This window comes from Pteronotus mesoamericanus, unplaced genomic scaffold, assembly GCF_021234165.1.
Source record: "Pteronotus mesoamericanus isolate MK-2021 breed Mesoamerican mustached bat unplaced genomic scaffold, CSHL_Meso_final scaffold_174, whole genome shotgun sequence".
Classification (NCBI taxonomy): domain Eukaryota; kingdom Metazoa; phylum Chordata; class Mammalia; order Chiroptera; family Mormoopidae; genus Pteronotus; species Pteronotus mesoamericanus.
This window is the reverse complement of record NW_026555309.1, coordinates 15,797,141-15,869,229: the sequence shown is the minus strand read 5'-3', so window position 1 is coordinate 15,869,229 and position 72,089 is coordinate 15,797,141. Positions and strand designations below refer to the sequence as shown.

At 37.9% G+C, this 72,089-nt stretch overlaps 1 pseudogene; it reads left to right on the top strand.

Annotated features, from left to right (window-relative positions):
- The first annotated feature begins 34,530 nt into the window (after window positions 1-34,530).
- On the top strand, window positions 34,531-62,558 carry LOC129084139 (pre-rRNA 2'-O-ribose RNA methyltransferase FTSJ3-like; annotated as a pseudogene).
- The last annotated feature ends 9,531 nt before the right edge of the window (window positions 62,559-72,089 follow it).

The window sequence follows — 72,089 nt, the reverse complement described above, 5'->3', positions numbered from 1 at the left end:
GATCTCCCATAAATAAAAATGATCGTTTAATCCTTAAACACTAAATTTCTCAACACTCTCTTCCCAACTCTACCAAATTAGCAATCTAGAAACGGGTACTGATTCACAGGAGGGACACTGCTAGTTTAAAGCAAACCTATGATTGAGATAAAATTAAAAACCTATGTTGTAATATGAATAATCACCTACTAAAGTCTCTGTTATATGCTTGATTATTTTTTCATTGCATTTTCTTAAAGCAAGGCACACCTGCACCCCTTACCATCCCGAGGGGGCTAGAGTGATATTAGACTCACAAAAGACCCCCTTGGTTGTTCTACCTTTTTTTAAAGTAAGATTTTTTTTTCTCCTGACATTTTAGAAGTGTTATTAAAACTCACTGGATTCTTGGGATTTGGAGAGGGAAGAAAAGAAACAACTGAAACCTCCCCTGGATATCATGTTTGTTTTGACATGTGGGTGTGGTGTGCTTTTCTGGCAATGACTGCGCAAATTCAGCTCTGGGTGTCTAGAGAACACAGCGCAGCCATGTCTAGTTGCTTGGACAAGAAGTATTGCCTTTCTAACTACGGGTCATTCACACACAGCTGCTGGGCTCAGGTGTCATAGAATCAAGTTGCTCCACTCATTCCTTAAGATCTTAAGCTACATACTTATGTGTCCAATAACAAAAAGCAAGGAGATGGACAGGTTAAAAGTTTAATAGAGTGATGGATAGAGATGGGCTTTAGGGTCATGGGTCGCTAAGAAAGTTACAGGCTACAGGTTCATGACCCTTTGGCCTACACACCAATGTCTTTTTTTAATGACGTATTTCTAATTGACTGCCAGGATGTTATTTCTGCCACCTCTTTTTTTTTTTTCATTGTTCAGTCCTTTCTGCCTCATATTAGTGGGAGGTCTTCTTAGGCATCTTCGCAAGTTTGAGATTTCATCTCTCTCATATATCTCAGCACTTGTATAGAAGAGTGATACATGATTTTTACGGCAGAATTTCTTCTGCTGAAATTAAATCTTAATATTTTCTTTGTCTCAGTCATCATCTTTTTCATCTTCTGGTCATGTGTTATTGTGCTTCTGCCATACACAAGGAATCTCTTGGGGTTCACTTGTTCATCATATTATTTCACACCTCTGTACCTTTACATGTGTTGCTCTCTCTGCTTAGAATTCCCTTTCTTCATTTCATTTACCTGTCCCTCAAAACACAACACATTTCACCTCTTCCCAGAAATCTTTCTTGACTCTCACATTTTGTTACCATAGCAGCTTCCACATACTATTGTAACTTTGAAACCCAGTGTTTGTTCACACTTACTAAGAGCTAAGCATTGGGTGAAGTATATAAGCTCTACTAATACATTAAATTCTCAAGACAGTCTTATGTTGTAAGTACTGAACTGTTACTTTGAATCATTTTACAGACAGGAAGGGATGGTGTAGAAATAGTAGTGACCTTTCTCCAGGTCATGCTGCACATGGGTGATAAGGTCCAAATTCAAGGGCAGGCCTGTCCTCTTCAGCACCAGATTATTCTACCTTCTCTAATAATCAAGGTATATTTGATGGTATATTTTAATTATAGGTATGCTTTCCTGTGTCTTCCATTAATTTGAAAGTTCCTTGAGGTCAGAGCAAAAATTTACTCATATTTGTAACTTCAGGGTATACTAGCAAAGTGTCTGGCTTAGATCAAGGGCTCAACTTAAAGCTGTTGACTAAGTGAGAGTGGAGGTCGCCATCCTGTCACTTTCCATGCTCAGCTTACGTCAGAGTGCCTCTTTTCTCAGTGAAATTAAAACTTAGATTCCCCAGGTCAGACCATACCATATGCGAGTGAAGAAAAGCAGAAGGGACCCAAGGCAACTGGTACATTGGCAGCTCTGAGTAGAGTGAGCAGGAAAAACAATGTGTAAGTGCCCAGGGGTGCCAAGCTCCAGGGATGAATCAGTTTGTGCAGCTGGGAGTCAGTGGCAGCCAGCCCACCGATTTCACACAGGAAGCAGCATCAATAGAGCAACACAGACCAGGGCAGGAGAAAGATACCTTGTGAACCCAAAAGCTGGACACGATGGTGCCGACACGATGAAACAGCATCTATTTAAATACTGACGTTCCAAGACTCCAGGATGTACCTAAGCAACTATTTGTAATAATCCAAATCACCTACGCTTAGGACTTGGTAGTGACTCCCAGAGCAACAGAGAACTAGGATTTGTTTAGATAAATTGTACCGAGGAGAGAAAGGATCAGCACTCATGGAAACAGCTATGTAGAGATATCTCTAGGCGGTTTTGGATCTCAAGCTTATTTACGTAAAGAATGAATGAACAGCTTGTATCTTCCTCCTACAAAAGGGATACAATTTAGTAAAGAAGCAACAAACTTTGGCTTTATCCTTAGTATCTGGACAAAATATGCTCTTCGGCTTATCTTCACCCTTGCTCTGTGAAATGCTGGAGAGCCAAGTTCAGCCTTGGGCGTCATTTCTGGGTTCCCTGGACTCGTGTGTGATCCATGATCCTGTGACCATGTTACTTGACCTTTGCATTCAAGAAGCATAATAATTTCTGATGTATGCACAGGGCATGTCATCTGGATTTACTAATGATAATCACTTTCAAATATAAATAACCTTCTAGACATAACTTGTCATGAATATCTTCTTCCTTGCTCTATTTGTTGAAATTTTGTCAGTCAAAAATTAAATTTAGATTATATAATCGCGAAAGTAAAATTCTGTATTTCTCATGATAATTATAGACAATGTTGGCAGAATATGTTTATCAATGTGAAAGGATTGTCTTATTGTTGCAAAATTTAAACACTGGTTATAAAAGAGAATGCAAATGTGATCCCGAATTTGTTAATTAAAGGAGGAAAATCTGAATAGATAAAAGACTGAAAGCCACATACAAAATATTAATGATGATAATCTCTGTTTTTAAGATTAAAGGATTTCTGTTGCCCTGGCCAGGTGACTCAGTTGATTGGAGCATAGTCCCATAAGCCAAAAGGTTGTGGGTTTGATTCCAGGTCAGGGCACATGCCTAGGTTGCAAGTTCGATTCCCAGTTGGTGTACATACAAGAAGCAGGCAGTAATGTTTCTTCTCTCTTTCACTTCCTTCCTCTCTCTTTAAAAGCAATGAACATGTCCTTGAGTGAAGTGTTTTTTTTTTAAATTCTGTCTTGTTCTTAATTCAATTTTTATGTCTTTTACAAAATGTTATTCAATGTGCTTTTGAAAAACAAAAATATTTATAATGTAAAAAAATAAATGAGAGAATAAATAAAAGCCATTTTGTGTCATAATTAAAGGGATAAGGTGATGCATTAACAGCACTACTGAAAGGAACAAACTAAGGATTTGCATGAGAAAAAATATGACTGTGAAAAATAAGATCTGCGAAGAGGCAAGAAGATGGTTAAACATTTCCCAGGAATTTTGAATGTAGAAATAAAAGTGGGTTATGTATTATATGCACAGCGGAAGAAGTCATACTACTGTAACACACAGGGAGAAGAGTTATGGAAGTAGTACTGAAAGATGACAGCAGAAAGGGTTTCAGATGAGACGAGAAGGAGAGAATAGAGGAACATGTATCTCAAGTTTCCATATTGAGAAGAAAATATGTAATTGTGGGGAATAAACAACATGCAGCAAGAAAACAGTCGAGAAAATTATAAAGCTACTTCTTTTGGATATCAAAGCCCTAGTGATCACTATACTAGCTTCAAATAAAATCAATTTTAATAGGAATAAAAGGTAAAGGAGCATGAGAGTTTTGAGAAAATGAACGAAGGGCGAGGGATGCAAATAATAAAAACTGTAGCTCGTGTAGGAAACCTAAATTCCAAATCTATGGAAAGAGCACAGTGACACTGAGCCTGAGACAGCAAAGGCCATCGAGAAGGGGTACTCAAAAAGAGCCTGGGAGATTCAATAAAATTGAAACCCACAAGCATGGAGGGAGTGAACCTGAAAACTGGAACACAGGATTGAAAGAATGTACGTGTACAGAACCCTGGGGATAAAAGCTGGTACTTCAGACAAGAGAAGAAGTTGAAAGAGTATTGCTTTGGATTCCTAGAGACCGCTACAGAGATATGGACATAGGCAATATAGTGCATTTAATGAGAGTTTGAATTAATGTCACCTTTGGTGAAAGATATACCATCAACTTTGAAATGTAAGAAAACAACTAGTATTTAAAATAAAATTGTTCCAAAAGAGATGGGAAAAGAAAAATTAGGAAGAAAACGACACATCGTACAGGCCAGTGGTTCTCCGCCTTGGCTGCATGTTAGAATCCCATGAGAACTTGTTTTAACCATAGTGGCGTGTAGGCCCCGGCCCCAGATATTCCCCATTCATCTGTTTGGGGTGGGATCCCAGCATCACTTTAAAAGCCCCACCAGGGGAATCTAGTAGGCAGCCAAGATACAAACAACTGCTACATCCCCACAAGACACAAGTAATAAGAAGGAACTGCACCTCTTAGCTAAGAAACATGAAAATTGACTAAAATTTACAATTTAGAGTCAATCTGTAAGAAAACTCTCATGGAGGAGTGTTGATTCATCGAAATGCATTTACCATGTAGAATGGTATATCTTAAAGTTAATAAATGGAAGACATTACTGTGTAAATAAGAATAGGGTGAGATTTAAAATATCTGAAATTTTTAAAAATGAGAAATCTGGCAAGCATGTATAAGAAACCAGTAAATCTTGTTAGAATATGAAGAAATTGAAAATAAAATGAGAGAAATAAGCAAAGAGAAAGAAGGTGATGATCTTCCTCATAGAAAGGATCTCTCTTTGTCTCTCCAGCACCTAGATCAGGGCCTGGCATGAAACTGGAATCCATAATTTTTGCTGAGTAAAGGAAAGCAGCATCAGGGTAGGGGTCAGACAAGAAATCAGGGAAGCAGTGTGGTGGATAAAGCAAAGCCATGAACTGGGAGCCAGTGCTGAGCTCCACCCCGCGGAGTGTCACCATGCGACCAGAGAAACCAATACATCTCCAACACTTATTCTTGGACTAGAGGGCCTCAAAGCTCACCTCACTGTAAAAGTTGATGACCTCATCATGGCTTTTTAAAAAAACCAATAAACCTTCAAGTGGAAAAAAGTTAAAAACCTTAAAAGGCAAAATAGAGTGCATCAGATGTACTTAATGAAGTCCATGAATAGATAAACTGAAGGTGAAGAAATGAAAGCCAAACCACCAAAAATAAGAGTAAAGAAAAAGAGTTTATAGGTGCACTAAGATGTAAGCTCCCAGAGGGCAGGAAGTCTGTCTGAGTTATTTCCCACCATATTCCCAAATACCTAGAACAATGCCCAGCTTATAGTAAAAGACGGGGAAGGCCAGATTTTTAAACAGTTCCAAACAGAGCACTGGTCTGGAAAGTGTTGTGGAGGACATGGTCAAAGTAAAAGATACCCAACAGCGCAAAGTATTCACATGTCATCAACATCACTTAACTATGTGATTGATATCTCTCAAAGGGATTGCCATCAACTTATCTTGATCAGATCACATGCAGTAAGTACACCAGGGCATGGTTCACGTGAAACATTGGCTTGAAGCTAAGTGTGGTGACATGGAATTAATTCACATATTGAAAGGACTTTAAAAAGCAGTTCAGTACCTGCCAAGTTACTTCTTTCTGTTCAGCCAAGCACACGTGCTTTTCCAAGGAAGAAGGCCAAGAGACCTTGACCATGAATCCATATTGTATTGCAGGATCATTCCTGAGGGAGCACCTCAATTATAGTCAAAACCTTCCCCAAATAGCTCCAATGGCTCCAAGATTTAGCCCCCAATTTTTTTCACCAAGTAACACTGGTTCTCTAATTTATACCTCACAGCTTTCTAGTATAGTAATTTTAACAAGGAGTCTACATTTACCTATCTGTACGTCAAAGACTAAAAGGATTAAATTAAGCCACCCTATCTCCCTTCATCACCCACAAATAAAGGGCTTCCATAAGTAATGAGGTAGACCAAAGCAGAGATCCACTGCATTGTCAGAGAAGGCTAGCCAGTAAGTTCGGCCAAGTTTTTCAGGGTTTGACATAGCATTCCTTTCATCCACCAACCAATGCACTTGTATTGAATACCTATATTGAGCACTGTACTAGGACTAGGGGCTAGAAAGATTAATAAGTCTAAGTGTCTCCCTAGAGAGCTTCATGGTCATGGGAGGGACAGTCCCATGCTAAGCAGGAAAGGAAAAGAATGGAAACATATTTGTTAACCAGTTGCTGCAAATGAGGCTCTGTGTGATATGCGTCATCTTCTCTCCTTTACCTACTTTTTTTTTTTACAGCTAAGAACACTGAGTTTCAAAGAGGGTATTTACTTACCCAAAGTCTTAAACCGAAGTTTAGCCTAGTTGGATGGGCACACAGGTTTGTCCTCCCTGAAAATTCATTTTCTTGCCCCTGTACCATACTCAAATGCAATTTTCAAAAAGTCAAAATCACAGTGAGTGATAAAGGCTATACTAGTAGAAGTTTGGACAAAGAGCTAGGGGAGCACAAAGGGTGCAGTGAAACTGTGACTAGGCAAGGAAGGGGGTCAGAGAAGGCATCACCGAGGATGTGACATTTGAGCTGGGCCATGTTAAACAGCTGGAGTCAGTCCTGCTGGATTACTAATGTGTTGATTTTTTGACTACACCTCTTGGGCACTTACCAGAGCCACAAAGTGAAGGAAGCAATAATTCTTCACTGGCCACCAAAACTGCTGAAATGGAGTCACCTGCTATTTCTACACCCACTGGTTTCACACAGAGAGTTTCTCAAACAAGGTTGCAGCTAAAGGATGTTAGCTTAGGGAGCAGCAGGTGTGTGGATGGAGGGGGTACGAGCCATGTCCGATGGGAGGGGGAGATGGTGGTGCTTCGGAGTCCCTCCTGTTTGCCTGCTGGGACTAGAGGTAGCCAGATTAGATAGACAGAAGCAAACAGCTAGGAAAAAAATTTACATATGGAGCGATTTTTGTCTGAGAGTTGTTTTAAAAAGAAAGATCTCAAGCATGGATTTTTTTTTTTTTTTTTTTTTGAGCGGAGTTTCTGTTTACCTATTGACGATAAATCAACAGCCATGGCAGCCAAATGGGTTGAATGTGCTGCTTCATTTTTCCCGTTAAGTCCAAGGAGAGTCCCAGAAATGGAAAAAGTAAGGCATGAAACTTCGGTGAAGCAAAATTTGGAAAAATGTGTGTGATCCGCTGAACAAAAGACACTGGGTTGGACATTAATGGAAAGTACGTTTGAGTAAATTATGGAAAGTTTAGGAACTGTGTACTCTGAAAATGAAGGAAAATAATGGAATGCCCACATAAAACACGTAGAGTCACCAAGAGGGGCGGGAAAGGGAAGAGACTGAAAAGGTTTTTAAAGCACTCTATTTCCAGTACCCATCTGGCACCATACACAGTTAACACAATATTATTAACTATATTCCCTATGTTGTGCTTTACTTCCCTGTGACTATTTTGTAACATCAGAGGGAACACTTTGTAAAGTATATGATTGTCTAACCATTATGCTATACCAAAGCTAATAGAAAATAATATTAAAAGTAAATTGTAATTAAAAATAAAAAAATTTGAAAGTTACAAAGTATTCTGATCTTTCTCTACAGGCAGTTAAGGCACACATAGGCAATAGGTGAATAACTAACTGCAAGCCAAATGGGAGAAGGGCGTGACTGAGCAGCTTCTAGCTGATCTCCCTGCCACCAACTGTGCCCCTTACAAATGATTCTTCCTACTGTGACCAGTGATTTCCCTAAAATGCAGACCTGATTATAGCCCTCCTCTACGTAAGTGCCTTCAATGACCTAGTCTCAAGAACAAATCCAAAGTCCTTGACGTGCTATGTAAGAACAGTCATTGCTCTCTCCTTTCCCAACACACGCTTTATTCTTTGATTGTGCTGAACTGTCTGCAGGTTCCCCCCAACTCAACCTTTGAAACTTTGAGTAGGCTACTTCTCTTACCTGGAATGCCATGTGCCATCATCTTCCCTTCTCCTAATTCCCATTCCTTCATGCTTTCATCTAACATTCATTAGGCCAGGCAGTGGGCTAGGCCCAAACAGAAAGCAGTGGTAGAGATGCAGATGGTCCTGGCCCTGTGGGACCCACGACACAGCTTGGTTATCATCACTTTCTTCATGAAGTGAAGGCTCCCAGGCAGGATTTGCTGCCCCTCTTATCTCAGAGTACCTGAATAAATGATTGGCTTATTCACAGTTAGTTAACTAATAGTTAATTAGTTAATAGTTAATTATAGTTTAGCAAATACCCAATTAACTATTAAATCAACAGGGCCATAAAAGACCATAGAGAATACCATTTCCAATAATACAGTTTTCCCAACAGCATTTGCCTCTGTTTGGTTCAAAAAACATATATTGGACATCTGAAGACAATTAAGACACTTTGTCCTTAAGGAGTTTGCAGTTCAGGGTGGTAAACAAAGATAAAAATTTAAATATAATTTTAAAATACGAAGTGCAGAACTTATTATAGTGTCAGGGATGTTTCAAATGTTTTGCCTGAACAAATCTTTCAATACTTACAAGAACTCTGAGGTAGAAATCAATTCTTATTTCTATCCCTATTTTATTGAAAAGGCCGAGTCATTTGCCCAAGGCCATGCTTGTTCCCAGCCAGTACTGCTCCCACGCCCATGATATATAAGCATCTTAATAGAGCAGGATAGGCACTATAATGGAGGTCTGGACATGATGCTGTTTCAAAGCAGAGACAAAAGCTAATCCCAAAACAGAAATTCAGAAAAAATTCTTGGAGGAGTTGAGTCTTTTCCTGTGCTAAACACAGCGTCAGTATAATGAAGCATTATCTCAGCTGGTTGAAAGAGCCAGCCAATTTACCCCAAAGCAGACAGGTAAGAAGAAAAAACTGGGGTAGCAGTCAGGTGGTTCACACAAGCATGTCATACTCTTTGTTAAATATCAAAATTCTTTTACAGCATTTGGTAAATAAATATTGCCTCCAAGATTCCCAAGCCCCAACCATCCTGGCTGCAGTGCCTGCTCTGTATGATTTAGGCTTTCAAACAGCCATGAGTCGGTTTCTATCCTCTCTATTCTGTTTCATTGACCTAATTCTCTATGCCTTTGCCAAAATTATGTTGCTGTGATTAACAATAGATTTGTAATAATTCTTGAATAAGCTAGACTAAGTCCACTTACTTCATTCTTCTTCAGGAGTATCTCAGCTATTCACAGCCCTTTGTTCTTCTGTTTATATTTTTAAACCCGTTTGTCAAGTTCTATTAAAAACTCCACAGAAATTTTTATTGGAATGATATTTTTGCAATATTGAGTCATTCTAAGAAAAGATGAAGTATCTTTCTCTGGGCCTTAGTTATGTGTTTTGTATATTGTCATAATATCTCTCATTTATCTGGGTCTAATTAATATCTTTCAATAGGGTGTCATAATTTTCTTGCCAAAAGTTCTGCATATTTCTTATCAGATTTATTCCTAGTACCTTATTTTTGTTGCATTTGCAAATAGCATATTTCAAATATATACATTTTCTAGTTGCTCGTTGCTGATTATAAATATGTAACTGATTCATATCTTAACCTATATCTAGCACCCTAAACTCTCTTACTAATTGAAAAGAAATTGTCAGTTTATCTTCTATGTAGATAATTCTGTCATCTTCAGTGATGACGGTTTTGTTTCTTCCTTTCCAAATTTTATACTCTTTATTTATTTATTTTTAAGTATGTTGGTCAGGACTGGCAGTACATTATTTAATGGAAATAGTAACAGCATTACTGTATTGTTTCTGACTTTAAAGTGAATGTTTTTGCATTTCATAATTTAAAATCACATCTTCTGTAGTTCTTTGGTAGATAGCACATCAGATCAAAAATGTTCTTTTTTTATTCCTAGTTTACTAAGATATTTTTAATATGAATAAATTGGGAGTCTTAATTATTTCTTGTATTTTTTATCTATTGATTGTATTATTTTCCTCTTTATTACTATGGGGATTTTCTAATATTGAACTAATTTCATAACTAGGAAACCAGCTTTGTGATGATGTATCTTTCATTGGATTTCATTTGCCTGTTATTTCCTTTAGAAGTTTTGCATCCATATTAGTGAGAGACTATCCTGTAATTGTCCTTTTATATACCATCGTTGTCTGGGTCTGATAATAAGGTTTAATAAGCCAAGTTAGGGAGTGTCTTCTGTCTTCCTATTTGCAGGAAAAAAATGTAGAATTACCTGTTACTTAAATATCTGAAAGTATTTGGAAGAATTTGCTTATAAAATCATCTAACTCTAACATTTTCTTTGTGAGAAGATTTTAGACTACTGATTCAATTTCATGGTAATGAAACTATTCAGATTGTCCCTTTCCTCTTTTATTTGTTTAGATATTTTTTCAAAGAATTTGTATATTTCATCCAATCTTTTAATTTATTGAAATAAATTGTTTATAATATTCTGTTACCTTTTTAAGTTCTCTGCATAAGAAGTTATGTCTCTTTATTTATTCCTAATATAGTTTTTTGTGCCTTCTATCTCATTTTTTGATCAATCTTACCAATGAGCAATTTTATCTGTAACTTCACAAAAATCCAACTTTTTGGATTCTCTTTGGGTTTTTTTTCATTCATTTCTGCTTTTACCTCTATTATTATTTTCTACTTTCTTTAGCTTTATTCTATTGTTATGTTTTAATTTAATTTTTGAGTTGCAGTATTATCTTACTAAAATTCAGTCATTCTTTCCTAAAATATGTAAATATTTCTTTATCTGCAGACCACAAATTTACTTTTTTATTTTTTTATTTATTTTTTATTTTTTTCAAATACATTTGTCTCTGCCTTCCCCCCACCACTTTCCCTTGCCCCCTCCCGCCTCTCTCCCTCAATCCTTCCCCTTCGGTTTTGTCCATAAGACCTCACTATATGTTCCTTGACTTTCCCCTTCCCTTCCTTTTCCCCCACCGCCCCCCCTTCCCTCTTGTCTCTGCTGGTTTCTTTTCCTTTCAGTGTTGCTGGTCTTATTTTCCTTGCATCTTTGTATCGTTGGTTAGGTTCCGCTTATAGGTGAGATCATATAGTATTTGTCTTTCGCCCCCTGGCTTATTTCGCTTAGCATAAAGGACCACAAATTTAATATGTAATATTCTTATTCTCATTCAATTGTCTTTCCCAAATGTCCTTATAATTTTTATTTAACCCACAAGTTACTTCCTCTTTTAATTTTCACATGTAAAGCGTGATTTAGTTATCTTTTAATAATATATTTCTAACAATTGTGTTGTTATCACAAAACATAATCTTCATGATAACAAAATTCTCTAAAATTTGATGAGATTTCATTTTGGTAACTGGTGAGTTTTTGTAAATATTTAATGGACAGTTGAAAAGAATGTATATCTCCAATTGTTTGGTGCAGGAGTCAATATACAGGGTCCAGCACAAAAGACACCCTTTTTTATTACAAAATCTGTAATTCTGTACAATAATAATATCACACTCAAGCATACCATATGACATTTTAGGTGAAATGTTCAAATTTCTGTCCATCTTCTGAGAGACATTCCTCTACCCTACCAACCACACTCAAGCAGGCATGACTTCTGCCTGACCCTCTACTAAGTTTTTTGATTGTGGTGGGCAAATGTCTTATATCCTAACATAATTTTTTTGCTCAATTTATCAATTGCTGAGAGTTATTTTAATATTGGTTATAATGATCATAGATTTTTCTTTTATCTTTATAGTTTTTTAGCATTTACATATTTTGAAGTACTTACATGCATGTTTTGAACAGTTATTAATTCCAAGAGAATTCAACCTTTTAGCAGCATTGTCATGAATACTTTAATTTCTAGTGGTGATTCTTAAGGCCTTATTTTGTCTGATATTACTATATCAATTAACTTTTTGTTGTTATTTTCCTGGTATACCTTCTTCCAGCCTTTTATTTTTCAACTTTTATATCTTTACATTATGGGCAAATCTATCATAAGCAACGTAGGAGTAGATACTTTTTAAATCCAGGTGGACAAACTTCACCTTCTAACCAAAGAATTTAGTTCATTGATATTTATTGAGATTACTGAATTTCTCACCATCTTATTTTTGCTTTTTCTCTTTATATTTTTTATTGCCATCTTTTGGATTACTTGAGGTTTTTGTTAACTTTCTATTTTTTTAACCTATACTAGTTTAGATTTTTTTATAAAGACTTCATTTATTTTTAAAGAAAGAGGAAGGGAGAGGGAAGGAGAGGGAAAGAAACATTGGCGTAAGAGAGAAACATCAGTTGGTTGCCCCAACAAGAGACTGAACGCACAACCCAGGCATGTGCCCTGACCAGGAATCAAATAGAGGTTGCTCTGTGGGAGGATGCCCAACCAGCTGAGCCACACGGGTCAGGGCTAGTTTGGAATTTTATACTCTATTTCTATTATTTAATCGCTATTAGAAATTTTAACATGTAAACATATTGAAAGTCTAAAATACTTTAATAATAAAATTCTTTTTTGTAATTTTTTCTAAATTTTATTTTTAAATCATGTTTATTCTATTACAGTTGTCTCAATTTTTCCCCCTTTGCCCTCCTCCACCCATCCCACCTCTCACCCCCACACCCACAGTCAACTCCCACTCTGTTGTCCATGTCCATGGGTCATTCATATGTTCTTTTTATATTCCTTTCTCTTTCTTTTTACCATTGGCCTCCTTCTCCATCCCCTCTGATGGCTTTCAGTTTGCTCCATGTTTCTATGCCTGTGGTTTATTTTGTTTGTTAATTTATTTTGTTGAATAGATTCCACTTACAGGTGAGATCATATGGTATTTGTCTTTCACCAACTGGCTTATTTCACTTAGCATAATATTCTCCACTTACATCCACGATGTTGCAAAATGTAGAAGTTCCTCCTTTCTTTCTTTTTTATTTTTAAATGCAGGTTGATTTTATTTGTTTATTTTTTTAAATGTCAAGATCCATTATAAAATATTAAAAAATTTAAATCCATTATAAAATCTCAGCAATTAAAACAACATGACACCAGCACAGAAATAATCAAGTAGATCAATGAAATAAAATGAGCATTCTAGAACAAATGTATATATCTGTCTAACAATGTAATATATGATTAAATTGCTATTTCAAATCAATGGGGAAAATAAGGCTTATTCAACAAATAAGGTGCATGGACCACTAGTACTTGAAATAAAATAAATATAGAGCCCTATTTCATACATTATACAAAAAATATTCAGATGAGTTAAAAATCAATATGTAAAATCTAAGGAGTTTTTGGAGAAAATACAAATAATATTTTTCTTACCCTGAAATAACATATTCAAACCCAGAAGCTATAAAGTAAAATATTGACAATATAACTTAAACATTTAAGGCTATATAGTAATATACATATAAAAAAAGTTGAAGGACAACTAATAGAAGACGAAAGTATTTGCAACACATCTAAAAAAGGGTTAATAGTTTTGTTTTGTTTTTTAGGGAAAAAATTCTAAAAACATTTAATCAAAAAATGGATAAAGAATATGAAAAAGTAATTTAAAGCTTTTTAAAAATAATAGAAATAGGCCAGAAATATACAAAAACAGGTTTAGTTTCAACAAATAATAAAGTAACAATTAAAATAACACATCATTGTCACAATCAGATTAATAAGTATTAAGAGTATTGGTAATATCAAATATTGGGGACTGTGAAAGGAACTGGGTATTTATAGACTCTTTTTCTTCATCTTCTTAAAGCAGTCTCTTTAGCATATTTTGCAATGCTGGTTTGGTAGAGGTATATTCTTTTAGCCTTCTTTTGTCTGAGAAACTCCTAATTTCACCTTCCATTTTAATTGAGAGCCTTGCTAGACAGAGCAGTCTTGGTTGCAGTCCTTTGCTTTTCATCACTTGGAATATTTCTTGCCATTCCCTTCTGGCTTGTAGCCTTACTGGTGAGAAGTCAGCTGCTAGCCATACCGGGGCTCCCTTATATGTTCCTACCCCTTTCTCCCTTGCTTCCTTTAGGATTCTCTGTTTGTTTTCGATATTTGCCATTTTAATGATGATGTGTCTTGGAGTGGGCCTCATGGGGTTCCTCTTGAATGGGACCCTCTGTGCTTCCTAGACTCGTGTGACTTTTTCTGTCCTCCAATTAGGGAAGTTTTCCATCATTATTTTTTCAAACAAGCTCTCTAGCCCTTGCTCCTCCTCATCTCCTTCTGGTATCCCTATTATATGGATATTATTACATTTCAGGTTGTCCTGCATTTCCCTAAATGCCTCTTCATTCTTTTTGAGTCTTTTTTTCATTTTCTTGCTCCTTCTGGGAGATTTTTTCTACCTTATCCTCCAGCTTGCTGATTCGATCAGCTTCATCTAGCCTGCTTTGGATTCCTTCTACTGTGTTCTTCAATTCAGAAATTGTGTTCTTCATTTCCTCTTGTCTCTTATTGATAGTTTCTATGTCCTTTTTCATGCTGATATAGTTTGCAGTAAGTTCCTCATAGTTCCCCTGTAGTTTTTTGTCTCTCGGAGCTCACTGAGCTCATTGAGCTTCCTTAGAACTGTTGTTTTGAACTCAATATCTGATAGTTTACTTGCCTCTATTTCATTTAGTTCTCTTTATGGGGATTCCTCCTTTCCCTTCAACTAAGGTGTGTTTCTTTGTGTTCCCATTATTTGAGAGACTCTTCTTTTTTGCTTCTGCTTCTTAAATTAATCTATCTTGATTTCCTGACTTTGTGGTGTGAACTTCTATGATAGGAGACCGCTGTTTTTTCTTTCTGGATCTGCCTCTGATGATATCAGATGTTGACCCTGTCTGACCTTAGGCAGTCTGTTCGAGATTTTCAGGAATCTACTGTCCATGGCTGTCTCCTTCAGCTGTTAATCTAGTCACTCTGCACTCAGCAGGCTGGCTTAGACACCACAGGGGAGGGCCAAGGCCCTCCTGGGGGCAGGGCTATTGGGTCCTCTCATGCTACTACTGCTCAGGGGATTGGTCTTCCTGAGCCAGATGGCTGCTGCCGCATGCGGGATGAGTCAGCACTGGAATCCCACCAGCTACTCTCTCAGTTCTCTCCCCAAAGCTCCTTCCCCAGTCTCTCCTCAGGCATCTCCTGCCCACTCTGCCCCTGCCTTTGCCGAAGCCCAAAGTAAGTGGCTGCAAATAAAAATTTATGCATTGACCCTTTAAACGGCTCTTTGCATCTCTGGCCGCCCATCTCTGGCAGAGAGCAAAACCCTGCCACTTTCTGCAGCTGGCTGCTATTGGAGTACTTTTTGGGCTCTGATGCTATAGGTTGGAGATGCCTACTTACAGTTTAGACCCCGCTCTTCTCAGGGGGATCCAACTGGCCCTTTCGATATACCCTCTGGTGCTGCTGCCCATGGGCACCCCACCTGCCTTCTCAAGTCTCTACAGCATTCCTTACCAATTAGGTTGTGTTAAAAGCTGATTCTTCTGTCTGTCTGAGGTTATAAGGCTCCTCTCTCACTATTGTTCAGTTGTTTTGATTAAGTGTACAAACATGTCCAGGTGATTTTCCACAATTCAGTTGTAATTCCAGGTTGGTCCTGGGAGGAGGTCAGTGTGATTTCTACTCACTCCTCTGCCATCCTGATTCCTCATATTAATAATAAAATTCTTACTTCGATGTTAGTATCAGGAAATATTTTACTTGCCTCTCAAGTTTTTTTAATCTCACAAATTAAACATTGTCACTGTTGTTGTTACTTTAAATATTGTTTTAAACAATAAATATTTATCTGAATTTACATACATGTTCACTCTTTATTCTACTTTCTTGCTCCTCAGACTTTCCGTCTGGGATCATTTTAATTCTTCTTAAAGTATATTTGTCAGTTATTTTTCTACTGATGTTGATAAATATCATATTTAATGGCAAACAGTTTTTTTGTTTATCTAAAAATGTCTCATTCTTATATTCTCCAAGTTTACATTTATTTTCTCTCAGACTTTAGAAGGAGCGTACTCTATGTCCTATTTTTCATTTTTCTTTCAATCTAAATGTTTTTTCTTGCTAATCTGTTTTTTCTAACTACTTGTTAGATTTTTTTCCCCTTTGTTATTCTACATCTTCACTACAATGTAGCCAATAAGTGTCTTTGCATCTTTTCTACCTAAATCTTAGGGTTTGTGTCTTTTATCAGCTTGGGGAAATTTTTCACTATTATCTAAGCCTAGTATTTATTTTTCAGACTTTCTAGCCTGTCCCCTGTAACTCACTACATGTATGTTGGACCTCCTTATTTTGTGATCCATGATGCTTGATTTCCCTTTCATAGTTACCATGTGTTTGACACAGGTGCATCTGGTCATTTCTGAAACTTTTAATTTGGTCCTCCTCTTGAACTGTTAATAATCTGCTTTCAAAACCAACTGAGTTTATTTCAGTTTGTTTCTAAGATTGTAATTTCTTTTTCAAATATGCCTTGTCATCATTGACAATTGTTAAACTATAATCATATATTCAATACTTTTTTATATTTCTTAAACTGATAGAATATGTTCATTTTCTATTCCTTATTTGACCATTTGAGTATCATAAGTCTAGGATACTTGATTTAACTGCCAGGTGTTTCTGCCAAGCCTCAGCCATGCTTCCTATTTTTACTTCTGTTTTGTGATGTTTGGCTGTTGAGTACATTATCTGCTATGTTTTATCTTCAGATCCTTCAGAAATTCCTTTAGAGTCATGAAGTTGAGGGGTTTTTTGATGCACAGAAAATTTATACTTGCTTTTGCTAGCCACCTTTAAACCTATTTTTTCTAATAATTTTGTTTCTTCAGGTAGTGTTAAAACTAAAATAGACAAATTTCCCATGTAAATTAAGATTTACCTCTAGTTCACTCTTCACTGAAGGTATGGTCCTTTTGGGTAGGTAGAGGCTGATCCCTATTTTATATGGACACTGAGATTCATTCCCTACTCCCTATGAGACCATTAAAATTTAATCTCTGGATCACCAGAAACCCACAGGTGCCCAAAGAGCAATCAGAGGCTTTTCTCTCAGGATTTATGGTCTTGCTTTACATGTGACTGCTGGGGATTTTCATACTCTGTTGCCAGCTCAGTCATGCATTGAAAAGTTTTTCCAAACACTTTGTATAGTGCCCTGAATTATTTTGTAGTATAAGGCTTTTCAGAGCATCAAGTTTATAATACTGCCAGAAATGGAAATCCAATTTATTCTTTTTAAATTTTTGCATAAATTAAAGCAGTTTCTTTTTAGATGAGCATGTTATTTTTTATTAAAAGTTCTTTATAAAAACATTTTTGTAAAAATAGGAAATTACCAAAACTTCAAGAAAGAGAATATTGCTGAAAATTTTATTACTTCTCAAAGATATTCATGTGTTAATGTTAGATGAACCATGTGAAAAAGTCTGTCTATAGGTTAAAATCAACAACTCTATATGGTTCAAGTTTAAGTATTTTCTTCTAATCTTTTTTTTTCACTGTTTTATACAGCTAAAATAAGAACTTATATATAATCTTGTATATTTATTGTTTTCTTTCAGAAACATTCTCCCATTAAACTTCTCAAAAATAATGTGCTTATATAATATGTATTTACATGAAAGTTGGCATAATTACTTCCCTATTTTTATTTATTTATTTATTTTGGACATTTAAATTGTTTCAATAGCTATAGATAGACAGACAGGCATAAAACTATAGTGAACATTTTGGGCATAAAGCAATTTTCTGAATTTTGAATTTTCTCTTATAATGAATAAATAGAAATTATATTGCTGATTCAAAAGATTAAAGTTTTTAAGAATCTTATCACCTATCAGCAAATTACATCCCACTAGCAGATTCTAAAATATCAGAAAAGAAGTATTTGGGGTCTGTCTCAATTTCCTAATTTGGTATTTCAACACCTTATTAGAAAAGTCATGTGATGTTTTAGCTCTAAACTGCATCTCACCTGCTGTGATGTGTTCTCATTTTCATATTATCTCTCTGGATCTAAATGGCTCTCAGACACTCACCTCATTTTGTGTAATGACTGGAAGAATCTCATACAACTTCCCTTAGGACTTTCTTTAAAACTTCTATAACAGTCAAATTATCTAAATCTATAAAAATTAATTTCCTCAAAAAGATATCCCAATTCTTACCAAAGGCCTCAAACTTGGTTCCAAGCAAATGGTCATATTTCATTTCATTTCCATTTGTGGAAACACCATTTTGTTCCTGTCTCACAAATTCCTCTCTAACAAAAATGGCAGTAACTCATTTTTCTCTCTATTGAAACTAGACTGTTTCAATAACAATAATTTTTTTTAAAAAACTACCTATTATTGAGTGACTAATCTATCCCAGGAACTAAGTGAGATAATTTACATGATCTCTAACTCCCATAATAAACTTGCAAGATATCATCATGCCCATTTTACAGTTGAGAAAAAATTTTATCAGGGAAGTGAAAGACCCATGGGAGAAGAAAAGATATATGAGAGTTGAAATGGATTTGGCCTAAGTCAAGTCTGTCACTACAAAAGTACACACACATGCAAAACCAGTCAAACTTATGAATCAAAAAAAATGGGGGGGGTCTTTTTTGTGTAGCACACCAGGTGTCTTGGGGCAACGAATATATTCAGAGACAAAGTGTCTCATCATTTATGTCATGAGTAGTGTTTAAAGCAAGAGAAAAGAAACCTAGCCGCAAACCTTGTGAAATATTTGCTGAGAAACAAACAGAAAAGCTGAGAAAATAAATGCATAGCCCAAAGACGGTTTGCCCTTTGGCTCTAGTTTAATCAGCTAATAACACCCAAGAACAGCATGGCTAAGCTAGTTCTTTCATTTAATGCCATATTCAAGAGATGTTGTTTTACAGCTTTATTAGTCCTGTCAACATTCATCAGGAAATCAGTGCATCCCTCCAGAACCCTGCCGTAAAAACACAGCGGCTTTTTTAATTAGGGAAGTGCAACCTTCAGCGCACCCCAACTCTATGTTGAACTGATGTGTCTCACTTTCACCTAGAGCTCACCAGGATTACGTTGAATCCAAGGGAAGCAGAAAAGGGTCAACATGGGCCCAGCTGAATAAATGTATTTTCATAGGTTTCACAGTAAACTTTTAACTCTTGATGCCATGGTATTTTAAGAAAATGAATAAATGGGGATAGGAAAATCTAACTCTCACCAAGATGAAAGTTGTTAGGTAATCTATATGCTAGGCACAAGTTCTGTGAAACCGAAAAGTAGGTATAAACTCAAAGTTCTGGTGACATCCAGGTTGTTATATATGTATGTGCCTGCACAGAGATTGTTATTCAGGCAGGAATTTGGGAGCCTGATTAAATCAGTCAGTTTTATCATTTTATTACAAATAATATTATTTACCAAAAGTCTTATAGCCTTTTTTTAAAAAATATATATGGGGTCTTCTATGATTTTAAGCCCTAGTTCTTAATGAATCAGAATATCCATTGAAAATTTGCAGCTATGGATGTTGAGAAAAAAATGGGGATTCAACAAAATATAAAGACATGCTGCTTTCCCTAGAAAGCTGAGGATTACAGACTTCTAAATCTTTTGCTATTGAAACCACAATACAATATTCTGGGTTTAAAGCTTCCATTGTTCATGGAATTAAGTGGAAAAGTTTATTCTTTTCATTTTTGCAATTCACTATTTAAAATTTGTATTCTTTGTCAAAAATCAAATTTTGTATTTAAAAATAGTTTTTACAATGGCAAGGAGAAAAATGCGTACTTTGAATCTCCACCTACTACCTGTCCTTTTGCTACAGTCCTTAGTTTCTCTAAGGTTAAATAGTATATGTTAAATATTACTTGGTCTTTAAAATACATGTAAACTTACTATAGTCAATTATCTTGAATTTGATCTCAAATATTTCTTCAACTAAACCTATAGATCACCAAGTAATATAGATACTTTTAAAAATTTCCTCACTTATTGTACCAGAGTATCTATTCTTGCCAATCATGAAATCAAAATTCTTTTCTATTTTTTACACTAATCAAAAAGTTTTTACAAAATGTTGTCCAAAACTTTGTGTAAAAGTTATGACTTCGCTTTTGCAATTTTTCTTGGCAAAATTTCTGGAACAAATTTATCAAATATGACCTTCCATTGGAAACACACTTCTGAAAAATAACTTCCTCCACTGAAATGGAGACCCCACTTGTCTGTAGAATGACAAGTGACCTCTCCACTTAGCAATGTAAAATGTAATGATTATTTGGCAAAATATTTATTTTTACTGATAATAGGAAGCTTTTATAGGTGATTTATTAGATGTGTGAAATAATTCATTTCCTATGTCCCAAATGTTCAGATACAAATATATCTAAATATCTAGAATAGATGGGTTAGAAAGAGAAGAGCAAATGACATCATATTTTTACTCAGGGTAATAATCTGAGTATCCCTACATTTTAAAAATTAGGTTTGGGGCCAAAGTGGGATAAAACAGGTAAGAAAATTAAACTTGTTAAATTTTTGTAATCGTTGTAATGGGAAGTGACATCTCATAAACTTGTCTAGGAAGAAAATCTTGCCCTTCTGTAATAAAGTCAATATGTGTAGAGAAATGGCATAAGAGCCAAATTAAGGGTTGATCTCCCTTCCCTGAAGGAAATACCAAGACACCTTTTGTCAGGGCTAACCTCATAAACGGTCCTGGGTGGTAGTCATACAACCTGTGTGTTCAGAATACTCTCGTAATGCTGTACTTCTCAAAACATCTCCCCAAAGTCTGTTACTGATACTTGAAATTCCACCTTTAGAAATTCATTCTCCTCTTTTCATGTTTTGTATCATGCTAAGACATAAACTCTACAGAGGAATAACACTCAATGCTTGTCAGTCATTTCTGTCTTCATGGTAATGAGTTTTGAATAGAAGAGGTGAATAAAGTTTGAAGTAATCATCTGTAATGGGAAAGGAAATGCTAGTAAAGGAGGAAGGCCCTGGAAGATGCAGAAAGGCACTGGGAGATGTAGCAGGGCACAGGGCAAGAAGGGAAGTCACTGGAAGACAGGTAACTCTATTGTCATGAAGCCAATGGAAAGCTTCACAGTCTCTATTTAAATGCAGTTTTTTAATTATTCTGGGGCAAAACTGTATAGGGGGAAATGTTGACGGATAGGTTTGAACTCTGCTCCCAAGAACTAAGCAAATACACACACAAAAAAAGCACAAGTAAAGTATTCTCAAACAGAAAATAAAATAAAAAGTAGCTAAGAAAATAAACCATATTTTCATTTGAAAATAAGATCCTCAGAGTCATTACCTATTGATGCCTCTAACTGCAGCGTTTGTTTTTCTCTTTCTACAACATGGTTAGGTGTCAGGAAAACCAACAGCAACTCTTTCAGAGGAGGGTCCAACATGAAAAATATAAGCATTTCTCAAAGTGTGTTCCATGGATTATTTGAATGAATTGATGCTAGAATGACATGGGAGAAGGTCTTTGACTTTGGATAAGTGAGTTTAAGGATTATACTATAGGTTTCTCTTAGAGAGTTAACACATGTGTGTGACAGGGACTACTATGTGTTAACTAAAACCCATTTCTTTGTTCTCCAGACCACATTTCTCATTATTCATTGCAGTTAGGTATGGCCATGTGATTGAGTTCTGACCAATGGCACATGACATCTGGATAGAAGCTTTGTACACCACTTTCTGGCTTGACCCAGAATAACCTTCTGTGCACTCTCTCCCCAGATCTTTGTCTCTTCCTACCCTCTGGAATGAAAGCACATCTGGGGTGATTTGGGAGCTACATGTTGAGGATGATGAAATTCTGATGGACAGTACTTGGCTCTATGGGTTATCTCTTGGAGGCAGTCACCTAATCAAGGACTGCAAGCAGAATCTCAGAACACCAATTTGAAAAATTATATGCACCCCTATGTTCATAGCAGTGTTATTTATAATAGCCAAGACCCGGAAATAACCCAAGTGACCACCAGTAAATGAGTGGATTTAAAAAACCTGTGATATATTTACACATTGGAATACTATGTGATGATAAAAAAAAAAAAAAAGATGGAAATCTAACCTTTTGGGACAACATGGATGGACCTGGAGATTATTATGCTAAGTGAAATAAGCCAGTCAGAAAAAGACAAACACCATATGATCTCATTTATATGTGGAATCTAATTAACAAAATAAACTGACAAACAAAACAGAAACAAGGGCTTTGGCACATGGAACAGACTGACAACTGTCAGAGGGGAAGAGGGAGGGGAACTGGATGAAATAAGGTGAAGGGATTCGCCAAAGAACATATATTCATAACCCATAGACACAGGCAACAGTGGGGTGATGGCCAGAGAGAAGGGGGATAAGAGGGATGGGTGGAGGCTGGCAGAGGGAGGGGGGAATGGTGATATCTATAATAGTGTCCATAATAAAAATAATAATGAAAAGTTTTTTAACAAGAACTATAAGACTGGACCATGCCATGAGCCAGATCTTATGTCAAACAACTGAGATTTCAGTGTTTTTTTCCTATTACAATAGTATTTATCTTAACTGATAAAATGTTTTACATTTTAAATGTCTGGAAGCTATTATAGTTAAAATCATGTTAAGTTATATTAAAGTCAGTTTTCCCAGCTAAGTTGACCGTAGAGCCTTTATGGTTTGGTTTGGTTTTTAATTGACCAGCTATTAGCTAGTAGAGCACTTTCCAGTTTGGGGAAGACTGTGCTATGCCTTTCTTCACTCCCCTACCCTCCTGGAAGTTTATTCTAGTCAAGAGAGGGAAAGGGCTGGAAAATAAGACATGGCCAAAACTATGAGGATGCACAGCACTGGGTATTTTAATTATAAACTCACCCACAGAGCTATGTTAGAGATAAACAGGGATAGTCCAATACAGAACTAAACAGGTGAGCTCAAAGAACCAAAGCTTGTTCTCTAAGGCTCTTAGTAGTAGGAGAGAAGAACTAAGAATCATACATAACAGCTAAGGATTAGTAAGAAGGGACCAGTGTGGTGACAAGTTTCTCATTTTGTTTCAAATTTTGCATTATTTTCTATTTTCACATAAGAGATCACCATATAGGAATATTAACTACTAATAATGGTCTTGTTCAGCTATTTTAATAAAAGTATGCATTTTTATCTTATATTAGGACTCTATAAGAAAGACTAACTCAAACTGGCTTTAAAAATAAAAGGGATTTATCGGTCTCAGAGGGAGGGGTAGCCTCAGGACTGGATTGACCCAACAGTTCTGACATCCTCAGAGACTGGCTTCTTTTGGTCTCTCTATTCTTCTTCCTATAAGATCAACAGCATCTTTAGTTGGTTTTTCCCGTGATAGCAAGATCTGCAGCAGTTCTAGGGTTTAGAACCAGGAGAGCTTATCGCCCCACCAAAAAAATCTTCTGTCACATTTTTTTATCTAACCTAGATCAACATTCCTCCCTGCTGCTGCACATATTTCACTGTTCAGAAAAGTGCCATTACGGTAGTCCCCCTTCAGCCATGGTCTCACTTTCCATGGTGTCAGTTACCCACGGTCAGTCAAGATCCAAAAATATTAAATGAAAAATTTCAGAAGTTAACAATTCATAAGTTTTAGATCACATTCTATGCTGGGTAATGTGATGAAATCGCTCTCCATCCCATTCCATCCTGCATGGGACGTGAATCACTGCCTTCTCCAGCATATCCACACTGTATGCACTCCCTCCCTGTCAGTCACTTAGTAGCTTATTAGTGTTAGTAGGTTATCAGAAGAACCATCATGGTATTGCAATGCCTGTGTTCTAGTAACTCTTACTTTACTTAATAATGACCCCAAAGCATGAGTAATGATGTTGACCATTCAGATATTTCAAGGAAAAAGTCATAAAGTGCTTTCTTTAAGTGAAAAGGTATAGACGTATGGGGGGAAGCACAGTTTATTTAGGGCTTGGTACTATCGGCGGTTTCAAGCATCCACTGCTGTCTTAGAAAATGTTCCCCCAAGCAGAAGGGGAATTATGGTACTGATTGACCAGGGTCTGTGTTAGCTGGACCAGTCACTTTGACAAAAGGGACCATGCTGATTAGATTACATAGGTCCAACCCCCCGCTTGTAGTTGGAGGTGAAATTACTATAAGTACTATAAGAACAACAAAATTATAGATCAGCTTTTGAGTAAATGAGTTAACATTTATGTGCCAGATACTTATTATATGCTAGCCACTATTCTAAGTATTTAAATATAGTAACTCATTTAATTTCCCAATAAATCTGTGCAATAGGCAATATTAAACTCTTTTTACAAATGAGGAAACTGACGCACAGATAAGTTACATAACTTGTCTGAAATCATAAGGCTAGTAGGTAAGAGACCTAGGCTTTGATTCTAAGCAGTCAAGATCCAGAGTCTATGCTCTTTTACCCTCATGTTAAAGTTTTTGTAAAGCCATCATGTGTATATAATGCTACACACACACACACACACACACACAGATACACACACACTATACATATGTAAATGAACACACTCTTGTATGTATCGATATATTTATACATATATACACATATGCATACATACATATATATCCACATACATACACATACTTATACCACATGCACACACTCATATATTGGACAAGAAGTCCAGCTCTTCAAACTTTATGATTATAACAAAGGTGCCATCTGGCGTTAGAACCCTCTAATTGCAGAAAAAGCACCCCAGTGGTAATAAAGATTCTCAAACAATATAAACTTAACTTGCAGAGTAGTCTAAAATCATAACATGAGAGCTCATCTCACTCTTCAAAGCATCTTTATCATGCCTGAAAACACATTTAACTGATTTCACAATGCTGCTTCCAGCTGGCCCTGCACTCTTACTCTTTATGTGACTTGCAAAAACAACTCCTAAATGGGAATCACTTCATTCTCATGCCAAGGGAGAGTATACATGGATTTTTTTCACGGTGGAAAAATGAGTTGTCCTATACTAATAGTGCACACCAAGTCCCTCTGCCTTTAGCACCCAGTCCAGCCTGTGCAAAGGCCTGCCTGTCCCAAGTGGCTGGCCTTGGAGGCAATGTGGTACTTATCTTCCTCTTCCAATTGCTGGATAAAATGTGATGGTTGCAGATCTTGCCCAGAACATGAGAGAACATTGTGGCAGAGTCCCTGTTTAATTTGTCTAGCTGCTTTGTTCAGCCTGGGCCTTGGAGTTGGCCTGCCGTAATGGGGGAGTCCTCCAGGGGTGACACCTTGAATAGAAACCCAACCCTGAGTTTACTGTCCTTTTCCAGAACAATTATTTCTAAATTTGAATCTATGTTCATAATTAATCTTGAATTAAAACAAGATCACCAGGAGCAATATCCTCTAGCCCAGCCCTTCATACTAGTCCTTTTACTCCACTGTAACTTACCCAGTCAGAATTTCCTCCAGTTAATGATTTAATAAAGCCGCCGGTGAACCAGAGGTGTAACTTAACCTGTTTACACTGACTACTCTCCTAAAAAGCTCTGTGTAAATCTAGCCTGATTGCCTCATTCTCAAGTGAACACCCCCTTTGGTTCACAGACAGGCGCTCAATCCACTGAGCTGCACCAGCCAGGACACCCCCTTAAAAATAAATAATGAGTTACTACATACACACACACGACTCCAGTACTCTAAGCTTAACCTCTGGGCTGCTGAACACCAAGTTCCTCATAGCACATAAGGTGTTAATAGTATAGTGTTATTTCATTGCATTTAAGCTAGTTGAGAATTTTTGGCAAAATAGAACATTCCCTTAGTTCAGACTCAAGTAACAAAGGTTACACAAATGCAGATTACACAATTTCACAGCTGTATAACATCAACATTTTTTTAAAGACATGAAAAGAGAAGGTGCTGAGCTGAAGTTCACTGATACATGGCAAGCAGCATGGTTTTCAAAGGTTTTCCTTTAAATCAGGATTTCATTAATTATTTTGGCAATAGGGATTTATCATAATCAGTGTGGATTACAAATGTTTGAAGATCATTAGCTTTCCCGTGGGTAGCAATTGTACTCAAAAGTTGTCTCTGCTCCTTTGGTCCATTGGTCAACACCAAATATTTGCCTTCTAGAACTTAGGTCCAGTTGTAGATATAAGTCAGAAATAAAGAAGTAGTGATATTTATATTCTTTTCTATGTAATCTGGATAATTTGGAGATCAAACTACCTATTCTGGCAGGAGACTATGAAAACATTTCTTCAACACCAGTGAAAATAGTGCACCTGATTAACATTCTTTCTTTCTTCATCTTTTCAGTTCAGCTGCGTTGTCTTTCTGGTGTAAATCCCCCCCCTTGGTTACAGGAGCTCTCCATGAGGCTGTCTCTCTGCGAGCCAAGAAACAGCCTCTTCACACTGCTCCTCCTGTCACCCGGCTCTGCCATCCCTCCTCTGCCCTAGACTCCTTGTACAGTAGCCAAGGACTGGATACCTGGATCCAAATTTTAAAATGAACAAATAATGAGGGAACTTTATGCCATGATGGAAATATTCAATATCTTGCTTTGAGCAGTAGAAAGAAAAATATACAGAATTTTCAAACTCATAGAAATAAACACTTAACATCTAAGCTCTCTCTGTATGTAAATTATACCTCAATTTTTTTTTAAATGAGCAAAAGCTGCTCTGCCCATTAGGACATTCTTTTTGGTGGGCATGATTTTATTCCTCAATATGCCAGGGCCAAGTTGAAAGAAGCATACACAGCCTCATTTTCAGGTTGGGGTTTGCATTATGTGTTGGTGATGAAGGTCCTCGAATAGAAAACTTAGTGACCCCAAGACCCAATTCCAAAGATGATAGCACCTCCAGGATGAGAATGTCCAGGGTGAGGGTCTGAGATGAGCCCCTTCCAAAACATTCATATGCAGAATGCTGTGATTCCTTAGATGTGGCAGAGAAAGTAACTTCTGCTGAAGACTCAGTCTTCTAACACTCAAAAGTCGTGTGAAGAGAGGGCATAAGGAGGCATCTGAGTTTAATAACACTACCATCCGAGGAGGTGCCCTAACCAGGCAGCCTGCCCCTCATTCTGATTACCTTTAAGAAAAAGCAAGCTTTTACCTAGTACATTTTATGTGCTAGAGGTAGTTCTCAGTCATTGGCTTGTGTTAGCTCAATCCTTGTGTCTTCTTTAGTTGTTACATAGGAAAAGATGGTACAAAGTGACAACAATAACTACTATGACAACTTGATCTTCTTTCTCCTTTCCCACCATTTCCTCATGGAAGTAAAAGAAACTGGGACAAACATCATCTGTGAAGGGCAAGGCAAGGAAGGAAACGAAAGGACAAAAGCAGCCAGGCCCGCAGGTCGCTTCCACAGTTAGAATCCGAAGGAGCCCCAGCAATGGCATGTGAAGGGCAGAGAAGGGGGTGTACTCTACCTATGGGCACTTTTTCTGTAAAGAATTTAAAAACAATGATAAAACTGGCTATAATGTTTATCTGTTTTGTATTATCACCATGTGCTGAGAATTCTAAACAATGTGAGTGAGAAGCTACTGTTTCCCCCAAAAATCTTTAGTCGGTCTAAGTTCTAAACAATTACTATAGTTTCTGTTGCTTTTAACATTAACATACAAGCCTCAAAGTAGCATATTTTTATTAGTTATTCTTTAGTAAATATTATATTATGCATAAAATTAATTCAGAAAACCCCTAGCATTTCAGAAAACCCCTAATCAGCCTTCAAAACACATACACTCAGCTACACACATTTGTTTTGAGAGTAAGTTGGTAATAGTTCAGAATCTTTCACACTTGCTTCAGGCACAATTCAACTCTCCAATCCTATGGTACTACATATTTCTGTATTTATGCAGCAAACTCAAAATAAACAATGACAACACAGTGATTAAAAGGCAAAAAAATAGAATCTGAAATATTTTGAATTGCCATTCTATGTGACTACTTGAAGATTTTACCATTTTGCAACTTCCAGGAAAAAAAAAATTTATCACTGCAGTGTAACTGCCCTGTTGGAAAATGCAGTGGAATGTTAGCTGCAACAGTAAGAAGGTTTTCCCACAATGAAGCTGTGTCTGCTGCAGAGACACAAGAGTATCAGCTCCAGTTTTACTCTCTCTTCAATTTTTTCTTTTCTCTTATCTTTTTTTCCTAGTATAAAGCTTTAGATGAGGTTAACCAGAAAAAGATATTTGCGAACTACCAGAATCAGCTCTGAACAATATGTAGTAAGACATCAAGCTTTAACCCTGATCCTTCAAATCATCTTACACAGGTTGTGTAAGCCATAACTATGCAACAATAAAAATAAGGAAATGGACATTTCCTAGGAAAAAGAATTAAATTTTGAAGATAGGCAGAAAAAATAAAAGATGCTGGTCTTACATTGCCAGATTGAAGTAAGCTGTACGGTCTGAATCCCTCATTTTCAGCAAGAATTTATTGTAAAACCATAGGTCGAAAACTCAATGTCCTCTGTCATTCAGCCATTTTAAAATGATTTTGCCAAAGAATAAAACTTTGGAAGTGCTTACCAGAAATAATAGGGATTTCTAATAAATTTTCTAGTGAAGAAAATTCATTATGTTTCAATAGAAAATATTAAACAATATTTCTCTTGAAAAATATTTCAAAGCCACTATAAATATGCCTGAAGAAAAAAAATGAGCACTATTGCAATTTCTCGGATATTTGAATTGGGATTTTTATAAATTTCTACCAAACTTATCTTTACATGTGAGGTTTTTCCCTATTTGTGTATCTGCTGCTCACATGAAGAATAATTTGAAATTAATAAAAAGCATTTTTCCACTAAGATTGATTGACAATAGTTTGACAAATCTAGCTATACTGTCTATTGAAATGTATATGCAACAAAGATAGATATGTCATTGACCAATTTATGAAAGTTAATGCTCAAAGGAAAACTAATATCATTCATTACAACTTTAGAACAATAAATATAAGAATGCTATCTTTTCCCAAAAAATATATTAATATAAGTTAAAAGTATTAATTGATTACTTTTTTCTTTCTGGAACTATAATGTTAATTTTATTTTTTGCCAGTATGAAGAAAATAATATCTTTACTATATTTATTTTCTAGCCATTATAATTATTCAGTTCATTAACCATTTCAATATAAAGCAGGAAGATATTTTTTTAATGATCCCTTACAAGTGTTAAATGTACTACAATGGTCCCTGGATCTGGATATTTAAAAAAAAAAAAGTTGAGGAAAGAAAATAAGCTATAGAGAGCTATGTGTTCCGAAGCCCTTTTTTATTATCCAATGTCTGGTATGTTATAATAGCTTTCAGCATTTTTTATAGTATTTCTCTTCACTCCATATTCACATATTGTTAGAATCATCATCCAAATGCTATGGCCAAAACCATCAGTGGCTCCAAGATTCCTAGATAGGAGGAGCTTTCGTGGAAGTCACCATGTACCCAGAGGGAAAGGTAGAGGCCTTGTCTAAGCACAATGATTTTACTTGCCTGTTTATTTGAAGACATTGCAGGTGGCAGGGGGGTGGGGGGAGGGGAGGTAGAGAACAGGAATCAAAAGCCAACCCTTCCTGTTTACTGCTGATTTATACATGGCGGTATATTAATTCCCCAGAACTGAGATGAAGAAACCCCAGGAGAAATCCAGTGATGTCAGCTAACCATGCAATTGTGGACAAGTTTTTACGCTGTTTCCTCATCTGAAAAATGAGGGGGTAGGCCTAGATATACTCTAAAGCCCCTTCCAACCATAACATTCAATGGTTATGACTCATTTGCCATAGCAGTTTTCAACTATGGATGGCCCTAGATTTGTGCCAAATTTACAATGCATCAAAGTGAAGAGACAAACAGCCACGGAGCCAGAGACTATGAGTTAATCGCCAAGTCACATTTGGATAAATGAGAAAGTATCAGGTTCCTGTTTAAGGGACCAGGTGTTTTACATAGTGTGTGGTGTTCTTCCATAAATGTTGGCTTCTTAGATCATGTCTACATTCACAAGTCCTTCTATAAACCATGTCACTATCAACTGAGACAAACACCGAAGCTTTCTCTTTCTGTGTTACCTGGAACTCCTTTAATCCCATTGGACAAAAATTAAGTATAAGTAATTTTTAAATTGCTGCAGATGAATCTAGTTTACACAACAAATATTTCGATATGGGTAGGAGCCAGTTTTCTGGTATTTGGAGGACAGGCCAGATCTCAGAGTGGTCTTTTAAATCAAAAACCAAATGTGGAGTGAGCTCATTCACTGGAACTTTGTTAAGGAGAATTCATTTCACTTCCTTGGCATAAATTAAGCTGTAGTGAGCTAGTGAAAGATTCTACCACCTTTCACTGAGATGGTAAATTGAATTCTGCAGTAGAGGTTAAAGAGAGAAACCGGGGACCCTGGAGAATGCGAAGGAAACAGGACGCGGTGGGGTGTGTTGACTTCCTGGCTGGAAGCCAGGCAGGAGCAAAGAAATGGCCGCAGTGAGACTGCAAGCCTACATCCTTCAGTGGAGGATGAGTGACAGTCTCTGCGTGGGATCCTGCCTTGGTTGCGCTGTGGGGCAGAGAAGGCAGAGAACTACCTGCAGGAGGAGGAAGTGTGACTATCATTAGAACCCTCTTCTCAGCCTGGGGCACCCCCATCAAGGGCAAGAAGCAGCCCACCGAGGGCCCCTCTGTCCCTGGTGTGTGCAGGCTGGCTTCTGGGGCCTCAGGGCAAGCAAGAGCCCCCATTACCAGCTCTTTTCCTCCATAAACCTTTCAAATGTGAATGTTCCACGGGCTTCCTCCTCAGATTTCTATGCACCTCAGAATCCTCATTCCCTCAGAGCAGCTTCCTTCACTCCAATGTCTGTACTTAGTCACTATGCCTGTGCCACCAAATCCTGTCACATGCTCCTCAGCCCAGACCATTCCCCTTTGGGCAAAACCCCAAGGTCCACCTCTCCACTTGGACATCCCTTAGACAACCTAAACTCTTATCTGGATCCAAACTAGGTACCTCTACTCTCACACATGCCCCAAGTCCTCTCAGTAAATGCCACCAACACTCCACACACACCCACCACAATCACCTGAAAGTCACCCTCCATTTCCCTTTCAATGCCATCTAGTGAGTGAGGCACAGTGTCATACAAATTTGGGGGTTTTTTATTGTCTCAAATCTATTTTACCACTCCTTCCCACAGCCACTGACTTGATTCAGCCCCTCGCCGTTCATTTCCTGCAGCAGTGCAATCGCCGGCCGATTCCCCAGAGTTGCCGTGCTACCAGCCTGCCTTCTTCCCTTCGGACCCCCTGTGCCCACGGAACGGGCTTTCTAAATGCAGTACAATCTGGTGACGCTCCTGCTTCAAACCCTTTGATGATGTCAGAAACAAAGTTAAAAAGCTAATTATAGAATGGGACAAATATCATATTTTGCCATGTGAAATCTGCACGTTTTGCCCAAATTTTTGACGGAAAAATAAGGATACACCATATACATGGGTAGTACTAATTCTGTATCTATATAAATGTCTTGAGCTCTTTCCTTTATACTTATGAATTAAAAGTGTAATTCTAGAAAGCAATAACAATATCCGCATGCAAAATAATACCCTGGAATATGATAATCAGTTTTGTTTCTAAATATAAATAAATAATTAATTAAAAATTAAAATGAAAGACTTTTTTCCTGAAACTTTGGGCTAAAAACGTGGGTACACATTATGCACAGCAAAATATGATGTATGCAGCATATACAAGAAAGAGTTAATGCTTCAAATATATGAAGAGTGCTCATACATTGGTGAGAACACAAACAATGCAACAGAAAAAAATTGGGCAAAGACTATGAGCCCGCAATCCATCTCTTAGAAAATGACATGATCAATGAAACTATTGAAAGACTCAAGAGCTCCTGGGGTCAAGTAAATGCAAATCAAAAGGATAATGAGATTCTATTTTTTTCAGCTCTAATACTGACAACAATTAAGAAAATTAAGACTATCTAAGGCCAAGAGGGTATGTAGACCTAAGCATTTTTACATACTGCCACAATCTTTATGAAGAGCAGTCTGCCAGTATGAACTAAAATTTAAAAAGGAATTAAACTTTAGGGCTAGCTAGGGACTTTAGAGTCCACCTAGGACTCTTCCCAACCAGGGGGAAAAAAAAAAAAAGGAAAGAAAAAAAACACCAATATGTAAGGATATCAGCATAAAAATGTTTATTAAAGCACTGTTTGTAACAGCAAAAAAAAAAAAAAAAAAAAACCTAGAAACAACCTGAATGACAGGCAATAGAGACCAAATTAAAGTGCATACATATTATGCAACAATGTTATGCATCAATTTAAAAGATTATTATGCAGATAGAAATGGATTATCATGGAAAGGTATCCATATGTATTGCTGAGTTTTAAAAAAAAAGGTCACAAAGGAATGTGTAGCATAAACTTATATTTGTAAAAACGAAGCAGTTATATATATTGTCACAGATTTGTTTAGAATAAAGATGTGAAAAGATATGTACCACGGAGGGAGGGGTGAAAGGGCCGGGGGGCCAAAGGAAGAGATTCTTTTTTCTTTTTACGTTTCTGATTGTTTACCCCTCATTTCTCTTTATCCCAGGACCCTGTTTATTTTCTTCATGGCAGCCATCATCACATTTCATAACTAATTTCTTATGTTTATTTCAAACATGGGTTTTGCTTATCTCTTTCCAACCAGAATACAAATTCTGTAAGGACAGAGACCCATACCCGTCTGGTAACCGCCATGCCCCCAGGATCACATAGAGCATGGCACTTAGAAATACATGTTGAGTTGGTTTATTAATTAATAATTAAATGACTTGTATAAATTTAAAAAGGAATTACAAAGTCAAACTCTCAAACGGCGCTTCACAGTCTCTGGAATAAAAGCTTGGAGCACATTCATTCACCATCTGGTTCCTGGTCCCCACGCAGCCTCCTCTCCCAGGTTCCCACACCACACAGCTCCATCTTTTCCAGGAGCTCTGCTCTTCAAGGCTAAGATTCCTTGAGGGTAGGGACCATGTCTTACTGGATTTTGGGTCCCTGTGCCTTACGCAGTGCCCAATATGTTGTAGCTCCTCAGGGAATACTTATTAAATAATTGCCTCAATTGCAATGGGGGAGGGGTGAATGAAACGCTTAGACCTGAAGTAACGCAGCCCCTCCTGAGAGCGGCAGCAATGAGAGCTGCCTTGCCAGTTACAAGCTCTGGCATCTTGGGAAAATCACTTCTAAAATGGTTATAACCCCAACGTTAACCCCCCTTACATGGTTGTTAGGACACGATGAAGTAGCAGATACGATTGTACAGATACAGCGATTTTGTAACTGAACAAAAGCGGAGGTTTGGCTGCCTGCTGCCAGAAGAGCCAAACTCATGAGGTGGGTGCTGGTTCAAAACGACAGAGGTTTTACAGGTGCTGTGCAATCTGGCAGACTCCCATCTCAATGGCCATCTCTTTTTTCTGTCATGGAAAATTTCCAACCATACCCAGCAAGACCGACACAAAATCTAGTGTCCATTTTAAAGTACAGTCCTTTGGAGCCCACAGGGAGCTCCTAAGTGGTCTTAGTCCCCATCCAGGTAGCCTAGCTTGTTCCCAGCTGCTGCCTGCTTCACGCTCCCTCGGGAGCCTACATGTAGAGCCTGAGCGGCCATGGGCCGTGCGGCTGCCAGGGCCACATGGTTGCATAACCCCGGGTGGGAGCGCATGCAAATGCACTGGTGAGTACATCACCTGGTGGGCAAGAGAGAGCGGCCCCCTCCCCGGAGCAGCCACGTGGCCATGGAGAGAACAGGCGAATGCACTGTGCAAGTGCAGGTCACTAGCAAGCAACAGACTGCTTGTTCCCCTGGGATTATATATTAGCTCGGGGTGTGGGATGGACCAGGAGCTTTATCAAAATGACCAATCAGCTTCTTAAGCTTTCACGTGCTTTGGGTGGCTCTATCTCCTAACCAATCCCTTCTTTCGCCAGACTAGACTGATAGGCCTCTGTGGTCCAGCACCTCCCCTGCACCATTTTGATTACCGTGGTGCATGGTGCCCGAGTTCCTCTGTTCCCACACCCAATCTCATAAGGGGGGCTGAGAGTTCTTTTCTCTAGCCAACTATCTTGCCAGCTTCTAGCAAACCCCGGCACTTTGACTATTTTACAGTAACAATTTTTATTATGATAGATTTGATGTCGCATTTCTTTCCCTAAATCAAAATTAGGCTGCATCGGATGCCACTTAATGATAAGAAACTGTTATAGTTTGTGTTCCCTTCCACTGCAGCCAAGATCATTCAAAGCACCAAAGGACTTCCTCTGGCCTCACATTTGAAGAGGGCTCTCTCATCTTCAGTCTATAAGACACACTATGATTATGCTTGAGGTTCAAGTTCCAGTGGCCCCCATAAAGAAAGGAAGCTCTGAACCTTCATGCCAAGCTGGGACATGTGGTTTTGCCCCAGCCTGGAGCGCTGGTATCTGGAGGCCAAGCTGCCCAGGTGGACCTTTCCCTTCCAGGGTCCTGGTAGCACTGTGACAAGCCAGGATGCTCTTCACAGCCCAAAAACACACAGGCTTGCACCCATTCCCAGCTTTGGGAAGAGTGCTCCCTTTCCCAAGTTGCCCACCACCTCCACCCTGGCAGCATGTTCCTCTCCATCTCTGAAAGAACATAGCATCAGCCCTTCACAGAGGGCTCTTCAAGAAACTTCTCAGGCCCCTGGGAGGAGCGAACACAAAGGTCTTGTTACCTTATTCATGCCAAGGTATGAACAATGCACAAACTAACAGCCCTTGAAATTAGTCTTCTACTTTATTGTTATTAAAACAATAATCAGGATAGAGGAATAATAGAGAACCTACTATAATGCAGTTGACTACAATTCCTGTAAAAGCTTTCTGTTCAATAACTCCCACAACTCTAGCTTAGAATTGAAAAAGGATCATTGAAAGGGCTTACCTAGTCCAAAGAATGAAGTAACTCCTTCCAATGTTATTGATAGATTTATCATGGTATAAAGGAAACCCCACATGCATTCTGACTAGACGATTCTGTTCTTAAAATAAGATTTAAATTCACCAAAGAAATCAATTTTTCTGGGTGCTCTATTTCCTTTCTTTCTTTTTTATCCTCACCCAAAGAGATGCTTATTGATTTTTAGAGAGAGGGAGAGAAATATTGACATGTAAGAGAAACATCGATCGGTTGACCCTAGTATGCGCCCCATCTGGGGTCCTCTCGTACGTGCCCTGACTGGGAACTGAACCTGCAGCTGGGTGTTCCATTTTCAAAGGAAGGTACTTTTGCTCCAAGAGAATGCACTTTTTTACTCCTTTTTTATACTTAAGTTTATTGTGCCAGCTCTTCTCTAGGAGATTCTGTAATAGATCTCTGTCCTCTGTGAGTTGTGGTAGCTTCATCAGCACTCCAAGAATTCTCAGTCAAGACGCTGGTATCTTCAATAGAATCTGCTGTTTGCTGAATGAATTATCCAGTGGCTCGCCTGCCTTGGGATCTCCTGCAAAGCCTTGCCACCTGTTTTTGCGCATGGCATTTCTCTCCCCATAAAATTTCACCACTTTGCTGACAACCAAGGTTCTTGCTCTTTGCCTTTAAGTTCAAAGTGTTTTCTTTCATGTCACATCTTCCCATAGATTGAGGTAGACAGTTGTGCTGCACAAGTGAGTTCCGACATCCTAGAACTGGACCTGAACTGAGACAGAGTAAAATCTGGGAGCAGCTGCCTTGCCCACTGTCCAATGTGTATGCTGCTGTTACAGCATCCCAGCCATGTGACTTTGGCCTAGACACAGCATGGTCAGACTTCAGATGTTTTATCTACAAAATACAAGAGTAGTTCCCCACAATTTAGACCAAAAGACTGCAGGATCAACTACACTACACTACTTATGATAATGCCTTCACAGGTATAATTTCATGAGATGCTTTCCAGCTCCAAAATTTAATGTATTGTTTTCAGGGAGTTTGTCTTCTTTTCTTTGAATATTTGTTTGTTCTTGAGTAAAATAACAATAGTAATCCCCACTTTAACCCAGGATTACTGTAAGGAGCATCAAATAAATTAAACTATGCAAATATATTTTGAAAAGTACAAAGTTTTGTCCAAATGTGAGATATCATTTAATGACTAGAGATCCTCTTTACAGATTGGTAAGCAAATGAAAGAAAATAAAATTAACCATAATTATTTTCATATAACTGGACTTCAGCACATGTTTGCCTTATTTACAAAATTATTTCTTGATCAAAAGACTGATATCATGAATTATCAAAAAAAAAAAAAACAGTCAGGTAACTTTAGACAGCCCCATACAATTTTACTTAAAGTTAAGGGAGGAAAAAGTGTGCTTAATTCTTTCCCAGGACTATAGGATGGTCTAAGTCTAAGTTTTTCACCTTGGTAAGGAAATACTTATAATCTATATCTTCTTATATTAACATTTATACTCTGTGATAATTACTTCCTTGAGTCTGAAATTTGGGTACAAAATCAGGTGACATCCAAATCTGGACTTTATTAAATACCTTTGGGTTTGATTAAGTTGGATTTGTAAACAAATGACTTTCCTAAAAACATGAAGTCATATAAAATCTTTTACTATTATGCCTTGTTCTCTTCTGACACCATAAATAAACCTCATTTCCCCTCAAGGATTAGTGAGAAAAGCGCATTTTGAAAAATCTCTCCTTCTGCAAAGATATTAGGTAATTGCTACCCGCTGCCTTCTACTTGCTTCCCTTTAGCTCCTAATGAAGAAAGTAAACAATGTTTCAAGTTGAGCGTGTCTCGGAGCTCTGCGTTTCAAGAAGACTTCTACTATCTTGGCACTTCTACAAGGTCTGTTACATGATTTACAGTGAAACTGGCTGTGGTGAGCAGCCTAATCTCTACCCATGCCACGTAAAATCAGCTTTGCAACATTTTCACATTGTCTGCTATTACTTCTGATCCACTCTCAGATTTCCTTTCTAGCTTCCTCTCATTTTTATTTGACTACTTTAAGAGACTCCATTATGCTAGCCCAGGCATTTTAATTTCTTTTTTTTTTTTTTTTTTCCTTTTTCAGCACACACTTACGGAGCAGCACACGGAACCTATTTCTGTGGGAAGATCTAATAGGAGTGTCCAACCCGCAGCCCATGGGTGCCATGGGGCCCAGGACGGCTATGAATGTGGCCCTACACAAAATCATAAATTTACTCAAAACCTTTATATTTTTTTGCTCATCAGTTTTCCTTAGTGTTTGTGTATTTAATGTGTGACCCAAGACAACTGTTCTTCTTCCAATGGGACCCAGAGATGCCAAAAGTTTGGACGCCCCTGAAGGATCAAGGCTGGTTGGCACCCAAGTGGCTTGCCGTAGCACAGGATGAGTCAGATACTCCTATAAGGTTCAAAATGACAAGGGATGCAAATTGTGAAGTAGTATTTGCAGTACGGAAGACTTCTTGGAAACAGCCTCCTATAAACTGAACAGTGGAAGATCAATAGAGTATGGACCTGTGGGGAGGAAGGAGGGAATAGCAGACAAAGGAAATGTGGGCAAAGGCACTGAATTGAGAAAACTCCCAAACACGTATGCAGCCTAGAGCAATTCAGATTGGCTACATCATTAGGCACCTGGAGGGAAGTCCTGTAAATCAAGGTTAGAAAAGTAGTTACCAGCTCCTGGGTATTTGTGGTTAGCATTGTGATCATGCTGTGTTACTAATCAACTTAGAAATCCTGTTCTCTCCCTTATTAAATGGTGAATTAAGTCTCTATGCTAGCTGGAGGGAAGAAGGGTGAGGGGGAAGGAGTGGGAAGAACAAACAAGTCATGGTCCCTGCCCTCAAGGAATTTAATGGAGGAGAGGGACACAGATATCCTTACAGCATAATTTATTATGATGAATAAGGTCCCATTCTCCATTATGGGCCTCTGAACTAGTATGAGAATACAATGTCTCTAAATGCTAAAACCTACCCAAACCATCTGTCCCCAACAGAGAAACCCCACATGACATTTCTTTTGTGTATTTTGTTAGCAAGATCTCATTCTCTCTCTCGTTCTTTCTCTCTCATGCCTATAGGTCCCAAACAGATGGCAAAACTGTGCAAAGTATTAGGTTTGAAATTAAGTTGAAAACAGTTAAAATTAAATAGAAATTAGTGGGAGCTAATTTAATGTAATTAATTAAGTTGAAAATAGTAGGGGCTCTGGTGAATTGAAAACTGTCTGAAAGCTTCTTTTGAGATTATTATACATTCATACACAGCTATAATAAATGAGAATGATCTTGTGCACCCTTTACCTAGTTTCCCACAAAGATAACATCTGGAAAAACTATAGTATAACGTCACAACCAGGATATTGGGATTAATACATCACAGTCAGGATACAGAGCACTTCTATCACCGCAGCGACCACAGAGATCCTTCATGTCACCCTCGTACAGGCACACCAACTTCCTGCTCCCACCCTCTTCTGAACCTCTGGCAACCCCTTATCTCTTCTCCATTTCTATAATTTTGTCATTTCACAGATGTCATAGAAATAAAATCACAGTATGTAAGCTTTAAAAGAAATGTTTTTCACTCTAGATTATTCTCTGGAGATTCATCCAAGTTGCTGCATTTAACAATATTTTGTTCCTTTTTATTGTTGATTAGTATTTCATGATATGGATATACCATTCACTCATTTAAAGATATCTATGTTGTTTCAAAATTTTGGCTATTGTGAAGAGAGCTTCTATGAACATTCATGTAGGGTTTTTTTGTATGATCAAAAGTTTTCGTTTCTCTGGAGTAAATGCCCAGGGATGCAATTGTTGGGTCATATGGTAGTTGTACATTTACATGTTTAAGAAACTGTCAAGTTGTTTTCCAGAATGGTTGTACTATTTTACTTTTCCCAGTTTATAATTGATCCAGTTTCTCTGTATTCTTGTCAGTATTTAATATCACCACTTTATATTTTAGCCCATTAGGACAGGGGTGTAGTGACATCTCATTGTGTCTTAATGTGCATTTCCTTAATGATTAATGATGCTGAGCTTCTCTCACTGTGCTTCTTTGTCATCTGTATGGCTGTTTAACGATGGGAGTGCAGTCTGAGAAATGTGCCTTTAGGTGATTTTGTTGTTGTGAGAACATTATAGAGTGCACTTAACAAACCTCGATGGTATAGCCTATTGCTTCTAGACTACAAACCTGTAGAGCATGTTATTATACTGAATACTATAGATGATAACACTGTACATGAATGTTAATATCAGCTTTATTCATAATAGCCAAGTACTTAATAGCCAAGCCAGTTATTTGTGTATCTGAAAACAGAAAAGTAGCAGTAGAAATGTGGTATAGAAGAAAAAATGTGGTATCCTGTATAGGGCACTTACCATGAACAGAACTTGCAGGACTGGAAGTATCTCTGGGTAAGTGAGTGATGAGTAAATATGAAGGCCTAGGACATTACACTACTGCAAACTTTATAAACATTGGCTGCACTAAATTTATAAGGCAACACAAGATTAAATCAAGCATGAAAGAAAATGATGCAGCATAACAGCGTATTATTTTACAGCATTTTTATAAGTAGAGTACAATCTAAAATAATAATAAAAAGTATAATATAGTAAATACATAAACCAGTGACATACTCATTTATTATGATTATCAACTATTATGCACTATACATAATTGTGTGTGCAATACTTTATATAATTGAGAGCACAGTAGGTTTACACCAGCATCACCACAAACACAGGAGTACTATGTTGCACTATGATGTTACGATGGCTGAGATGTCACGAAGCAATAGGAATTCTTCAGCTCCCTTACAGCCCTATGGGCCACTGTCATGCATGCAGTCTGTCATTGACCAAGACATTGTTATACAGAGCACGACTCTGTGTGTGTGTGTGTGTGTGTACGTGTGTGTGTGTGTGTGTACACACATATGCATATATTTGGTAAATGTCTCTTTATGTCTTTTGCTCATTTTCCAATTGGATTATTGGGGAAGGGGGTAATGGGTATTTTTGTTGGGTTTTTCATTTTGCTGTTGAGTTTTGAGATTTCTTTTTTTATCCTGGGTACTAGTTTTGAGCTTGTTTTTCACCCTCATAAGAGTCTTTCATAGAACGTGCTTTTAATTTTGATGAAGTTCAATTTATTCAATTTACCCTTTATGAATCATGCTTTTGGTATCAAGTCTAAGGACTGTTTGCCTAGTTCTAGTTCCCAGAGATTTCCTCCTATATTGTTTATAAGATTATTATAGGTTTATATTTTATACCTAAGTCTTTCTGAGTTATTTTTGTGTAAAATGTGAGACCCAAGCCAAAGTTAACATTTTTGGGTCTGTCTACTTGGTCTAGCACCATTTGCTTTCATACTTTTATCAAAAATTAGTTGGGAATAGTTATGCAGATCAGTTTTGGGGTTCTCTATTTTATTCCATTTATTGATTTATCTATCCACTTCTAATACTACACAGTCTTGATTATTGTAACTATACCATGAATTTTAAAATTAGGTAAACTGATTCCTCTCACTGTATTCTCCTTTTCAAAGAATATAAGCTATTCTAGTCCCTTTGCCTTTCCATAAAATTAAGTAGTCTTTTTTGCATCTTCAAGTAATCATGTTAGGATTTTAAATTACATTAAAACTGTATTGTCGTTTGGGAGGAAACTGACATCTTTGGTATATTCGGTCTTCTAACCCATGAACACACTGCATTTCCATTTATTTAGATCTTCTTTTTATCTTTAATTACTGTTTGTAATTTTCAGCCTATAAATCTTATTTATATTTTGTTAGATTTACACCTAATTATTTTTTTGCAATTATAAATGGTATAATACTTTTAATTTCAGTGTCCACATGTTCATTGCTACTGTATTGAAATATAGCTGATCTTTGTGTGTTGGTTTTGTTTCCTATGACCTTCTAAGCTTAGTTAGTTTAGGTTTTTGGTAGATTCCTTTGGATTTTCTACATAGACAATCACATCATCTGCAAATAGGGACAGTGTTATTTCTACTCTTGCAATAGAAGAAATATTTAATTTCTTCTATTTATTTAATTATCCATTTATTTAATGCCATTTATTTAATTTTCTTGACTCACTACACAAGCCGAAACTCCCAGCACTCTACTGAGTAAGAGTGGTAAGAGTGGACAGCTTCACCCTACTCCTGATCTGAAGAACAAATCATTTAGTCTTTTACCATAATATAAGAATAATGTTAACTGTCAATTTTTGTACATGTTCTTCATGAAGTTGAAGAAGTTTCCCTCTATTCCTATTTTTCAGAAACTTTTTGTCATGAATCAGTGTTTTTATTTTTTAACATTGCTTGTGCCAAATAAAATTCATTTGCAGGATATTTTCAACCTTCAGGCCAGCATCTTGCAACCCCTATAATGAGTTTGAGCAAATTGTTATTTCTCTCAGCCATTTTAAAGCAAGAGTATAGACGGAATGAAAAAGGTTAGTAACTAGTAACTACAGAATAAGCTAGTAATATTCATCACCATTCTCAAATCACCCTGTGGTTTTGTCCTTCATGTTTATTGATAATTCCATCCAGTTGAGGTTACCTTCTATGTTCAAACATCATATCTCTTCTTCTAAGAAAGTCATATCTTCCCAACCCCAGAAACACCATTCCCTTCTGATAAATGATTCCATGGAAAGAAGACAGATTTTTATTTTTATCCCACTTAAAACCTTTTTCTCTTTCCTTGGCATTTTGTCAGCAAAGGACTTAGATTTTAGCCAAGACTTCAGTAAGGCTCTTGGTTGCAACCACATGCAAGAGCTCCAAGTTGAAATGCCTAAATTTAAATTTATAAAAAATTAAATATAAGAAATCTTATCTATACTTAGAATAAAATGAGAAAGACTAAAATATGATGCAAACAAGAAATGGGAAAGAGAAACATAGAACTACTTACTGAGACAAAAAATACTGTGCATGAGGCGTTTGCTCTTTCAGTATGTTTTCAGAGTGATCTACCTTAAAATTAAGCCATCTGAAAATACCAAAGAAATGCTCAAAGCTGAGACCCTACAAGCACAGAAAATATAAGATAATTCTTACTTTAATTCATTCTCATCAGTTTGATTAAATACCCATGTTTTAGTTAAAGTTCTATGGAATCCAGCTAAAGAACTGCATAAGACAAGAATGGTTCTCTCAATACCAACAAATTTTAGAAAATTTGCCATCAATCTAAAAATCATTCTCTTCAAGACTTTCCTTCAAGGGTACAGATTTGCTCTTTACTTCTGTCTACAAGGAACCAAGAACAAAGTGAATAGATCACCTCACAACATTGGCCTTAGCCATCACCTAAGTGAGTCCTACTAACCAGCCATAAAACATTGTAATCTTTCCCATTACAACATGTAATTATAAAGTCTTTCTGAACTGTATTTTGAACTCTGTAATCTGAGGTAAGCAATCTTTGTCAATTTATCCGAACTACTTTCAAAAACTTCTACCCTAAGTGGTGCAGATTGAGTAATTCTTCTGATCTCATAGGGCCATGGGCCTTGGTAATGCCACATGTCCATTTCAGTTCGATTACCTCCGAATGAAGGAGCAAGTTCTGCTTTGGATACTTGGCAATGTAACCATAAACAGAAGACTAATCTTTCAATAATACAAGTTTAAGAAAACAAGAGGTGACTGGAACTCTGTTGTAATGAAATTGCCCGTGCATGGCAGTTTCAGGAAGGGGTTTTTTTTTTGTTTTTTTTTTCTTCTGGGAGAGCCGAGAGAGCCACACTGCCTCTACCCAATGAAAGTAATTGAGTGAATGATTTCACTTGTTTCTTCTTTGGACTGAATTAGGTCGTCGCCATCTGTGGAGTGTGCTAAATACCTTGGGGGAAGAAGGCTGTTTTCTCATGTCATTTATGTAATGGCTGTGTTGTCACTTGCCACCTTTGAGCAAAATCAATATGTAGCAGAAGTTGGGCCAGGTTTTCCACAGCTGGAGTAAAGTAGGGAATTGGGGCAATTGTTCAGTCAAATTGAGCACATTTTTAAAAAGCAACCCTTTACTTCAAATTACTCAAATGCTTCAGGGAACGTTTCTAATTGCCTTGGCCTAACACTTTTCTTCAGCTATTGATGTCTGGCCACCAAGCCTCTTGCTGGAGCCATAATCAAATATAAATGGGTGAGGAGTTTTCTGGGGAACACATTTTTTTCAAGTATTGGAAGGATGGTCAGGAATTAGAAGGACCAGAGTGTTGTGCATGAAACTGAAAGATGGGACTAACAAGACACTGGACAAGATCTACCAAGGAGGCAGTTTTCAGTTCTGCTGAAGGAGCAGCTCCAAAATTCCCAACAATAAAATAGACTTCCCTAGGAAGTAGTAAGTTGTCTGTAGCTGAAGGTGTTCAAGGAAGTGATTGAATCAGTGTTTCCTAAACAGTGGGTCAGAGCCCACATAAGACTTATGAAATCAACTCTGACAAGTGTGGGTATCGTCTTGCAAAGTGAAAGGTTGCGGTTTCAATTCCGGTCAGGGCACATGCCTGGCTTGCAGGTTTGATCCCCAGTCAGAGTGTGTACAAGAGGCAGCCTATCTAAGTTTCTCTCTTTCTCCCTCCCTTCTCTCTAATAATAAATAAATAATTTATTTAAAAGTTATTAAATTAATTTAATGACATGTGATCAACATTTGTAAAACACTGAATAAAATGGAATATAGCATGGAATAAATGGGATGGAGTGGAACAGAAGAGAACAAAAAATATAGGGCACTACAATAGAAATTAGTGGTTTTGTGAAACTTTAATTACATGTGTGTGCAAACATGTGTACACACATATAGATGTATGCAGTAGGTCACAATGTAAAATGTGTTTTCAGTGTGGGATAGAGTCTAAAAAGTTGAAAAACACTGGATTAAACATCTACTTGAGAGGATATGAGTACTGTGTAGGACTGACTAAGCTACATGGCTATTAAGACATAACTCAGAAAAGGAACACACAGTCAGTTAAAAGGCTCTCACTCTCCATAAGCTACAGAGATATTGGTTCTCCAAAAATATCTAACTATTTATATTCCTGAGCCTGGAAAAAATATTTTTCTCATGGATCGTGATAGAGAAAACCCTCATAACATCACACCACAGCGAAGGTCTGAAATCAGGTCTAAACAAAGCCACACTGATGCAGTCCAGTACAAGTGTTTCGGTGATTTGGTTTATTGAAGGGCAGATATGAACTTGGATATCCTTATCTGCTACATTGTTAAGTTCATATCATCAGGGCAAATGTGTTAAAAAACAAGCACATCATATTGATGGGCACACAACAGTTACTTCTCTGCTTCTTCTAGAAAAGTCTAAATGTCTTTCAGTTTAGATCTTTGAACACTTATCAAGTTATATTATTGTTAGTTGTTTGGGGAGGTTTTCTATTTCTCACCACCATCATATACAAAGTGAGCCCTTCAAGGATACAATAAAGATATGTCTAATTTTACTTTCTGAAGCCAGCCCGATACACAGAATGTAGTAGGTGTTCAATAAATACTTACTGAATAAATGAAAGAGTTTACAATACCGTCAAAGAGAACCCAACTGTCTGGGGTAGAAAGACGAAGGCTGGCAAAGAGAGAAAAGAAAAGGATTAAGCTCTCGAAGTCTGGGGTTCAGCAAGGCAAGAGATTTCTCCTGCGGTTCAAAGAGGGCAGGCCCAATTTAGACACAAAAAGAATAGAAGTGCTTTGTTTCCGGATCCTCTTCCCTGTGATCTCAACAGTGGCGTTAAGGAGACGTGAGCGCCCAAGAACTACCTCCTAAACTAGATTCTGTGCCATTTTATGTTCTCATAAACATTTTTATGTACTTCAGAAATTTCCGTTGCTCTTAAATAACTAGTGTCAGAATAAACTTTCATCCAGTGAATTCAGGAGGGAACCAGGGAGGAAGGGGGATGGAGAGAAAAGAAAGAGGAGGAGAGGGCTTGGTCATGGTGGGTCAACAGCGCCCTGAATGTGGTGGCAGGGAAGGCTGTGCTGCTGCCTTGGGAAGAACATTTCTCAGTTTTGTAAACCAGCCAGCTTTCTGCGCCCCTCTAAGGCATTAAAATCAAGTATGTTCCAATGAGGGAGTGGTGTCTAGTCATTAGAAAAAGAAGTCGGAGCCAGAATTTTGACTTTTCCATTCTTGGCTGTGCCACACAATCTCACTGTAGCCTTGGCAAACGTTTCCTCTCAACATCTTGAGGTCTCTCTTGACACAACTGTGAAATGTATATGAGTGTCAGAGTGTGTGAAGGGTGGATGACATCAAACTGCAAGCGAGAGCTGTGATTCCAGTGAAGAAATGGTCAAGGCATTAATGAGCATCATATTCCGATGAAGAGCCCAGACTCTATCCAACGCAGGGGTGAGTGTTTGAAAATCACAGAAGAGGCCATTAGAATCCAAGCAGCATACATCATGTTACAAAATAGAATGATATTATATGCATACCCTCTCAGAAGAGCTGGTGAGATACAAGACCACATTAACCTAACATGCAAAACCTGCACAGAGAACCCAAAGACACTGGAATTTAAGATTGTCGATGTTACTTGTAGCTGTCATGTTTCTGTCTTTTGAAGCCATGTAGAATTTTTTTTTAATTTAGAGTTGGAAAAACTGTTTGAGGTCGTGAAGTTTAGTTTTTCTGCAAAAATAGGAATCTTCCCCTCAGTACCTATGTGCAGATAGATTTGACTTCTGCATGAACATTTCCAGTGGCAGCGTACTGTCTTTGAAGGAAGACCAATCATTTGTGAATACTTAATAACTAAAAAATTGTTCTTTATATTGTCTTATACAGTTCAATCTTCCTTTTGCGCTATTACAATCAGGTAATTTAAAAAAGAATAAAAATTGCCCAGTATGGATAAAATGGCCAACTGGGACTGCGGGGTTTCCTGGCACATGGGACTTTACAGCGTTAAAACCAAGAGTGTCCCAGGAAATCCAGAATGATCGGTTGTCTTAATTAAGAATAAAATAGAGATAAATTTACCAGATGGTACAAAAGAATTCCACATATTTACTCTCCCACTGGACTACCTTCTTGGGTAGTTTGTCCTTTTGATAAGCATTGTCCCTCAGATCAAAGAGTTAAAGGAAACTGCAGGGCTGTCTCTTAAGATGATTGGCTCTTCCAGGGTGATATCGATTAAAATAATCATTTCTCTCTGACTCACTTTGGGCACGACTGCTTCAGTGTTCTACAAAGAAATACAGAAAAGATCACCTGATTTAATCAAGGAAGATCATGTGGGAATACCATATGCTAAAGACAAAGATGCATGCCTCATACAAAACATTTGTAACCTACATTAACAGTAAAATAGTCAGCCTGGAAACATTAAACAAGAAAAAAAAAAATACAAGAGCCTTGGCCTGTGTGTGAAATGGTATTCTCAAACCATCAAATTCCAACTGAGTAATTTCATCCTCTGGCCCTCTTAAGTTTGTTTGGTCGGTGAGGGTTGTTCTGTAAGGGTCCAAGAGCCCGTGGAGAGATCCTAAGAATTAGAGTCAGGCTGCTGGAGTCCAGCCTGGGAAGCTGGTCATTTGGGAAATGATGTTGAGAATGAAGAGATTTTATAAGAATGTTTCGATAGGGAATGAGAGCCATACTAACAATGAAAGAGGGAGGAATAGAGGAAAATAGGGCAGTTGACGTATGGGGATCTCTAACTGTACAAGTGCAGAAGTCATAAAACCATATATACAAGCCATTTAGCAATCCATTAAACAGTTATAGAGTCAAGGTTCCCAGAGTGAATAATATCTCTTTTCCCTGAGGGCAGGAGAGATCTCAGTTCCTGAGTTCTTGCCTGAAAAATCAGTCAGAGGGGAAGGTGAGAAGAGGAGAAAACCGTGCACATGGATTCAGGCACAAAGAGACCCTGATTCTTGCTCTAACTGCAAGCAGCTTTCGTTTGCAGAAACCAAGCCATCGAGGTGCCACTTCTCCCTTAACAACTCATTTTCCTACAAAGTAAGAAGAAGAAAGCCTCTCAGTATGGATATTTTTTTATATCCCAAATTTTATCTGCAAATACAAATTGGGCGTACAGCAGCAACTGGCTCCCATGGCCTCGATTTGGAATAATGATGAAGTTCAAAAGGTTAATCAAGTTATTAACATTTTAAAAGAAGGGAAATTTTCTTTCCCAGATGGCTTAACAGGTGACTCCTATAAATTACACAGTACATTACAGCGGGCATCCGCTAGCCCAGTTATAGTAGAGAGTCTGTCAACATTTCCATTATAAAGCCCTATTTTCAGAGTTTATAACTCAGCCATAAAACTCTGCTCCAAGCTGGGCCTTGGCTTTCTAGTTGAATTCTCAGCTCAGCAGCAAACTCTTTTTTTTCTTTCTTCTCCTTCTCCTCCTTTTCCTTCTCCATCTTCTCCATCTCCACCTACATTCATCCTCCTCTTCTCCATCCTCCTCCTCTTTCCTCCTTTTCTTTCTCCCCCAGGTGAAAATGCAAGGGTTTTTTTGTTGTTGATGACATTGTTTTTCATTTACTCTAGATTAAATTAAAGGAGGACTTGCACATAGGGAAATCTTTCAGCCGCTTTATATTTAAGCACATTGTTTTAATGCTCAGGTATTAAGATTTTTTTCAGAAACTATTAGGAACCAAGATGTTTCTAATCAAGGACTATGTTATAACCATTCAAATCATAATGAAGATTTGTAAGCCACTAGCATTTGGTAGGGGTGAGGAAGGGTAGGGAACGGTTCAGGAGAGGTGATTTATAGTAGAAATGTTTCACTTTGTTTCTTGATCTCCAAATGTCTACATTTAATCCCATCCCCTAAAGGTAAAAACAACGGCATATATCCCATGATTTCATCAACTTGTGCACGGGGCTTTGGAGAACACAGCATTAGCACAGCAACTTCCAGATGGCGGGTGTGTGTGTATTTACAGGCCACCAGGGTGGAGAGAGAGACAACACGCAAAATACAAAGTGACAAAGAAGGTGCATTAAGTGACGAGCGGAGGTCTGCTGTTCCAAGTCTGGTCGGTCACAGCCTAGGGAGTTTTTATGGCCTATTCAAAGCTGTGGTGCAGACTAAACAAAGTTTACTTTCACCATGACATCCTCAAAGACCAGGCCAGAGGGTGGGGAAGACTAAAGTGCACAGCCAACTCTGCTCAAAGGGGAGATTGCCGCTTTGCTGCGAAAACTCTGCTGCTAACCGTGGAGCTTCATCCCCCGGGCCCCTCTGAAACCCTGTCTCAGACAGAAAGTCAAGCCACATGGGATCTCCCTGCAATCGCAGGGGAGGGATGGTTCAGGGGTGTTTCAGGAGTGGGGTTGAAACACTCTCAGAGGAGACGAGCAGCGCACAGTGGTCCTTAGACAATTTCCCCCCCAGACCCAGACCAAGGAGGGTACAACTGAAAGCACTTCAGAAAGACGGTGGTTTTTCTCATCTCACCAGCGTTTGTCCTGATGCCACTGAGCAGCTCCTAAAGTTAGGCGTCACCTGTCACCTGGAGAGGAGATGGCCCGGGGCAAAGGACAACAAATCTCCCTCTTTACCTGGGGAGAGACCCATGGGCCTCCTTCTACATCAAAAAAGGGGGCTGCCGCTGTAGATTGTCCAGGGAGCAGCATTTGGCTTGAGAAACGTTCCAATGAAAGGTGCTAAGATTTATCTACTGAGCTCGCCCCGGGCACATCTGTCGAAGAACCTCACTCACATATCCCACCATCCCAGCCAATTGCCTTCTCATATGCTTTTCTTTCTTTTTCACATTTAGTTTTTAACATACTTGCTCATTAGCAAAGATATTTGGCTTGGAGGAAGGCTGTGCCCCTTTACAGCTCATCTTGTCCTCCTCTTGAGTCCTGCAGCCCCGCGTTTGAATTTGTGATACATATGACCATCATTTCCATAGCAATGGGAACAGCAGCCTTGTGAAAACAGGATTTTCAATTCAATAAAAGAACTGAAAAGAACCTCAGGGAACAGCTGGTCCAGCCTCTGCCACAGACGGGTACACAGCCAAGCAGACCACGGACTGCTTTCAGTCAGCACACCCTAGTAGTAAGAACAGCACACCTCTCCTCGCTGTTCTGTAACTAGATGTCTGATCATGTCTCTCCTGTGCAAACTAGCCAAGAGCTTCAGATGACAAGGACTGAATCATTTTCCCTCCAGCATTTTACCCAGTATCTGAGAATTGTGAATATTCAAGGACTTCATTGAATGATGGGGGTGCTGTACATTGAGCCTATAATCAGATTTACAGCCAAGATTTGTTCTTGACATGTCTAAGTAAAGTATCTTCTGTTGTAATTTAAAGCTATTAAAACTCTGATTATATATCTGAAAGCAGTAAATTGTTCAAGGATAGTCATGAAATAATTATTCCTTCTAATTCCTAAGGCAAGTCATTGACTCGCCACCTCATTTTGTTTATTGTCCTGCTTAAGGGTCACCATCTTCATCTTTATAACAATTCCCTTTCTGGTAGAACATTTCTGATGTACTCCACTTTTTTCTCTTTTAAGTTTTAAATTTCACTTATAACTCAAAGCACTTAGTGAGGATTCTAAAAGCCTCGATTCTAGTCCTGCTGCCACCTGCCGAATGACCCTCACCGAGATGGGGGGGACCTGCTCTGAGTCTCTGTTTCCCCATCTCTAAGATCCCTCCTTATTTCACGAGTGCGGAAAAAATAAATACATGTGAAAGCCTTTGGAAATTCTTAGTTGTATACAAGCGGTAGTTATGGGTGTTACTAAAATTATTCAGATAAGAGCGTACCCAAAGTTGAACACAGTGGATTGCTTGCCAACCCAGCAGTTACCACCTGGGCTGGCAAGAAATAATAGTTGCTAGTCACAATCTCACATTCGTTCAAGAAAACTGGAGCTGGACAGTGATTAAAATAGTAAAAATATTTCATTGAGGAACTATGGCAGTAAGGGGAAAGAGACCACAGTATAGAAAGGGCCTCAGTTCTGAATACAACAGAAACAAGTAGGGACTGATAGCCAAGGGGAGGGTTGGGGTGGTTGGTGGATGGAAAATTACTAAGAGAAGAAATCAAGGGTTGTGGAATCTTTGCTTAACTGATCTAACAGGAATCATCTGAAGGCAGGTGAGGGTGATCTGATAGCAAGGGTGGGACAGTAGCTCTGAAATGACTTAGCAGGATACCTGCTAACTGGGCTATGCCGGCCCAAAAAAGATTGGGGGCAGAGATGGGGCTCAAGGTCAAGATCTAATGGGCAAGCAGTCTTAGAAGAGCCTGACAGAAGTTTGAGAGTCAAGCAGGGCATCTCTGTCACGTTGTTGAATAATACTCAGCTTTAGCCTGTGGTTCTCTTCACGTCTTTGTATGTCTTAAAAATATATATCTCTGCCTCACAGGCCCAAGTTTGGGCAACAGATGTGACCCAGAAATGCAACCAGGAATTAAAATTTTAAGTACTGTAAGCAAGATAAATTTTAAAGGAATTTTACTTTCCATCTCTTTGTAAATGGAACATGTAAATATGTGGGTTCTAATTTATAGGCTGAGAAGTCAATATTTCAAACTTAATTTTCCCTAAAGCAGAAGCCAACTGGAGTACCTTTTTTTATCCCTAAAAGTAATGGGTTGTTTTTCTGCAATGAACTTCTTTTTCTTTTTCACAATTTCAGCAAAAATGATGATCAGATGCAAACTGAAATTTTTGTTTGCTGCGTCCAGTATTTCACTGCCAGATTCCATGGTTACCCTACTCATTACCTGAACGGAGCCTCTGGGTTTTCCTTTAGACCTGGGTCTCTCAGTATCCCAGTATGGATATGCAAGAGCCCTGGTGCTAGCCATTCAACGGCCTGATAGATGGAGATACATTGACATTCACCCTTTTGGGCAAATACCCACAGGCCTGTCAGCACCAGCAATTTCAATCTTTTTAACCTTAGAGTCTTGTAAGGCTTCCGCGGTTCTCTTCCTGTGCCTCCCCGTCCACCACCATCAAAGAGGCATGCGTTTTTCCTCCCATCATGCAGTGGTTACATTGGAAAATGGAATCCATTTTCTCAGTTCTCCTATTTTACTTTATAGAATCCAGATCATTTTTCAGCCTCCTCATGCTTTAGCATTCCGGACACATTCCTTCACAAGTGGACTAAGCCTCGCCTCATTCTGACTTCACATTTGTCTCTCAGGCTTTTCTCAAGATCTTCGATTCTGCATTTTACTGCACCTTCCTCCGTCCTTCACAATAGTTGATTGAATCAACAACAATGTTAATAGCTGTGAGGCCCTGCTGTGGGCTAGAGGTTGGATGTGTTGTTTTTAATTCTAACAACCTGAAGGGTAAGTATTATTATTTCAGTTTTACAAAGGAGGCAGCAGGAAGCCCAGTGGTATTAAAGAAATGGATTGAGGGACTTACTTCCTGACCAATTTCTGTATTCTTTCTACTAAGCTAAGTAGTCTTGCTGTCCCATTCTTCTATTTCCCCATTTTCATTCTTCCCATGTTTCCCTTCTCACCGTTCACTACCAACTTTAAGTCAGCTATCTAAGTGGTCAACTTATTAATTTCCCTGTTCCTCCATTTTTATCCTGACCCCTTGCCCTTCACTGCACCTCTCCCCAGTCTGTTTCTTCATTTCCTCTCATTGGACTGATTTAGTTTCAGGATTACTCTCTCTTGAGAAATCACTGGACAAAGAAAATAAAATCTGGGGCAAATAGAGAGCAGGTCCAGGTTTTGTGAGGCCTGAAACTTATAAATTTTGTGAGATATCTTTAAGACAAATAATGCAAAATTACTAATGTAAAATTAGGTAGATGTGTAAGTATTTATGTAGACTGAGAAAAAAAATTAAACCACAAATTTTAAAAGTTAACAAAACTTACAAAATTTTTTTACACAGAAAAAATTCTTAATTTAGACTTTCTCTAGAATAATTGCTCCAAATTTAGTTTTTATACTTGATAATTCAAAACAGTTTGTTTCAGCTTTATAACTGTTAATGGTAATGTTATGCTAAGATTCTATTTAATACATTAAAATGCATAAAATATACAATGTCACATAGGTATATATATATTACCTATGTATAATATAGCTGTAGTTTATGCCCTATAAAAATAGAAATTTTGACGAATTCTACTTCTTGCATTCCCAAAAATAGAAAGAAACAGCTCTATGGAACATTTATAATTGCATTTACAGTTTATAATTGCAATTCCTTAAATATATTAAGGAATATAATTTTTTCAAGAAATAGAGCTTTCATTTTGTTTGAGCACTGGTGAGAATTAAAGCTATTGCTTATAATTTTGCTCATCTACCATTTAGGAGAATTTTCCACAGACTGGATTCTAGATCCCCACATTTTAAACTCTGTTCTCCTTCCACACCCACATGTTTTCCATGCCACGCACTGCTGTGGACTATGACTTCTCTACTGGCAACTTCATGTTAAAAACCCTAGAAGAGTCATTTCAGTGCACAGTAGTTGTATTTCTACATTATTCCTATATGCAACAGCTAGAAAACTATTTGTAGATTAGACTACAAACCATAAATACATGTTACAAAGCCCAAGCTAAGCGAACGCTAGCTAAATTTCCACTTATCTGAAACACCAGAATGTTGATAGTCCCTCCATTATCATCTAGTGTGAGGAGAGGAATGACAGGGAGAAATTCAGGATACAAAGAGGCAGTAGTCTTAACGAATTGTAGTTAAAATACCTTACATGTGGAAATTTTACAAAAATTTGATCATGTGAAAAAAAACTGCCCTGGCTGGTGTGGCTCAGTGGATTGAGTGCTGGCCTGCAAACCAAAGGGTAGCCTATTCAATTCCCAGTGTAGGGCACATACCTGGCTTGCAGGCCAGGTCCCCAGTAGGGGGCACTTGAGAGGCAACCACACATTGCTGTTTCTCTCCCTCTCTTTCTCCTTCCCTTCTTCTCTCTAAAAAATAAATAAATATATATATATATTTTTTTAATCCTTATGGGGCTCCTCCCAGAGCTTTGGAAAGAATCTGTATGAGAAAGAGGGGGTCTGAAATATGTTTTATTCCCTTTTAGGTAAACCTGCCTCTGGTAGTTAGTCACCAAACCAGCTTCCAACACAATCTTCAAGGTGCTGTAGAATGAAAGGCATGCCCCCCCCCAAAAAACAAAGCAGAATTATCTAGCAAAATGCTTTAACAGGATTAACTTTTATTGACAAGGAAACTAAATTCAATAGATGCTAGAGTTCTTAATTGTAGCCCATTTTATTGTGACTTTTTATTGGCAGACATAGTAAATGATTAACACTTACTATGACTGAAAAAAAATGAATGATGTTAAAAAGCAGTATTTGTAAATATATCCTTGATAAGTAAAACAGAATGTGAAGTAGGAAGGACAGTGAGCCATATTCATGATCCCAGGAATGGCAATGTCTGCCTGACACCTGTCAAAGAAGTTGTAACTCAAATGACATTCTCAAACAGAAATTGTTGCCTGACAGTGAACAACAGTCTCCATCCAAATAAAAATGTTTTTACACACTCCTGGATGTGAATCCAATGTGGAAATGGATTTGAAATAAACATTAAACATTTTGCCATCTGTTGCCCTGTTGAGTCACTGAGAATATTCTTCCCAAATGTTCATGTTTTCAGATTAATTGGTCCATGGCTGCCAGACTTAAGGAAGAAAGAAAATCTGAACCTCAATGATGCCACTAAATTGTAAAAGATGCACTACAGAGACACTGCTATTCAGAGATGAAGCTGTGGATTAGCACTGGAGTCTAACCAGGGAAAACATCCCTAGGTTGTTGGAACCTTGTATCCAACAATTAATCATAATCAGCACGTTCCAATAACTGTGATAAATAATTACTTAATTTTTTATCTCAAAACTTCTACCAAAATATATTGACTTCACATTTCTAATCTTTAGAGGACATTGTTTGTAATGAACATCAGAAATCTGAGTAAAATTGGAGTGACAGAAGGAAAAAATAAAAGGCATAGAATGAGAGACAACTAGAGTAAATGACAGATGAGTGAGATTTTCAAAATAGCAGCAAACAGGAGAAAAATTTGAAATAGTTAAAGAAACCTAGTACTGTTTCTCACATTTCAGTCATGCCTTTCCTCTGAGGAGTGTAGCACAAGCCAGGCAAGTTAACTCCAACCTACTCGAGGCTAAAATAAACAATACACAGTTGGCCTCCTTCCTAACATCACCCTGTCTGTTCCAGAGTTACTATCCAGCACTAAGTCCCTCATGTTTAAAGACAGCCTGAGTCCTCAGGTCCCAATCCCAATTTCAGGGCCGCCTTCATGCTACTTTCATGCCTTCAGTGACATTCCACATGATGGGAAATAGAGGCAAATGCTGGGAAATCATTGCAAGAATGTCTCTTAAGGAGGTGAGGACAATTTCTTGACTAGTAAAAATTTTAGCAATCTTAATCAAAATCCAGCAGAATGTTTTCGAAGTCAAAAAGCTAATTTTAAAAAATATATACATGAAAAACCAAAGGATCCAGTATAACCAAAATAATGTGGGGGGAAAAAAATAAAGATAGAAACCTTATAGAACCCAATTTCAGGATTTACTATAAAGGTGTAGTAGCCAAGATATTGTGATATTAGTAAAAGATGAACACATAGATCAATGGAACATAACAGAGTCCAGAGATATACTCATATATATATAAACAATTATTTTTTACAAGGTGGATAAACAACAGTCATTTTAACAAATAGTACTGGTACAACTAGACATCCAAATGAAAAACATAAATTTTTTTCCACACCTTGCTCCATATATAAAAATTAAATTTAAAAAAATCATAGACTTAAGTGTCAAACATAAAACCATAAAACTTCTAAAGATAACATAGGAAAACTATTTATGACCTGTTTTTTTCTTTTTATCCTCACCTGAGAACAGTTTTTTCATTGCTTCTAGAGAGGAAGGGAGAGAGAAAAACATCAATGTGAGAAAGGAGCATTAATTGGTTGCCTCCCATGTGCTCCCAGACTAGAGATTTTATACCCCAAACCAGCAATCATATATGCGTGGACTGGGGATCAAACTTGCAACCTAGGTATATGCCCTAACCAGGAACTGAACATTCACCGTTTTGGTTATGAGATGACATTCCAACCAACTGAGCCACACCAGACAGGGCTATGACCTATTTTAAGCAAAGATTGCTTACATAGAACAAAAGAATAAATTATAAAAGAAAAATTGATAAATTGGTATTCATTAAAATTAAAACATTTCTTTGAAAGATAAAGTTAAGAAAATTTTAAAAATGACACAAACTGGGAGAAAATATTTTCAAAACATGTATCTAATAGAAACCAATAATGAGAATATATAAGAACACTTAAAGCTTAATAATAAGTAAACAAACAACCCATTTTTAAAAAAAGAGGGGAAACATAATCAAGATGATGATATAGGTCATTCTCTCACAGAAAGGACAACTAGCAACTATCAATATACAAGACACCATTGTGAAAATCCAAGAATACAGAAGTGATGCTAAAGCACCCTTTCCCAAACTACAGAGGCTGTGAAGGACCATATTATAAGGGTAAGAGGAGAGGCTACACTCCAACCATATCGCCCTTCCCTCAGGCCAGAGCTGTCCTGCACCAAGGAGGCCCAACTGAACTTACAGCTTCTCCAGTGGGGAAAAGAGAGCCCAAGGTTGAACATCCAACTGCCCCAGCCCTTAGAGTCACTTCACAGGATGCTTATTTGAGTCTCATCTCACAGGGATCACATGGGGGAATCTGTGGGGTTTAAACACTGGAGATCAGATTGTGAGGAAGAAGGGGGATAGAGCTTATAATAACCAGGGCTCAGATCCTGGTAGATCCAATCTCCTAATCTTGGAAGAGCTGCGTTGTTGGCTCTACCTGCCCAGGGAGGTCACTGGATAGTTCTGCCTAATTCTGGTCTCCTTACAACAAGGTATACTGCTCATGAGGCCCATTATACAGCCCCACTCAGGCTGGGAAGCAACTTAAAGCCCTGCCTAGGACTAAAAATTAAATTTAAAAATACAGCCTCCAAACATGCCAAATCAGGAACCCTAACGAAAGCACCAAGGAGCCACATAGCCCATCTGAAAGCCTTACAAACAATGGCACCTGAACAGAAATTAGCCAGTGGCTCTACCCATCTGCACAGCCAAGCCAGTGGTTCCATCTTGCATGGGAGTTTAGTGGGCATCCCTGCCGTATTGTCCCTAACCATCAGTGTGTATTGGCCATGGAACCTATTCAACAGTCCCACTCAGGCAGGGAAGTAAATTCATAGCTCCACCCAACTGCTGAGCGTAGAAACCAGTTTCACCCAACTAAAAAAGCTGGGTAAATTCAGGGAATCAGAGTGATTATATAGTTGTGCTAGGACAAAGAACATAGCCAGCAGTCTTACCTAATCATTTCTGGCCAACAGCATTCCCCTGGACCTCAGTGCTTAGACAGTAGTCTCGCCAAATAGAGACCTGATAGTAAGCTCAATCTGCCCAAAGACACCACTAGCTGAACAGTCCAGGACCCCAAGTTGAGCTGACTAGAGAAAGAGTCTCTCTGTCAAAGTGACTCTGGAAAATCTGAAAAAGAAGACCACTTGCTCAAATGCTCAGATAGCAACAGAAAGAATCATGATCACTAAGAATCAGGTAAATATTATATCACTAAAGTAAACTAATAAATCTTCCATTATATACCCTAAAGATATGGAGACCTTTGAACTGTCTGACAAAAATTCAGTAAATCCTCTTAAGAAAATAGTCAACCACAAGAACACAGACAGACAACAAAAGGAAATTGCAAAAACAATGTATGAACAAAAAATGAGAAATTCAACAAAGAAATAGAAACAATAAAAAACCAAACAGATATTCTAAAGAAGAAGAATACAATAAATGATTTGAAGATTTGAATAGAGTTTCAAGGTTAAGTTAAAGGAGTTCATCATTATGAATCCCTTATATGAAACGTTAAAGAGACTTATCTAAGAAACAGAAGAATATCACAAACTATAAATAGTAAAATGACAACGAACTCACAGTTATCAACAACTGAACAAAAAGAAATAAAAACTAAGCAAACAACTAGAACAGGAATAGAATCACAGAAACGGAGGTCACATGGAGGGTTATCAGTGGACAGAGGGAGGGGGAGAATGGGGGGAAGGGTACAGGGAATAAGAAGCATAATTGGTAGGCATAAAATAGATAAGAGGAGGTTAAGAATAGTATAGGAAATAGAGAAACCAAAGAACTTATATGTACAACCCATGGACATGGGCTAAGGGGGAGGGGAAATGTTGGAGGGCGGGGTGATACAGGGCATAGTAGGGAGAAAAGGGAGAAAAAAATTGGAACAACTGTTATAGCATAATCAATTTAAAAAGAGAAAAGACTTAACCAAGCAGAATAAAGAATCAGTTAACTATAAGGTCATCTGAAATTATACAGTTAGAGAAACAAAACAGAAGAAGAGGGAGGAGGAGTTGGTGGGGGTGGGGAGGAGAAGAAATAATAATGAAGAAAACCTATGGAACTTACAGCACATCATCAAGAAAGCAATATACATATTATGGGAATCCCAGAAAGAGAAGGAAAAGAGAAAAAGAAGCTATATTTAAGGCAATAATGGCTAAAAACGTCCCACAGTTGGTGAGATAGATAGACATTCAAATTCACTGGGTTTAAGGAACCCTAAACAGGTTAAATAAAAAAATTTTTTTTAAAAAAAGGCTACACTGAGTCTCCATCATTAAACTGTCAAAAGTCAGAGTCAAAGAGACAGATTTTGAAAATAGCAATACAGAAGAGAAGAATAACACACAAAGCAACTTCAATAAGACTCTGGGAAGATTTCTCAACAGAAACATTTCAGGCCAGAAGAGAATAGGATAATATACTTAAAATATTGAAAGAAAAAAACTGTCAGCCAAGAATACTGTACCAGGCAAAGCTGTTCTTCAGAAATAAAGACTTTCCCAAACTAACAGAAGCTGAAACAGTTTATCACTACTCAACCTTTCTCACAAGAAATGCTAAAGGGAGTTCTTCAAGTGGAAATAAAAGCATGCTAATTAACAGTATAAAAAATTAATGTAGTTATAAAACTCATAGATAATGGTATATACAAGGTCTGTCCAGAAAAATTCAAGCCGTTGTTATTATAACAAGAATGGTTTGCAAGACATCGATGTAACCCAGCAGCCAAGGAGAGTGGACTAGAATGCATATGCATGAACAATGACAACTTCACTGTACTCATGGGGGGGTGGCAGTAGATGCCATTCGGTGAGCATGTGTACTCTGTGGTTGTCACATTCAAAATGACTGAGTGAGTACAGCAACGAATCTGCATCAAATTTTGTGTTATGCTTGGACATTCCTCCATGGAAATTATTTGGGTGATTCAAAAGGCTTTCAGGGATGATGCAATAAGTGCAGCACAAATAAAAGTGTTGCACAAACACTTCAAATATGGTCAAGAATCTGTGAAGGTGATCTACAATCTGGAAGGTCTACAACAAGCAGAATACCCCAGAATGTTGAACATGTATGAGCTGCAATCAACAAAGATCAGCAAGTGACAGTGTGAGAACTAGAAGCTAATCTGGGGATTCCAAAAACTGCTTTGTCCAAGATTTTGATGCAGGATCTTGTCATGAAATGTGTTGAGACAAAATTTGTTCCATGGCTTCTGCAACCAGAGCAGACAGAACATGATGCCACAGTTGCTAATGACTTGATTCAAACCGCTACAAATGAACCAGATTTCCTCAAGAAGGTCATTAGCGTGATCCAGGAAAAAGGCCTAGCTGTCCCAATGGAAGTTGCCTGGCTCTCCACACCCAAAGAAGGTGCAGTAAAGTTGCAGCAAGATCAAAACCATGTTAACTGTGTTTTTTGATGGGGAAGGTGTTGTCCATCATGAGCATACCTCTAGGCCAAACAATTAAGAAGGAGTACTACCTCAATGTTCTTCATCTGTTGAAAGATGCAATATGATAAAAATGGCCACAGCTATAGCCAACTGGTGATTGGCAGCTTCATCATAACAACACGTGCACTCATGCATCACATCTTGCACAAAGTCTTTTGGTGAAACATCAAATCATCCAGATGACTCAGCCCCTCTACAGCATAGATCTGGTGCCCTGTGACTTCTGGCTTTTCCCAAAACTAAAACCGCTTTGAAAAAGAAGAGATTTCAGATCATCAATGAGATTCAGGGAAATACAACAGGACAAGTGACAGCGATTCCAACAAAAGATTTTGCAGAATGTTTTGAACAATGCAAGAGAACTGTGTGAGGTCCCAAGGTGCCTACTTTGAAGGGGTCTGAGCCATCATTGTCCTTTGTACAATGTTTCCTGTATCTTGTATCTTCTTCAATAAACGTCTCTAATCTTCAAAGTATGTGGATGGACACTTTCTGGACAGACCTCATATATATTCAGTCAAATTCTATAATATTATATTAGTGGTGCATAATTCACTTACTACTTTTGTTCTAAAGTTAAAAACAAATTTATTAGAAATAACCATAATTACAATAGTTAGTTATTGGATACCTAAAACAAAAATGTATATTGTAATAATAATAACCTAAAACGTGGGGGAGGGGAAGAAGTAAAAGTGTAAAATTTAGATATGCTATTGAAGTTAAGTTGTTATCAGCTTAAAATAGGATGTTATAAATATATTTTATGTAAACCTCTGGTAACCACAAAGAGAAAACCTATAGTAGTAACAGAAAAGATTGTGATTAAGGAGTTAAAACATACTGCTACAAAAATCCATTAAGTCACAAAAGAAGAGAATAAATAAGAAACACAGAACAAGGGATCTATAAAACAGTCAGAAAACAATTAAGACAATGACAATAGTAAGTCCTTAGCTATCAATGATCACCTTAAATGTAAATAAAGTTCCCAATTGAAGAACATTGAATGGATTTAAAAAAAAAACAAAACTAGATCCAATGATATTTTGCCTGGAAGAGACACACTTTATCTTTAAGACACACACCAACTAAGAGTGAAGGGATAGTATGAAATTTCAAGTAAATGGTAACCAAAAGAAAGTAGGGGTAGCTATATTAGACAAAACAGACTTTAAGCTAAAAATGGTCAAAAGATACAAAAAATATCCTTATATAATGATAAAGGGCCAATCCCTCAAGAAAATATGACATTTATAAATAGTCAAGTACCCAGCATCGAAGCACCTAAATATATAAAGAAAATTCTAACAGAACTAAAAAGAGAAATGAACAGCAATAGTTAGGAACTTTAATACCCCACTCTCAACAATGAATAGGCCATATTGAATGAAAATCAATAAGAAAACATCAGATTAAAGAACACTGTGGATAAAATATATCTAACAGACATATATAGAACTTTTTATTCTACAACAGCAGAATACACATTCTTCTCAAGGACACAAGAAACATTTTTTAGGGTAGATCATATATTAGGCCACCAAACAAGTCTTGGAAAGTTTAAGGAAATTTAAATCATACAAAGTATCTTTTCTGACCACAATGGTATGAAACTGGAAATCAATAACAAGAGAAAAACTGGAAAATTCACAAACATGGAAATTAAAAAAATGCACTCTTGAATAACCAATAATCAAAGAAGAAACTAAAAGGTACATAAAAAATTATCTTGAAATAAAAAAAATGAAAACACAATATACCAAAATTTGTGTTATATGGCAAAAGCAGTTCTAAGAAGGAATATTATAGCAATAAATACATCAAAAAAAAGAAAAAGTTCTCCAATACATATGCTAATTCTACACCTCAAGAAGCTAGAAAAATAAGAACAAAGTTGGCCAAAGTTAGCAGGAGGAAGGAAACAATAAAGATCAGAGCAGAAATAAATGAATTGGAAAACAGGAAAATGAGAAAATATTAGCCACACTAAAAGTCATTTCTTTGAAAAGATAAACAAAATTGACAAAACTTTAGCTAGATTAACCAAAAAAAGAAGGGGGACTCAAATATATAAAAATTATAAATGAAAAAGAGGACATTACAACGAGAAACGATCATAAGTGACTACTATGAACAACTACATGCCAACGAACTAGGCAACCTAGAAGAAATGGTTAAATTCCAAAACATACAACCTACCAAGATGGAATTATGGGGAAAAAAAATCTGAAAAGACACATAATAATTAAAGAGATTGAAAGAGTAATCAAAAACCTACCACAAGGAAAAGCACAGGACCCAGTGGTTTCACTGCTGAATTCTACCAAATATTTAAGACCTGGATCCAGAGAAGCTGGCAGGAGTCAGAGGATCTCAGAGTCTAAAGGACCAAAAGCATTTACAATTTGCTGAAACAGAAGATGATAAAAAAAAAGAGGAGAAGGAACAAGAGAATCCACTGCTGGTACCATTGAAGGAAAAGGCAGTCCTGTAGGAAGAACAAGCCAACCTGCTGTTCTCAAAGGCTGGCTTCAGTGAGCTTTGAGGATGAGGCTGATGAGGCCTTGGAGACCAGTCAGGCCCAGCTCTCGTATGAAAGCCTTCTGAATGGGCAGTTGCAGTGGCTGCCACCATCACCTTCCACTTTGAAGACTGAGAGGAAAACTGCTCTGGTGCCAGGATAAGGCTCCTAAGGAGGCAGAGGCTCCGTCAGGGACAGAGGCTGCCACTGGGGGTAAGGAGAGAGATGACAGCTTAGACAGTGATAGCAGCAGCAGGGAGGATGAAGAGAGCTGGGAACCAGGCCATGATAAGAAGTGAAGCCGTGGATTTAGGTGAGACGATGATGAGTTCGAGAGAGTGTCTACTGAGGACCCAGTGAAACATCAGATACTGGACCCTGAAGGCCTTGCTTTAGATGCTATTATTGCCTCTTCCCAAAAAGGACAAGAGGGGTCTCCTATAACTCCTTCATCTGGTAGTCATTTAATGAGGATAAGGGGGGAGCTTCCAGAGTGGTTTGTACAGGAGGAAAATCATCACAGGATACCACAATTGCCTATTCCCAGGAAGGAAGTAGAGCATTACCAGAAACACTGACAGAAAATCAATGCATGTCCCTTCAAGAAAGTGACTGAGGTTAAAGCCAGAAAGAAACTGAGGATGCTGAAGAAGCTGGAGCCAGGCAAGAAGAAGACAGAAGATGTGGTGAACATGGTGTACACCTCAGATCGAGAGAAGGTGGCACGGAAGGCTGGGCTTGGCAAGGAAGATAGGCCTCGTTATTTATGTTGTAGTCAAAAAAAGGTGTGGGCCAGAAAGTGTGCCAGCCAGCTGGAGTCAGAGGTCATTTCAAGGAAGTGGAGTCAGAGGTGAAGGGCCAAAGTGCACAGCAGTGGAAGGAGCAGAAGAAAAAGAGACGGAAGTGAGCCGAGCCACCCAAGCCTCTGCAAGGGCAGTGTATGGACAACGAGGAGCGACTGGCAGCGGCTCACGCTAGCCTCCTTGGTACCAGCCCTTCCCTTGCTTGCATTGCAGTCACCTGAAAAGACAGCAGGGTACCAAGAGCTCTCATGGGGGCCCTGAGCAGTGAGGAGGAATCCTCTGTCCCAAGGGAAATCTCCTCATAAAGCACTGCCAACATGTTCATAACAGACCCTGCAAACTTTTCCATAAAGAATGCAGGGTACTGGAGGAAAAATACCTTTTTTAAACCATAAGGGGAAGTTGAATGTTGGGGTAGCATTCATTCTAGTCTATTCCTGGGTAAGTGGGTCTCTCCAGTCTTTCCCCCTCCTCTTCCACTGTCATTTGAATAGAACCATGATGACAGATAGCTGACTTTTCTGACAGTTTAGTTACCTCTGGAGAAACGAAAAACAAAAGATGTATGTATGTGAGGTAAGGGATGGTAACTAGACTTATTGTTGTGATTATTAGCAGCATATACATATATCAAATGATTATGTTTTACACCTTAAAATTATGCAGTGTCACAGGTAGTACTTCTTACTAAACTAGGAAAAGCTTAAAACCTAAAATATTAAATAAATAGAAAGTACTTGGAAAAAGATATAAATAACACACCTTACCAAAGAAGATACATGGAGCAAACAGCACATGAAAAAAAAATATTTAATATCATTTGTTATTGGGGAAAGTCATATTAAAACCACAATAAGACACCACTGCATACCTATAGATAGGCTTTTTTAAAAGATAATTACCTAATACTGCCGGTGAGGATGTAAAACAAAGAAAACACTATAATAAGTAAAATAAGCCAAACTTAAAACATTTTCATGTCAATCATTTATTTTACAAAGCATTCCAGAAAGGCAAAAATGTGAAGACAAATCGTATCAGTCATTCCCAGGGCCTGGGGCGAGGAGAGTGAATGACCTTGAAGGGGCTTGAAGGAAACTTTTGGGATGCTGTTCTGTATCTTGATTGTACAGGCAATTGCCTGACTATGTAAGTTTGTGAAAATTTATCTCCCGTACGCCAAAAAAAGGTTGATTTTTTTACTGTATGTAAATTATATCTCAATAAACCAGAAAGCCCATTAAAATATATCCAAAATTAATTGCATATAAATCATCTTGTAAATCATGATCTTAAGGATATCTACTCAAACGAAATCAGGGCAGACTTTAGTTCATTATTTGAGTTATTGCAAATTCTTTTCGTGATGGATTTTCAGATTAATAGAATACATTTTCCTAAAGTGTTTACCACGAGTGAAGGTTGTTACTTACTGAAGACATTGTAAGTGGCCTAGATATTATAAAGCTCAGATGACTCCAAAGCAAAATGCTAAAAATTCAATGTAAGATCCGGGAATATTATTTTAATAGTGAATGAAAGTAAGTTATGTACCTGGCATTTTCAGCTGCAACCGCTCTACTAGAGGGTACCTCAGACTGGGAGCCGATGGCCCTAGGTTCCAGTTTTATCTATGCCAGAACTTTACATTTTCCTACTTCTCGTCACAATGTTTGAACTTAATTAAATAACCCAGCAATTTCAGTGAGACCTTGTTGTGAATATGAACTCACCAATGCTTAGAGAGTCTCCAAAAGACAAGCAGTCTCGAAGCGCTGGCTTTATGGATATGCCGCCTATGCAGTCACATAGGTCCCCAGCTTAGAAGGGCCTGCACATGATTTAATGCTGTGCTGTTGCTGTCTTGATTTTTAACAATTTTTGAACGATGTCCCCACAGTTTCATTTTGTACAGAGCCCCAAAAGTTATGTAATTGGTCCTAACTTTATAAATACCAAAACTGATGAGTTACTCTGAGTGACATTAGTCACTTGGGTCATGTGTATGAATAAAACTAATCAAATTTATCTTGAAACACTTAAGAAACTACAGCTGGAAACTGGCAAATGGGGCTCCTACAATGTCTAGCAACTTGTGGTAAAATAGACACATTGCAAGGACAATTCGTTTATCTGAGGGTTTGGAACTTTCACTTCCCATTCCAGGTAAAATTGGGAACAGAAAACTGGACCGATTTTCCTCTTATGTAATCAACTGTCTTTGTAGGAAAGCACATTTTTAAGCTTGGTTTTGCCTGGATTTTTATTTTAATCTTCAGTCAGCTATTCTTCCTAAATAGTTTAACATATTAATTTATTAATTCACCAATAAATACCTGATGAGCACATACTGTCTGCCAGGCATTGTGTTTAACACTAGATAGAAAACAAAAACACAAAATTAAACAAAAGAAAAAAAGAAGAAGCTTCCTTTTTTTTAAGCTTCTTCCTCATGAAGCTTGAAGTCACCAAATTAGTCGTTCCTAATCTTTCCATTTATAGTCTTCAGAATTTTATTATATTTTCTCCCAGGGTATTGATTTTTCTTATCTTTGAATCTGCAGAAACAATATGCTACCTATCAGTTTTTAAAATAGCAAAATAATATAAGCAATTGTACCTTTTAACATGGGATATTCTTTTGCTCTGAACTGTGTGGCTCAGTTGGCTGGTCATCACCCCACAAAGCAAAAGGTCACCGGTTCAACTCACCATCCCCACAACCATTTGATGATTTTCTCATATCAATATTTCTCTCTCTCTCTTTCTTCCTCCCTTCCCCTCTCTCTAAAATTAAGTAAATAAAATCTTTTAAAAATAAAATGTGAAAATTTACTATTTAATAATGAGAGAAAGTTGGCTAAAAAAAAAAAAAACACAGTGCCTGGGCCATGTGAAAGGTATCTGGTACATGGTTAGTATTGCCCCTAATCTAAACCATGTCACCATTCTTCCCTGCGCACTAAACGGCGTGCACTATCATGGTCAGTCTCGGAACTGGCTGGGAGCCCAGTCGGCCCTGCAGCCGGCGGGGCCCAGGGCAGCAGTGTCTTTTATAAGTGGGCTAAAAAGCATTTGGCTTGAATCTCAAATACTGAGTCTTTCTGCAAGATGGCAAATACATAACCCAAGTGCTTTGGAGCGGATCTGATTTTAAAAGCACTAAGGCAAGTGAACCTTCTCTTAATTGTGGTCCAAACAAAAACCAGTTGGTCCCCTGCAGTTTTTCTTCATCCTCTATGGTGCAACTAGGGCTCTTTGGTTCTAGAAAAGGGTGTCTCTTGTGCATTAGCCATAACACAAAGCAGCAGAGACCTAATACTTATTTCAATACCAGCTCCTAGGTGGAGGAAGTGACAACTGGTTAGAATTAAGCTGAACCTGGAAACATCCTGGGGTTCACTTTTATTTGAGGTTACAAAATCAAGAAGAGCCAGTTTTCTGGGCCTGGCAAAGGGGAATAACGTAAAGGTATCGAGTGGCACTCATATATTTGGACGTGAATGAGGGGTCATATCCCCCAACAGCTTGGCAGGAGTGATTTTTGTTCCTGCAAAGCATGTGGAGGCTTTCATCCTTCCCCTCAGCGAAAATGTGTTATTTTATATGCTCAGGCTATCACCTCCTTGCTTTTTTAGGGAACATCTATTTCTGGTGGGATCTGTCAATTTGCTATCTCACATTCCCACCCTACATTTAGATACATGAATGGTTTGAGTCAATGAAAATCTTCCCCTGGGTTTGTTGCAAGATCTGGAACAAGTTTTCTTTCCTCTTTGGCCACTAGACTGTATGAATGTAAGATCTTGGATCGCTGGAGTTACCTGGAATCAGTCAGGGGGAGAGAACAGGATGTGAAGCAGAGAGAAGCATAAGTGAGAGGTGACAAAGGAGTCCTGATGTGCTTGTTCTTGGACTGAATTCTGCAGCGGTCGCCCCTCCTCTTCTCTGTCCATCATTTCAGGGAATAAGCAACAGCTTCTCTCTCTCATGCTTTACTTTGTTTATGCTAGTTCAAATGGATTTCTGAAGCTTCCAGAGAAAAGAGTTCTAACCAATTTGCTTCCTACTCTGAAGGCTGCCACATGTCTACAACCAATTGAACTTCAGGCAAACTCAAAAAATATCTGGGAGGATGAGAAGGAACCAGATTCTCAGGCTCGAGGAAGCCTGCCTCCAGCCAATTAGTTTGTTGCGGCTTGTTTGATTTGTAGAACCAAATTTATGGGAACAATTTATTAGAACCTAATGTTCTTTTCTGTGCAGAGTAGATCTGTCCGTCACAGTCTCTGTGGTTTCAGTTGGGCAAGAGAGCAAGAAGGGGTGGGGAGGGATGAGGCAAGACACAACCAAGGCCTGCTCAAAGCCAGAACTTTAGCATCCAACTAACAAAATGAAAGTGCGCCCAGGTCCATCAGCTTTCCTTTATGTCACCATTTAGTTCGCTTCTCCAACAGGTGGCTCTGTATATTAAGACTCATGCTTCTGCAAATCATTAGTATCTACCCAAAGGTAGAGACCAGATCAAATGAATGTCATTTTAGCTCAAAAGAGTTCCAAAGTCAAGTTATCAATCTGCTCCCCACCCCACCCATTACATCTTCTCTTCCCATTCCAGCCATACTCTCATTTATATACCTCTCCTGTTCACTCATTTATTCCAGGAACATTTCTGACCATCTTCCCGTGCCTGCCGTCATGCTTTAAAACATGAATCTCCACTGATTAAAACCCTTCCATAGACCTCTAGTTAAATATAGGGAAGTGAAGTTTATCATATGATTCTTTTTCATAACTCTTGAACAAAAATGGTTCTAGTGAAAGGTGGACATCAGCATCAACCAAAAAAACATACAGGAGAAACCTCTTTCTCCCCTTAACTATCCTAACTACCACCATAACTATCAAAAACTGGGAGCCAATGAAACCATATTATGACTCAAAATGTCCCCGGGTCTCCCAGAGGTAATACCAGTGACTTAATAAAATCTTGAAAATTTCTATTGATATTCCCAATGTGGGGAGAAAAATCATTAAGTGGAGTTCTCTCATTTTTTCCCTCTTTTGAAGGAAAATATTTGCTGGGAATATAATGGTAAGGAGAAGAGAATAAACAGGGCTGACTCTCTTTGGTGGAGTGAAGAATCCAGGACTCTACACTAGATTGGGGAAAATATTCCAAAGCTCAAGGCGGTCTCCCCAGTGAAAGAAGATGCACTTCCAACAAGGTAGAGTAAACAGAAAGACGAAAGGAGAATGAGTCAAAATAATTCATCTATAATATATCAATGCAAAATAAAATCTGGACCAAGCTCCCTATGTTGCACATAAACAAGATAAAAACATATGGTGTGGTAACCACATAAATATTTTACAAAGAGAAAAGAAATGAAAGGCAGCCCACAGCAGGCAAGCAAGGTGAAGAAACCAGTTTGCCCAAAGCCATAACTATGGAAGAGAGAGTTCCCCATGAGCACTTCAGTCTATATAATAATTTCATAGGTGTGTTAGTTCAATAAAAAAGCTAAGTGAGATGAAAAGGAAGGCTGCAAAACTAAAAAAAAATATTAAAAACTAATTCAACTGAAAATCAAATCACTGACCACCCCCCCCGACTCTCCCCCTGCTCACCAAAATGCTTGGAATAATCCCAAGAAATGGAGTGGGAAAAGGCAGATATTAAAGCAATAAGGGGAAAATGTATAGAAATAACAAAGATAACTTGGAAGAAAAACAAGTGTTGGCCATCACTTAGGTGTAGAATTCAAAACATGGAAGGAAAAAAATCATTCAAAGATTATTAGAAGAAAAATTTCCCTCAAAATGAAGAAAAGCTTGAATCTGCAGGTTCCCCATGCCCAAGGCCAACACTCAGTTGTGACTGATTTAAAACAATCTAGCCAATGGCACTGCCCTGGACACCAGCATTGATTAATTCATGTCTGAATATGTGCACTAAATTAGTCAAATGAGGTAAATTTTAGGATTTCTGCTTGAAATATTGAAGAAAAATTATTCTTTATCCCACGGAATATGAATTCTAGATATAACTTTTAGAAATATTTATTGTAGTGAGATCTACCATACCTGTGTATATACGGAGAGTGGGGATTGAAAGAAAACAAAATTTATTTATAAAAAATGGCGTATTTATTCTTACATGTTTAAACTTCAGTTACCTTCAAAGTACTCTCCATTTGATGCAATACACCTATCTCGATGCTTTTTCCACTCCTCAAAACACTATTTGAACTCATTGATTTTGATGTTTTTTAGTGCTTCTGCTGTTTTTTGTTTTACTTCTTCCACATCAGCAAAATGTTTCCCTTTGAACTTTTTTCATTTGAGGAAACAAAAAAAGGTTGCTTGGGTCAAGATCAGGTGAATAGGGAGAGTGGGGCACAGGGTTATGCCATTTTTGCTCAAAAACTGCTGAACACTCAGTGCAGTGCAGGCAGATGCTCTTCTTAATCACCCATTGTTAAATGGGCAAATGCTTTGAAAGAGTCTTCAAAAAAAATTCACTGAAGCCAAATGCAGCCTCTCACAACAACACCAGCTGGTACACTGATACACACGGGTTCCTAGAACACTCACTTAATAGGGAAAGCCTGTGCTACAAGGGGCCCACCCTCCCGAAGATAATTCTGGTCTTTGGGGCGGGGGTCCCTCCTCATACAGGCTGCACTGCACCACCACTGTCGGTGGCCACATTTACTCACTTACTCTTATTGACCTCGTGTCAGTGAGGACCACTGAGCCCTTTTTGGAGATGTAAAACCACGGCTGCCATCCCATTAGTGGCATTTACTCACCACTCATTCATTCCATCCCTCAGTCACTCCACAAAGGCTCATTAAGCATTTACTGTATTCCAGACACTGGATTAGGCGCTGGGGACATGAGGTCTAGCAGAGAGCCTGACATAAGTGTAGAAGCTGGCATCTGTCCCTGTTTAATATCATCTTTTCACAGCAGGTTCAGACTCCTAATGTTTCTCTCTTTTTCCTCTGTCTTTCTGTATCCCTCTCTGTCTCCCCCCAGCTCCAGAGGGCTAGACAGACAGAGAAATGAATAGATAGATAGATAGATAGATAGATAGATAGATAGATAGATAGATAGATAGATAGATAGATAGATGATAGATGGATAGATTTCCCAGTGAATTGCTCCTTATACTCTCATCATTCATTGTATGACCTCTTTTTCCTTAATAATGCTTTCTGTCTTAATATTCTTTGATAACAATATTGCTACTATAATATTGCTGTGTTTGTGAGAGTATATATTGTGTTTTTAGTATTTATTATTAAACATTAGTATATCTTTCCTCATCTTTTGCTTTCAAAGCTCTGTGTCAAATATTTGTTTCAAATATTTGTACTTTTCTGTGAGTTGCATATAGATGTATGAGATCTGTCCAGAAGCTATCCAGCCATGTAATATAAAAAATAGAGACATTTATTGAAGAAGATACAAGATACAGGAAACATTGTACTTAGGACAATGAGTCCTCAGTCTTCTCCAAAGTAGACAACTTGAGACCTCACACAGTTCTCCCAGTTGCCATCAGCTGCCCAGTTGTGTTTTTCTGAATCTCATCAACAGTGAAATCTCTTCCTTTTCAAAGGTGATTTTAGTTTTAGGAAAAGCCAGAAGTCTCAGGTCACCAAATCTGGGCTGTAAGGGGGTTAAGTCACCTGGGTGATTTGGTGTTTCACCAAAAAACTCTGCCTGAGACAAGATGCGTGAGTGGCCGTGTTGCTCTCATGAAGCTGCCAATCACCAGGTGCCCATAGTTGTGGCCTTTTGAATCATCTGAATAATTCCCATGAAGGAATGTTCAAGCTTAATACAAAATTTGATGCAGATTCATTGCTCTACTTGCTCAGTCCTTCTGAATGTGATGACCAAATAGTACATACATTCACTCAGCGGTGTCTCCCACCTCCACTGACTGGTACAGTGAAGTCATCATTGTTCACACACGCGCATTCCAGTCCTCTCTCCTCGGGTGCCAGGTTACATTGCTGTCAGGCAAACCATTCTCATTATATTAACAATGGCTGGACTTTTTCCAGGCAGACCTCATATATTTTAAGTCCAATATCAGAAGTTCTGCTTTTCAATATTTGAATATGCAGTGTATTAATTTATTTGGATTACTGCTATATTTGAATTTATTACTGCCTTCTTATTTTGTGTTATATATTTACATTTCTTTTCTATTTTGAATTAGTTTTTATTTGTTTCTCCTTTCCTGCTTTCTGTTAGACTTTGCTCTCCTGACAAACACTAAATGCTTTACAGTGATCTCCTTGCATTTCCTTTCATTATAGTATAAGGTTTAAATTCTACCTTATTGTTAAATCTCTTTCTAAGTCAGTCATTTTGCTTTATTATAGGTTATTTATAAGTGATAACGCATGAAAATGCTTGTTTATAAAATGTTTACCCATGGTTATAAGTTTTTTTACCCAAGCTTTTCCTTCTCAGTGGTTTTTGTCCTTCCTGACATAGCTTTGAATAAGTTCTTCTAGAAAAGGTCAGCGCTTAGTAAGCTCTCTCACCATCTGCTCGATTTTTTCTTTTTACCTTGACCTTGCTTCTTAAAAAGTGATAAAAGTAAATGATAAAAATAGACGTTGATTTTTTTTTAACCTGGTACTTTGAAGATGGTATTCCGTGGTCCCCCAGCATTTATTGCCAATAAGCCTGCCATCAAACGAAACTTTCCCTCAGAAGAGAATCTGTCTTTTGTGTCCATAATAAGTATATTATTTTTGTCAGGGGTGTTGTGAAGTTTCATTACAATGTATCTATGTGTTAATTTATTTTATGTATGCTTCTCAAGGATTTCAGCATATGCAGTTGTGTGCTGGAGTCAGCTTAACCAACTCACAAATGCCCATTATGCATGTCTCTTCCCAACTCCACTTTCAATGAAACAATCTGTATTCAGCTGATAACCTGAAATTATCCACGATGACAGTACTGACAGCAAAATAGTCAGCAAACTCTATAAATCAGGGTTAACTTTTTATCTTGGCAAGCTTGTAGTTAAACATTTACCAGTGTACCACTAAGTATATGAATGTTCATATTAAGAGCTAGTGAGGTTTTTTTTTTAAATCAGGTTTGGAAAACTCTAAGACATTATCTCTTCAAGCTTTGCCCCTTCTCCATTCTCTCTTCTTATCTATGGTGTCTTCCATATCTCTTAAACTCATTTCTATTTTTTCCATCTCTGTATCTCTCTGCTGAATTCTAAGTAATTTTTTCGGTTCTTTCTTCCAAGTTGCTATTCTTTCTTCAGCTATATAATTAGGTATTTAACTTATCCATGGAAATACCAATGACATGTTTGTATTTCTATAAGCTCTGTTTGTTCTTCAAATCTCTCTCTTCATAGTTTGTTGTTCTCGCATGACTTTCCACTTTTCAAAACTTTACCCACTTGAAACATTTATTTTCTAGTCTTTCTCAGATTGCTCTACTACCTCAAGTTCATGGGAATAGCAGTTTTCCTGTTTATACTGTCAGATAACTCTTTCTCTCAAGATATTTTCTCCATGGAATTTATAAGTTTAATTGTTTCTCCTCTTTCCTCAGAATGCTTGTGCACCCTCAGGTGT